Source organism: Liolophura sinensis, chromosome 10 (assembly GCF_032854445.1).
Source record: "Liolophura sinensis isolate JHLJ2023 chromosome 10, CUHK_Ljap_v2, whole genome shotgun sequence".
Classification (NCBI taxonomy): domain Eukaryota; kingdom Metazoa; phylum Mollusca; class Polyplacophora; order Chitonida; family Chitonidae; genus Liolophura; species Liolophura sinensis.
The window spans coordinates 26,016,712-26,085,382 of NC_088304.1; the positions used below are offsets into that span (position 1 = coordinate 26,016,712).

General features: G+C 40.5%; 3 protein-coding genes across 4 annotated transcripts; 1 reads left to right on the forward strand and 2 right to left on the reverse strand.

Moving 5' to 3' along the window:
* Positions 1-12,131: 12,131 nt before the first annotated feature.
* Positions 12,132-21,558, reverse strand: LOC135477031 (organic cation transporter protein-like). The gene is made up of 8 exons (XM_064757181.1): positions 21,244-21,558; positions 20,610-21,031; positions 19,156-19,392; positions 17,944-18,078; positions 16,928-17,007; positions 14,310-14,430; positions 13,705-13,777; positions 12,132-12,326 (listed from the first exon to the last, which is right to left on the reverse strand). The coding sequence occupies exons 1-8, from the start codon at positions 21,556-21,558 to the stop codon at positions 12,132-12,134; spliced, it is 1,578 nt and encodes a 525-aa protein (XP_064613251.1).
* Positions 21,559-49,359: 27,801 nt separating this feature from the next.
* LOC135476564 (ras-related protein Rab-8B-like) lies at positions 49,360-54,127 on the forward strand. Of its 2 annotated transcripts, XM_064756629.1 has the most exons (4): positions 49,360-49,635; positions 51,310-51,418; positions 52,712-52,847; positions 53,084-54,127. In XM_064756629.1, exons 1-4 carry the CDS (start codon positions 49,404-49,406, stop codon positions 53,096-53,098), a joined length of 492 nt encoding a protein of 163 aa, XP_064612699.1. In that variant the 5' UTR covers positions 49,360-49,403; the 3' UTR covers positions 53,099-54,127. The 2 variants fall into 2 exon arrangements, with proteins under 2 accessions (XP_064612699.1, XP_064612698.1); XM_064756628.1 differs by having other exon boundaries at positions 52,712-54,127.
* A 4,214-nt stretch (positions 54,128-58,341) lies between these two features.
* On the reverse strand, positions 58,342-61,528 carry LOC135476804 (ras-related protein Rab-8A-like). The gene is made up of 3 exons (XM_064756935.1): positions 61,267-61,528; positions 59,678-59,786; positions 58,342-58,947 (listed from the first exon to the last, which is right to left on the reverse strand). Exons 1-3 carry the CDS (start codon positions 61,466-61,468, stop codon positions 58,653-58,655), a joined length of 606 nt encoding a protein of 201 aa, XP_064613005.1. The 5' UTR covers positions 61,469-61,528; the 3' UTR covers positions 58,342-58,652.
* Positions 61,529-68,671: the final 7,143 nt, after the last annotated feature.

The window sequence follows — 68,671 nt, forward strand, 5'->3', positions numbered from 1 at the left end:
CTGTCAGCATACCAGCTGACATATTACATGAAAACTGTCGGCATTTTACATAGTTTTCTGGCGAGAAAGAAAGTCACCTTAAGGCAGGCACAATCATTCATGGGAATTTAGAGGGATACAAGTAAGCCCCATCACAACATTCGAATTAACCACAAAATGCAACACGATTTGCAGATATGGCTGAGATTTGTCACTGAATTTAATGGTACAGTTTTTTCCTGATCACATGTGGACTTCTAACTCATGCTGGCTTCCTCTCCGGCCGTGCGTGGGAAGGTCTGCCATCAACCTACTGTTTATTCAAGGCGGGCTCAAACCCTCAAGGCGGGGATACAGATATTTCGCTTATTTGTCGGGAAATGCGAGAGATCCCCGACCCTGACCCCTACCCCTTTTTTAAAACGTGAGCAAAAAGGGATTGTCATGTTTACAACAATATTTTTTCACTATACGGGTGGGAATACAAAGAGGAAATCAAGCTGATTTGCACCTGGTAGATGTGTTAAGGTTTTTAACTTTTCCCCTATACATGTACCATGTGCCAGTAAGTAAACGAAGTATTAAATATACACGTTGGAAAACAAATACAAGTGAAGCAAAATGAAATGCAGGATATTATGGTAAAGTGAGATTTACAAACCACAGGAGGTTTTACCCATTACGCCACACCCACTGTTAGAGAAGCTCTTGGATGTGCATTGACAGACAAAGTAATACATGGAAATCCTGCATTGGGCATGTATAAATCTCGCCTTGTAGGATTTGTTAGCCACTGTGTGGTATTTCACAATTTATATCAACCTCAACTTCACAATTTACAATACTGCAAAAACTAGTGTATCAAGTTTACAGTATTAAACACCTTTAATCTAAGTTGCCCAACTTTTACAATGCGTATAATTCTTTTAAGAACACAGTGTCAAGAATCTCTGCTTCGTAAGTGTGCCTAACGTCACGTAACATTGAGCTAGAGGGGATAACATGCATCGTATTGAATTAGATCACCAAATTAGATTGGATATATAAACAGGTACAATCAAAGCTCAACAAAAAGACCTATTTTGATTATCCAAAACTTCTAAACTAGCATGGTACGAGATTTGTATCTATGCATCAAAACAGACATTAGCATACCAGACGTCAACCAAAACATGGGCGTTTCGGATCAAAAATCGCAAGACCAATTCCCAAAACGATGAGAACAATCCGAGGGCATTCCCTACACCTGTCCATCTTCATTAAAAACTCCTGACTTAATTAAGGGTACCTCGTGTTGAGCAGAAATATTGCCAAAATACGTAAACGTTGGAATACATGTATGTCTTTCACTTTACATACTTTCTTAGTTCTTAGTAGTGGTTTGTGTTGTCTTCATATAGTGGCCGTGTAATTATTAACATGTAACGTTCGTTTTGAATGACGGCTGGTATACGAATGATTGTTTTGACGCCCAGATTCCACCAGTAAAGTTCCCAGGAATTTCTTCCAAAGGTGAAATCTTGGTTTTGCATCTAACATTATGTGTAGAGTTTACAACAAAATACAGTTGATTGCATATAAGTTCAAGAGGAAAATTGACCAAGTACAATTTTTGAGGAAGTTTTGTGCCTGGTCTTTAATAAGAACTTGCGAAATATAAAACACAGCGTTTAGAGACTAAAACAAGAGAAGTGACGATATTTTGGTCTATGCCATTTGTCAATTTACCTCAGTTAGAGTGTTCTTCTAACTGTTCATATAAATGCGAAGCGTTTTTCGGGTGATCCAGCAATAGTTGCCTATCATTTTTGACAGTATGTATTTTTTATCTTTAGCGACAAAAGAGTTCGATCTCGAAACTTTCGTACTGTCTTTAAAAAGAAACTTGCACTCAATGGGCCAATATTGTGATCTTCATTTCAACTTTAAATCATAGCTTGATCTGTGGCGCTGTACAACGTGTTATCCTGTGTCTAATTTCGCCTAAGCTTTTGGTAGGAGGTATATGATCATAACGTAACGCTGTCTTTATGAACAGTTGGAATAAAAGCGTGTCTGAATGCCCTTACACCCTGTCCTACTTTATAGCAGGATAATTAATGTGTTTAACAATAATTTTTGACTGTTTCATGGGAAAGTGCTGCGGATTACATGCTAGATTTGACATGTCAAATATTAAAAACACATTTCGCCCTGACTTGATAACTATTTCTTCACTATTTCTAAACTTACAGGTAACTATATTCCGTTAAAAGGGTGTATCCTTTAAGAGACTGTGATGCTCATTTTGTAAACAACGTTGATGTTTGGAAAACCAATATTGGATACCTTTTGACCAGTTGATGACATGAACTTGTGATTTGGCTCATCGCTTGCTAATGTTCAACTGATATATGGTTATAATTTATGCATATGCCAAATTCACCATAGCTATTATTTACTGCAGTGTCATAGCACTGATCAAGAAAACTTTCAGAAAGTGATTAAATGTTTAGGTTATGAGCATGACAAAGCCTCTAATTCGCCCATAAATGGAAAATGCAAAAATATGGTAACCGGCAAGCAAATGGTGTCCTAGGTGATGACACTCTCTTGAGGTGTTTTAAAAACTCTACAATCAGATACACCCAGATACACAACGTCATAGTAAGCTATGTTGATACAATCCTCAGCAAGTTTTTAACTCTCCCTTCACTTTTATGTTTCATTTACCACTTAGACAACATGTAGGTTTCCTGTTTCATGTAGGCTTCTTGCTACATGTTGGTTTCCTGTTACATGTAGGTTTCCTGTTTCATGTATGTTTTCTGCTTGATGTAAGTTTCTTGTTTCATGTAGGTTTTCGATCAAGTGGCATGTCAAAAATGTATTGCCTGATCGGTCAGTCAACAAGACATGAGAAGATAATAATTCCACTCGTTCCCTGAATTTGGTAAAAAGTCGGAAGAGAACCAGGTTTAGAATCAGTCGGAAGAGACGAGTAGCCACTGAATGGCAAACATCATGAATTTTACGTAAGACACCAATCAAATAAATAAATAAATAACTAAAGGAAGTGCTGACTAATATCTCCACCGTGGTACATGCACTCCACACAGGCTGCAAAATGTCATGAGTTATAACAGTTATATTGCTGGAACAGACAGTACGCGTAGTAATGTTTAAAAAAATGGATAATAATTTTCATATTTCTGGCAAGAAAAATGAAAACAATTCTTTAGGTTCTTTCTCGTATCCAAACAATTTAAAATCCAAGTCGTAAATGTTCTGAAGTTTACGCATTTGAGAGAGTGATAAAGCGGTGTAGACCTTTGTCATCCCTTGTACTTTCTGTTGTTTCATGCTTACATTTTCATATTTTCTAAATGTATTTAGGACAATGTTGTTGAATGTTCTCATCGTGTGTGGCAGTGGTGAGTTCTTCAAATTAACTTTCAGAGTTTCGCTCCAGGGTAAATAACCCTGTAATTGAAAAGCTGTCCACATTCTTCGCATTAATTGTTTTTCTGTCACACATCCACCTCGCAAAGCTTGTCCCCAGAATGCTTCAATGCGTTGTGATATAGTACGGCTAACACTGGCCACCCGGGAAAAGCTTTCGTTGAAATATTTCTCTATCCCAAACTGTTGGAAGATAAAATCTCTGTCGCTTGCAAATGTCTCTTGTTTTCCGATATACCTATAAGGGATGTGACACGGCAGACACACTTTTGAAATCGGCAACCAGTGATCGTCGTAAAACCACATTGTTCCATTTGAGTTTTCTCCTACGTGGATGACGTAGTTTATAAACTCTTTAAAAGTGACATCATGCCCGCAACGCCTTGACAGTGTTGTTGCATTTTCCCGGTAATATTTGACTATATGTCTTCCTACACCACTCCAATGATCTGGCAGAAGAAATTTATCGATGTAAGCGGAGAAAAGTCGTGAGTAAGGATTGCGCACGATGAGAAGAGTTTTCTGCTCAGACATGTAGCTCGCCATGTCCACGACGCTGGAAAACCCGCAGAGATTCTGGATAGAAGCAGAATGAATTTGTCGAAATCCTATCTGTGATATGGTCGATGAGTTATCTCCCCTCGCTCTATTTTGGAGAACGTAGAAGACCTTTTTCCAGAAGGTGCATCCAGCTTTGGGAACGTAACACCAGCTGAGTCCCAGCTCACGGTTCTCAACGACGTGACCACACAGATTACCATATTTTTCCCTTCGCGAAAGATTTTGGCACGCTTTATGTAAGAGATGGTACCTCTGATCAAATCGCTCCTTGGGGTTTTTGCGTTTATCTCTTTCAGGCTGAACCTGGAAAGATTTTAAAAAATGACATAATTAAAGACGTACAGCATAGAGAGTAAAACCAGAACACCGACAACAGTGTGATTCCTGGCGAACGGTCATACTTAGCTCGTGAAATTCGGCCTCTTGTCAAATTACCACCGTCAGGGTTTTATTCTAAGTGTTGATGTGAATGCAGAAATAGTACCTAATAACAGGCCCTCTACCACCATGGCTTAAGCAGAGGTAGGATGAAATGTAGTGATATTAACTGCAATTTATTAGAGGTCACTGGTCTGAAATTACTCAAAATACTGTGTTGTCATCACGTTTAACATACAATAACATCAAAAAAATGCAAAGCGGCCAGGTCTCGGGGATGCTTAGTTCACCAGCAGAATTCTGGTTTATGCAGAAATGCAAAATAATCAAAGACTAGGTATTCGGGACGAGGCACTTGATAAACAAGGCGCTGTTTATCTTCGGTAAGCTACATATTCAGTATATCACTGACTTGCCCTTTGGTTAGATTCTTAGGCTAGCTAGCCTCCAGCGCCCTCAACAGTCTAACTTCATTAAGTCCTTAACGAAAGTATGCCATCTAGCCTCATCTATCGACCATTGCATCTTGCAGGGAACCGACAAATTCTCATTTCACCGCAAATTCGGATTAGATTACAAGCAGAAATAAAAGCACTTCGATTAACCTGATTGGATAAAATAATGTATCAGAGTTCCCGAGCTAATCATGAAAAACCGCAAAAAATAAACGCTAACCATTTTGACATCCGAAAATTTTGTCAATGTCCTCGTCCTTTTCCTCCAACTATTACAACTTATTTGGGATATTCTCCTCAAAACCCAGGCTGTCTTACAGATATGCAACCATAATACCTCTTCTATGATCTTTGCAATACCCAAACTGGACCACTAACTTCATGAGAGGGAGATTTGCGATTTTCTTGCAAAGTTTTCTCTCTCCTGAATTAGCAAATTCGGATTTCAATGACACCACGTAAACGACGATGAAATTTTTCCCCACCGGTTCATCTGGTACTCTAAAACGCTTTGGAACGCTCAAGGTATAACCCTAGGTTATTTTTATTAAATGTTACGCTACAGTGAATATTGCATACTTACTATACAGGAGTTAGAAAACACGTCTTCCTTTACCAGTGTTAATTCTAGAAAAGAGAGAACGTATCTGTATAAATCAATATAACAGGACATTACGATCAGATAGAACATTGCTGGCAATGAACACAGCAAGATTTTAGAGTAATACATGAGAGTATAGATACACAGGTCAGGACATTAACAGAAGACAAAATATCGCTGCAAAGAAAGTCGAAAGTAAAGCAAGCATAACGACATACTCATCGCCTAGTGGAGCAATGCATTAAAGATAGAGGGTAGCAAAAGTTGATAAAAATGACAACACGAACTGAGAGAACAGGGGAGAAAAGAAAGTACACCACAGTAAAGGATTAGGAACAGGACAGCAAAATACAACAGAACACGACAGAACGTTACAGAAGAGTTTGACGGAATAGACAGGTAAAAGGAATGTAAAAGTACACTCTCCACGACTGCACAAGCAGATTCACGGCGAACATGACAGTAGGGTTTAACAGGGGTGGGGGGGGGGGGAGTAGACAGTGCTGGACAGCACAAGCTGAAATATTACGAACGCGAAAGTAGAGTTAAACAGAACAGGCAGGTGAAAGTAGATAGTACACGGCTGCACAAGCTGATACATGACCAATGTGACAGAGGGATTTGACAGAACAGGCAGGTAAAAGTAGAAAGTACAGCACAGCACCAACTGATACATGACGAACATGACAGCAGGGTTTGAGAGAACAGGCAGGTAAAAGTAGACAGTACACGACATACAAGCTGATGTATGGCTAACATGACAGCACGGTTTGAGAGAACACACAGGTAAAAGTAGACAGTACACGACATACAATTTGATGTATGGCTAACATGACAATAAGGTTTGACAGAACAGGAACATAAAAGTAGACAGTACACGGCACACAAGTTGGTACATGGCGAACATAAGAAGGGTTTGACTGAACAGGCAGGTGAAAGTAGACAGTACACGACAGCACAAGCTGACACAAGCTAATGTATGGCGAACTTGACAGTAGGTTTAGACGGAACAGGCAGGCAAAGGTACACAGTAAAATGATAAAAATGACAACAAGGACCGAGAGAATACGGGAGAATAAAAAAAAACACTACAGTAAAGGATTAGGAACAGGACAGCAAAATACAACAGAACGTGACAGAAGAGTTTGACGGAATAGACAGGTAAAAGTAGACAGTACACGACGTACAAGCTGATGTATGGCAAACATGACAGTAGGGTTTGACGAGAAACACAGGCAAGGATAGACTGAAGACGACAGCACAAGCTGATACATGACGAACGAGACAGTAGGGTTTCACAAAATAAGCAGGTAAAAGTAGACAGTACACGACGTACAAGCTGATGTATGGCAAACATGACAATAAGGTTTGACAGAACAGGAACATAAAAGTAGAAAGTACAGGACAGCACAAGCTGATACATGACGAACATGACAGTAGGGTTTGACAGAACAGGCAGGGGAAAGTAGATAGTAGAGGACAGCACCATCTGATACATGAAGAACATGACAGTAGGGTTTGACAGAAATGACATGTAAAAGTCGACAGTACACGACAAGACAGGACACATGGCGAACATAACAGCAGGGTTTGACAAACAGGCAAGCAAGAGAATACAGTACACGACAGCACAAGCTGATACATGGCGAACATGACAGCAGGGTTTGAGAGAACAGGCAGATAAAAGTAGATAGTGCATGATAGTACATGCCGATACAGGGCAAACATGACAGTACAGTAGACAGTACACGACAGCACAAGCCGATACATGACGAACATGACAGCAGGGTTTGAGAGAACAGGCAGGTGAAAGTAAACAGTACACGACAGCACAAGCTGATACATGGCGAAGATGACAGAAGGATTTGACAGAACACACAGTTAAAAGTAGACAGTACACGACACACAAGCTGATGTATGGCTAACATGACAATAAGGTTTTACAGAACAGGAACATAAAAGTAGACAGTACACGACACACAAGCTGATGTATGGCCAACATGACTATAAGGTTTTACAGAACAGGAACATAAAAGTAGACAGTACACGACACACAAGCTGATGTATGGCTAACATGAGAGTAGGGTTTTACAGAACAGGAACATGAAAGTAGACAGTACACGACACACAAGCTGGTATATGTCGAACATAAGAAGGGTTTGACAGAACAGGCAGGTGAAAGTAGACAGTACACGACACACAAGCTGACACAAGCTGGCACAAACTGACGCAAACTAATGTATGGCGAACTTGACAGTAGGTTTAGACGGAACAGGCAGGTAAAGGTACACAGTAAAATGTTAAAAATGACAACAAGGACTGAGAGAACAGGGGAGAAAAGATAGAACACTACAGTAAAGGATTAGGAACAGGACTGCAAAATACAACAGAACACGACCGAACGTTACAGAAAAGTTTGACGGAATAGACAGGTAAAAGGAATGTAAAAGTACACTCTACACGACTGCACAAGCTGATACATGAAGAACATGACAGTAGGGTTTTACAGAACAGGCAGGTAAAAGTAGAAAGTACACGACAACACAAGACACATGGCGAACATGACAGCACAGTCTGACAAAACAGGCAAGCAAGAGAATACAGTACACGACAGTACAAGCTGATACATGGCTAACATGATAGCACGGTTGTACAGAACAGGCAGGTAAAAGTAGATAGTACACGACAGCACAAGCTGATATATGACGAACATGACAGTAGCGTTTGACAAAACACACAGGCAAGAATAGACGGAAGATGGCAGTTCTGATACATGAAGAACATCACAGTTAAGGCTGATAGTAGATGACAATAAGGGTTGAGAGGACACGGAGGTGAAAACAGAAAGAAAATGACAATAACGACCGACCGAACAATGGAGTGGCTGGGACAGCAGAGGGCATGCAAGGTGTAGTAACAGCAACATAAAGGTTGACCTGCTCTAATTGTTTTGGCTTTACGCAGTGTTATTTAAAGTTGCATATTAAGAAGCTGTCAATATTACGATGGCGGTCAGTTTTACATTGTCATGGCATTTAATTATTGATTTATTGTAACGTTTAACGTTATACTCAAGGATTTTCGGCATTTATTTATACCACTCCATTATATATACTCTATAATATAATATTATTGTCCCGGTGCATAATCATCAGGTGTTAATATGACTAGAGGTATTTCAGTCAACTAACGTTTTCTTTTCCTGAAAAAGGCTGGTGGCGTACATTTGACTCTAATCTTTAGATTTCATTACGCAGATATCTGCATTGGCGCCGAACTAGTTTATGGCATATAAAAGGAAACAAAAAATTGCATAAAATCCATAACATTTTAACATTAAAAAACATCCACAAAACTTACGTAGTACGAAACAGATGAAGGAAACAGCCAGCAAGACCTTCACCCATCTGAATGTGTGCAGTTCGGCCATGATGTACTGGCGTATGTTAGTTCACGAATTCAGTTCGTCAGAGCTGTGTCGCCTGGATTAGTGCTAATCCCGCCTGATCCGGAGATTACAGGGAGATATCCCTGTCCGACCACCTCCGTTTCTCACTTGAAGTTCGGCTTAAATCTAGAATTCCGGTAGACGTGACAAAGAACCTGGAATGGTAAGGCGGGGAATCGGCCCCAGTGCAAGATTCTGTGCACCTCAGGTACCGAAAATGACTATATCTGTGATTGACAGCCTCTGACACACTCGTAAGGCTACTTCTTTTTTCAGCTCTGTTTTACATTTCTTTTCTTGTTATATGGCAAGCATGCGACTTTCAAACATACATTGAAGCGATGTATAGGTCATATATTCGAAAAAATGTAGCCGGATCCTGTCACACTGAAATATATATATATATATTTATTTGCTTTAGACACTTTAGAGATGTGAAAATCACTGCACTACAAATGTAATTTTCTGAAAAATTCTTGAGCGCGCAGTTATACACCAATGAATGAAATAAATATACAACAAATGTGACTTTCAATATTATACTTCCGCTACGCATAAAATGTCAATGTTAATGATAGCTAGAGGACCTCTCAACCAGGATTCACGTATGATGTCGCTATAGTTGCCTAATGTTACGTAATGCCATCCATTCTAATTCATGATAGTCCATGGTACTATAGATTATGCCTGAGAGATCAGATGCCTGAAAAGTCTTCGTCTTACTGATGGAGACAAACGTTAGCCAAATCGAAACTTTGGCAGCACGTAGAAATACTCGCATGAATTATTCAGTAAAGATATTCTTCTGGTTAACGTTGATCTTCATACTGTAAATTATAAACACAGTGCCTCGTTTAAGCGAAACATTTTCGTTTTTGATCGAGAGTGCATTTTTGGCGAGTTATTACTGAGCAACCACCTCTTTCAAGGAAATATAACTTTTATGGGTGCTTCGACCAAGATTTATATTTCTTATTTGGAAATTTAGAGAATTGCGCTGGGATTTTGAAATTTGCACTTTCTTATCGTGCCTCTCTGGGGCCGATTCTCCGCCCTACCAGGCCTGCTCGGGTGATGTAGGCCACTGACCGTCTTTCACGTTAGATCAATCAGTTTTGAGCAGATCAGTCACAAAAAGGTCCAAACCACACTAAAAACATAAGTAACTGTTTAATGATCACAAACACACAGAGAAGCTTGATATACCACAGGAGAGAAACAGTTCATAACTTAGGGCCACTTTATTTAAATAGTGAGCGCGTTTCAAGATTTCTGTGTACAAATTCTCTTTAATTTCTTCCCACCATAACTTCGGTGCGAACAAGGTGGCTTTTGCTGAGGAAAATCCTGCTGTGTTTGACGGAAATGCCCACATAATCCTTAGCTACATGTAAAGTGTGTGCGAACTTTGAATAGTGGACTGTAAGACGAATAGTATGGTTTTCAGGAAAAAGAACAAAGATATGAAAAATAAATAACAAAAAATATTTATGGCGTATAGTTTGGCTTATTTATATATTTCATTTCTTGGTGTTTATTCCCGAGATCAAGATCTGTTATTATACACTTTCAGTGAATATATGTAACCGAGAAATTCGTGAGTATAAATGATATGCACACCTATCCAGGTGCCAGATAATCCTATACAGGCTAAGGTTAGCGCGCTAGCGCAGCGTAATAACCCAGGAGTCTCTCATTAATGCGGTCGCTGTGAGTTAAAGTCCATATCATGCTGGCTTCCTCTCCGGTCGTACGTGGGAAGGTCTTTCAGCAACCTGCGGATGGTCGTGGGTTTCCCACGGGTTGTGCCCGGTTTCCACCCACCATAATGCTGGCCGCCGTCGAATAAGTGAAATATTCGTGCGTACGGCGTAAAACACCAATCAGATAAACAAATATACAGGCTCGGGCCGACATCTGGTCTGCACGACAATCCTTCTTCTCGGACATTACAGTAAACGGCTTGGTCAGAGGGCCGTCCGCGATATTCAAAGGAATGATTGGCCGGAGATCCTTCTAAGTCATAAGAATACGGACTGCATTTATCACTCCTGGTTCATTTGTGAAGGAATGCAGCCTATAAATAGGATCAGCAAATTTTAGCATTCGTGAGGAACGCCAGCCTTCTACAAAGGGCAGCAACTCTTACAACTTACACGATAACCCATATGCTGCATTAGATTTATATTCGTACGTGGGTGTAGTGACTAAATAAAGACTAAATCAAGGTATCGTCACGTCAATGTGGAAGGGTGCCCAAGCTTTCGACCCTCTTGTCGGCATCTTTGAAAATCACAAAGAAAATTGCCCGAGGGTCGAAAGTTTGCGAAAGTGGTGAAGCCTCGATTTCGTCATTATCACAAACACAACTGACCCTGAATAAGCACCGGGACGTCAACCATTGCTACAACAACAGGTGGGTGGTTTTCCGCGAACACCTGCACCAGTTTCCTCTATTCGTCAAATAGACTGCCATCTCAGGAGTGAAAAATTGAAGAACGTTGTTGTCGAAAACATCAAGCAAATAAATACATATATGCCACGATATCAGTTATTCATTCACTTGTCGCCAAAACAAATTGTGAAAAAGTGAATTACTTTTTCAGTTATTTTTTTATTGATGTATTATGCCAGTCCAACTCCAGCTATATGGTTGCTGATGCACGCGTAGGTTGTATAAAACATAGTGAGATCCAAATAGCTTCCAGGATTGAAGATAAGTTGCTAAATGAGGTGCAAATACTGAATTATAGATACGGATTAAGGATTTATATTGATGCATGAAACATCTGTAATTGATGTATGGCACTAATTTGTCGGGATTCTTGAATGATCGAGGAAGTACCAATAAGTTATAGATATGATAAAGCTATTTGTCATGGTTAAAAAGCCAGTTTTATGTTCATACTATGTTACCTGTTTTGTTTTGCATTATTTTTAACATCAGGGTAACATCTAGCGTTTGTAAAACTGTATTGACGTGTGTTTGCATGTGTATATGTATATGTTAGAACGCTGAACAAGCTGATGAACGAACCGATGAACAAACTGATGAACACTCTGATGAAACCAGAAACAATGTTTATTATGCTTGTCAGTTTTGGTTGCTGCAGGTTGCTGACAGACCTGCCCTATGTTGTTATCTAAAGTAAATAGCGTTGAGCTTTAATTGGAAGAGCACTGCATATAATCTGTATAGATTTACAATAATATGTTTAAACTTATCTAAATATACCTTGAAAAAAATGAACATGATCTTTGCCTGACTTCACATTTTTGTGGATTGGTCGCTGGTCTCAGGGTCAGTGTCTTTCGTCGAGCATTTTTTGTTTTTGACCAGGCCAAAGTCGAATTCATCTGGCAGGGCTGTGTCGTGTGTCTCCTTCATGGTCAGAACGAGTATGGCACTAATGGCCATCAGACTGCCGTATATGATGTAAGGTAGGTACAAGTGAATAATGCCCTAAAACACGAAGAGAGTGGACATGTTGATGTTAGACATTCGGATGAACTATACCTCCAGAGTAAAGCCGTTATGTAACGCGGCCCTTAGATATCTAACGGTTTCTGGCGCGTGCATTACTGTTCTACATGTATGATAGCTGACAGCGTCCATTTTTGACCACTACTTTTACGACCCCGCGGAACGCCCGATTTAATAAAGCCTTGAATCATGGGCACCTGTGTAATACGCGGAAGACGCACGGATTTCGGATCGTTCTGTTACGCTGGGGCACGAAGGTCGAGGAGAACGCTATTTAAGACTTCCGCGATCTTCGCCTCTTTTAAGACCGTGTCGCGGTTTTGTTAAAACAGCATGCCCCGCGGGGTCAAAATGGTCTAGCTTGAGATGGTCACTATCTGCCACTATACTGTTCAGATACGTTCAACATTATTTGAACATAAAAGTTATGTAGTAGAACAATCAGTGACCGCGCAATATTTGGATACAGTACTTTAGCTGATACGGTGACAGACCGAGAGGAGAGTGAAAGTTAGTAACATTAAACGGATAACTAATTTTTTAATACATGAGAGTTGATTGACTTCCCAGTCAAATAATTAATCCTATTTGCAATAAATGAATGTCTTGTGCTACCTTTCAATGCACAGCAATCCACGAAAGCTTACATATTTTGCTAATATTTCTGCTCGACGCGAGATCAGGTATTACCAACTTAAGTCCGCCCTACTGGCTCATTCTGGCTTTTGCCTACCGTACTCGGTCCGTCCAACTGTGCTAGTTTTCACTTTATATGTTCATCAGTATATCAGTAGTGTATGTTTATTTATTTATTTATTTGATTGGTGTTTTACGCCGTACGCACGAATATTTCACTTATTCGACGGCGGCCAGCATTATGGTTGGAGGAAACCAGGCACAACCTGGGGGAAACCCACTGCCATCCGCAGGTTGCTGAAAGACCTTCCCACGTACGACAGGAGAGGAAGCCAGCATGAGCTGGACTTAAACTCACAGCGACGGCATTAGTGAGAGTCTTCTGGGTCAGTACGCTGCGCTAGCGCGCTAAACAACTGGGCCACGGAGGCCTCCAGTACTGTATGTAGAAACCATTATGAAGCTGCATCTCTTCACTGTATTGTTCTGTATAACTCATCACTAGTCTATGTTGTACATGTACACAAAACACACCATACAGGAATTATACTCCACTGTGTGCTCTTCACAGAATGCTTGCTTGGGTGTTAAGTTCGCTTTCAGCATTGTTGTTGTTACCTTCCGAGGTGTCATGAAGTATGTGATAAGTTCTTGTGTACATTATTTACAAAAAAATTGTTTCTTTCTGTTTCAGCTTTTTACTGAGCGAGTGAACTCTTACCAAATAGACAACCTGTGGCGCAACCATACTTCCTATTCTGGCAGCCATGGAGGAGAATCCGTAGCCTAGATTTCTGCAGAATGTCAAACAGAAACAATGGGATAATTAATTCTCGCTGTTTCAGCAGTGTGTCAAACGTCTAACGGCACATTGCGGCCTCAGCTCAATGTAGTTGTTTGATATGTAAAATAGAATATCCAATACTAAGAAATACCTTTAAATAAAGCTGCACAAGCCTGGAGAAAACTGATATGTAGAAAGACGAAAGTTATGAATTTTGGCAGCATATAACATGAGCAAAATTTGAAATGCACGCTATGATTAAATGAATGGTTGTAGCTTAACGCCATTTTGGCAATGGCGAAGCCGTATCATGGTAACTGCTGGATATGGAGTTACACATGTACACCACTCTGCTGCAATATTCCTTTTCCAAGCAGTTACATTAGGAAAGCAAAACGCACGTTGACGGAGACATAAACCAATCAACGTGTCCACTGGAGGCATCTGATCGCCGATAATTTGCCCAAAGGAGGTAATGTTCGGGGTTATCTTTACCAACATTGGATTACATTGACATTACAATAAGAGTTCTCTTTCCTTACCGCACAACCGTCGGGTAATGTTCAGCCGTGAATACTTGTATGGAAACCCATCCTCCAGCGATGCCGAGTTTAGAAGTTAAAGCCAAAGCTGCAGTAATCTGGGTTAAGTTTGCAGTAGGAGCTGAAGTGAAACAAAAAATAAAATGGCAAAGTTATCTAGCCTGTGAGTATGAGGTTAAAATGACTTCAGGTGATTGTACATGTGTATTAAATGTGATACCGCACAGCATTTTGAATCTATGCGCTGAAGCTCATTGGGTATTTCTCGACCAGTAACGTTTAATAAAATTCATTCAACATTACTACATTTTTTTAACAAATTCTGCTTGAGATATGGTCCGGTTTACGCATTTAAAATTAGAACAAAAGCCTAATTGAGGTAAATGGACAACAGTCTGGGCTTCACCGATTATATGTGACCATTTTCCCGCTATCACACTTTCGTCGCTACTGTACTTTTACTATTTATACTGTATGTTGTTTATGTATTATCTCTGTCTTCACTAGCACAAATAAATGATCGCGCTAATCATGTTCACACTGGCAACAATTCGCAGGATCCATTCATAACATACTGCTTCCTAATTCAGTGGAGTGTCTTGTTAAATGGATTGGCGTAACTGGTGGTTAGGACAGTTTCTTGTTATTTCCGCAGAAATACGGGAAAGACTTTTATTTCTCAAATCTAGGAAAAATCTCATGGCCAAAAATTAGTAACACAAAAATTACGCATTTTTTCATTGCACTTAATATTTCCAGCCTACGTATACAATGTCATTTATCTTACGCATATTAAACCGTATACGTCATGAATTTAAACCTATTGGCCTTTACAGCTATCTTAGCTCATTTTGATTTGGTTTGATTTTCGCTTAACGCCATATTCAAGAATTTTTTGCTAATACGATGGCGGCCAGGAAACCACAGTGCACGGGATGAACTGCCGATAGTGGGCAACTTACGAGATTTGCCAGTCTCAAGTACTGTTATGCACTCTGTATATTGATGGAATACAAATGGCCTTCATTGAAAGCAAGACAGTGTAAACGGCGTGCGAGCAATAACAACCACTTATTGTCACCAACTGGTGAACAAGAAGAACTCGGGAATCTGGGAAATCTCTCTGTTCTTGTCAGATTTGAACTCACACCTCGTGTACCTCGTGGTTAAGAGTTACGACCCTTATTCACTGGTATAATGAGAAAAGAGAATTCAACCAGAGCAGCGACGACAGTATGACATCGGGTAAATGGCCACACGTAATCGGTTAAATACAGTCTATTGTCAATTTACCTCAGTCACGGTTTCATTCTAAATGTTCGTATAAATGTCTCAATAGTAGCAAAGTACGCGCCACATAGAACTATATCGTAAGCAGAAGTAAGTAAAAAAAAAACATGCAGTGGTGTTAATTGCAATTTATTAGACCTCACTGGTCTAGAAATATTCAAAATTTTGTGTTAATATCACAAGTAAAATACGTTAACAATGTACCAACACCTTCAGGAATAGACCGTCGAGACACCAAATGTACCACCATAGACTATCAATCGCTTAAGATGTGTTTGCGTACAATGTATGGGATCTCCACGCCTATTACTTAAGATGTCATTGCCTATGTGTATATCTATGTATGTATACATGTATGTACGTACGTATGGATGAATGGATGGATGGATGAATGGATGGATGGATGGATGGATGGATGGATGGTGGATGCATGGATGCTTTGGGTTTAGCGTCGTACTTAAGAGTCATTAGGTGTGTGTACATACATTGTGTCCTCTTGTGGCAGAGCGAGTCCATGACACTCACGTATCATGACGATGACACAAGACACTTCCCCCAGTCACATTATACTGACACCGGGTCAACCAGTCATGTTTCCTTGCTCTAACCTCTCAGTAATGAGGGCTAAGTAAGGCAGCTAAATGTATCATTTTTAAAGTCTTTTGTATGGCTCGACCTGGGTTTGATCCGTCTCCCGACTTGAGGCGGGCGATCTAACCATTAATGCCAGTGAACCGTCCAGTTAACAGTTCGTTCAACAAATCTGTGGGGACTCCGTGGCCTGAGGGGATTAGTATGCCAGCACGGCTCAATGAGTCTCTCCCAGGAGTCTCTCATCAATGCGGTCGCTGTGAGTTCAAGTGGAGCTCATGCTAGCTTCCTATCCAACCGTACATGAGAAGGTCTCTCAGCAACCGACGGATGGTCGTGGCATTTTCCCAGGCTCTGCCCGATTTCCTTTCTCTATATTGCTGGCAGCTGTCGTATAAGTTAGTATATTCTTGAGTACAGCGTAAAACACCAATGAAAATAAATAAATAAATAAATAAATAAAAACAATTCAGTGTGACATCAGTTTTGAAGCCATTTTGTAAGGCTTTCCAAGTTTGGTTTGGGCACCAAGTATGAGATGTCTACGCCTCTTACTTATGGCGTAAGTGCCAGTCTTCTTTTATTATAAAAAATAATGATCGGTCCAATTTGAATCGTGAACTGTTAACTATGAACCATCCTCACTCACGTATTTTTTGTGAGATGTTCCAATTTTTGTGATTTTCGGCTTGTTTCTTCACCAGGAGGAAACATTTCCATTAATTATGATAACTTACCTGTATATACAACGATAACGACTGAGAGAGAGGCAGACCTGAGATGATGAGGAATACGAAGGCAGTTTACATCTACGGCGCTAACAAACAAAGATCACATATAAACATTTAAATATAGACCAAGGTGAGAACAAAGAGAATATTGATCATGTTTCGTATTTTACAAAAGACAAACTGTTTCCTCTTGTCACTATATTCTGTGTCAAAGAATTAGGTGTTTTATTAGATGATGCAAAGTATACATGTATTTTTGTGGTTGGCGTGGTTTGGCTTCTATCCTTATTTGGGCCAGTTTTAGACGTTTTGCTTAGAGCACATTTTTTTACTGGAGAAGCAAAACGTTCATGAGCCAAGATAGTACATCCAACATAGGCATCAATCCAAAGCGCAAACTCAGTGGAAAGGCTACTTTTTGGATATTTCTTTCTGGATGGTTTTATGATGAATAAAGATCAGTTAATTTGTTGCATTCTGTGGTGGGATTTCTGGACCACATTGATAAAGTTTGGACGCCAGTGAGATGAAACTTAATGAGTGCACCCATACTTGTGACGTTGTGGTTTAATATGCATGCTTTCACAGGAAGTGCTACTCCTACATTAAATACGTTACTTTAATTAATATTGACTTAAAAGACATTGTGTTGTCAATGATATGTTAAGTGGTCCACAATGCACATCACAGAATTACTCAGTCAAAAACAAATTTAAACAAATAAATAAATAAAAATAAATAACAAATAACTAGTGTTGAAGACATAGTTCTGTACTTCCATTGCACTAACTCCAGTTTATTAGTAGGTTTTTTTCGTTTTAAATTCACTGTTTTCTCCGAACATAAATTCTACCAAATAGACAATTTCGCTGGGGTTACCTCCAAGATCTTTATTGTGTGGCGAAAATCTTTTGTTCATTTTCTATCATTTCATTGTTTCAGGTATATGCCAGATCGTGTCTGGCTATTGTTTACTTTTTTGCACCCCCTATCTGGTGTTGCTTTAGTAGTTTACTACTTACCAATTGTTAAAATAAATGACAGAAGCTACGGCGGGTGCCTCCACCAAACCAGTGAGAAAGATGTTGAGGTATATGTTTCCCGCTAGAGCTCCTGCCCCGAACGACAGGCCGTAAAATGTCAGCCCACATGAGAACCTGTAGATGTACATAACACAGCTATTTAAAACTGGATAATAGTCATGAAAATTCACTGCTTTAGGACGGTTGTCTGCCTGTTTTGGTTCATGTGTGGTTGTTTCAGGCATCAGCCTAGAAGCTATATTTATTTATTTGAATTGAGGTTTATGTCGTACTCAATGATATTTCACTTATACGACGGTGGCAAGCATTCTGGTGGGAGGAAATTGAGCAGGGCCCGAGGACTATCCACAGGCTGCTGGCAGACGTTTATTTCACAAAATAACATAGTCCGATTCCGTCCATGAAGCCAGCTGCACTCAGTAGAAATGGTAACATTAGGTCAAATGCATATAGGCATCAATGGAGTATTCCGCATATAGTTTAAAAATCATATCTCGTTATTTTTGTAATGTTGGATAACCGAGATATTGCAGTTCAAAGTAAGCAAAACCACACACTGGGAAAATCTAACGTGCTGCCATATCATCAGGCGCGAGTTATTTCTATAACCCGAGGCAGTTTCCGCTGAAGTCACGCAGTCACGCTATTTTGCCTTTTAACCATATGAGTGTTGGGTCAAGTAACTCGACACCCTGTTTCCGATGCCCATAACATGCCGTACCAATGACCTAGAAAGAATTCCAGATTTAACGATGATTTACCGAGTTACCAAGCACGTGCGAATAAATTTGGTCTAGGGGTATAGGTTTGTTTCCACCAGACTTCCTTAATAACTCAGGTTGTATTATTTGTTGTCTTTTCTTTGAATACTGAGACTACAGTATGGAAAGTAAAACCAGTGCGGCGACGACAAGTGTGGAACTTGGCAAATGGTCACACGTAACCCTTGAAATACTGCCTAGCTCTTGCCAATTTTCCTTATTTCGTGCATTATTTTATGACTGCATTTTTAAGTATCAGAAACTTAGAAATGGTTTACATTACTTACAATTTACTGGACGGGAGAGATTTCCCCAAAAGCTGTGTTAGCATCGCATTTAATAACAGTAAGATGAAAATAATGTAAAATCACTTATGTAGCCTTTGATAATTTTACGATATGAACTTCTGGAGCGATTGGAAGGGACTTACCAAATACATGTAAATTTCAGGGTTTTCACGCTGTATTCCCATGACGAGAACAAATCGAAATATGTATATCGCGCAGCGCGCCTCCTCTCTGCTTCCACCTCGCTCAGCACGGTCGCCTCAAGATTCGACAGGTCAGGCTCAGGTTTTCCGTTAAACTTCGCGATTCTCTGGAGGGTTGACTTGGCCTCGTCCACTTTGCCATGCGTGATGAGCCAACGCACGCTCTCTGGGATAAACCTACAAAAACATAGATTGATTGGTTGTTGTGTAAGGAATTTTTTGAGTTATACAAAGACACTCAATTTATTACTGACAGTCAATAAACCAAGGAATTGAAAATATACATAGTTGGAAATCTATTTATTTATTGTGGTTTGGGTTTTGGACGTTGAAAACGTTGAATTTACTCTGGTGATCAAACAAGAATTTGGACTGTCTGTTCATCAATATATTGCCGAGGTGGTAAAAAACCTTATGCATCCACTCCTACACTTAACTTTTAATCCCTGATTTCTGATATATGTTTCACACAACCGATATGGCTTGTGGTGTGCTAGAGTATCAATTCTATATTTATTTATTTATTTATTTATTTATTTCGAGTTTTACTCCATACTCAAGACCATTTCGCCATTTCCGGCGTTATGGTGTGAAGAACCCGGACAGAGCCCGTGGAAACGCAGGACCATCCTCGTACAACCGGAGAGGACACCGACTTGAGCCAGATTTGAACTCACGGCGAGTGCGCGAGTGTACTGGTGAGAGACTTCTGGGTCACTGTGCTACGCTAACACATCAACTACTACAGACACCTTAAAATCATACAGTAATCTGGCACACGCGCAAAAAAAAGCATAAATAATGATTCAAGGAACAGCCTTTAGGCCGCCATTTTAACAGATTACACAAATGCTTAACTTTGCCCAGTAGTTCTTTAGGGCACGGCATTCCAGATATATATTGGTGTGGTCCTCCAGTACATCCCAAAGTCTGCCTTTTTTACAGTTGTCTTTCACATACCTTAAAATTCACGATAATCGCTATATACATACATATTTAGCCGAGACTGGAAAGCATATTAACCATATGGTAGGAGTAAAACCTTAAGCACAGTGACGTCACAATGAATATTCAAAAGAAGGAAAGGAGGCTTTTCCTTGGAGGAACCTAAAATATGGCGGCACTTTCAATGTACGTCGAATCGGTGGATTTTGTAGAAAATGACGATGTTTGAAACCGTTTTCCATACAGTTTGTATAACTCTTTTATTTGAGGAATACGTTGTCTCAGTGTGGTCTCTTCTTTTAAATTTTTGAGCAAATGTATCACACTTTGCTATTTCCTCAACAAAAACAATACACTTTAGACTTAAAAATCAAAATGGATCTATGAATTCGGACACTGGTACATTTCTCAGTAGGTCTGAACCAAAAGACTACAAATAGAGTACTAACCACCAGCTGAGCAGGAGTGGAGCTCCCAGACAAGCAAACGCAACAGACAGATGTCTCCAGTTTGGAATGAGCCAGGAGAGAAAAGCCAAGGTCATGACTCCTAAAGACCAGAATGGTATCGCCCCTGTCATCGTTCGCCATTTTTTACCCACAAACTCTATGGGTAGAGAAAAATTTACCACGAGAACGCCCCCGCAGCCGAGTCCCAGCACAAATCTCAGGGCGGCGAAGACTTGCCAGGATGGAGAAAATATGGCGAGAACATCAACAACGAGCACCAGACTGTACACCAGGTAAAATGTCTTTTTTCGACCAATGAGATCTCCGAGCTGCCCAGTGACACACGCCCCTAGCAACACCCCGCCCATCTGAATGGTTGTTATGGTAGCACTTATCCAGGAACGGTCGCAGACCAGACCAAACTGAAACATCGTGATCGACAGAAGTAAGAAGAATAGAATGCAGCGAAGATGGATAATGCATGATATTCAAAGTATGTCAGATAATGTCAGATTTATGGTAGTAAATTTCGAGTGTCAAGAAACTTCTAGTTTAATTTCCCAATATGAGTCGAATGGACATCCGGTAGACGTAGACTTTGAGGTCTAAACTTTTACGGAATTTTCCTACTGACCTGTGTAGCGACAGTTTCCATGTTTTCATCATATATGATATTGGAACAACTTCCGCCTGTGGATGGATCTGTGCATGACTTCAAAGACCTATTTTCGGCTTGCCAAAAGTGGGGAGATGTCGTGTAGTTCTTGTTGTAGGTAACAGTGTTGTTGGTAACATCAGAGACACACCACCAATCAGGAACGGCCCCCGCCACAGCCATGAAAACCATCGCCCAAGCAGTCGGTGATTCCGCCAGGTTTATTAAAACGAAGATAATTACTTGGTATTTCCCAAACGAGCCTAGTTGCTCGATTATGTTCTCCAGCTCCATGACTTCCCGTGGGGTGCCAAAGACTCTGAAAATGTATGAAAGCTAAAATGAGTGTTTTCTAATGCATACTAGAAATATCCATAGTATTTCTGTGTAATGATACCTCTGTTTATGGGTGTTTTATATAGCCAGAAAACACCATTTGATGATTGAGTGTTTGGTTTAATGTAAAGAGCATTTTGGGAACTTTCTGATTGTGTTACACAGTCAGTATAGCTTCCATTATTTGAGTACAAATTTCCTTTCTTGCGCGTTATCGGTAACCCACTTCTTTTAACACACACACACACACACACACACACACCACACACACACACACACCACACACACACACACACACACCACACACACACACACACACCACACACACACACACACCACACACACACACACACACACACACACACACACACACACACACATATATATATATATATATATATATATATATATATATATATATATATATATATATATATATATATATATATATATATATATATATATATATATAGTGGTGAACATACATTTTCTAGCATGTTTGATATGCCAAGGTTATTTCTGTATGAAACATTTATGTTGTGTGTGTGCCCAATTGCCGTTGCTGCTATGCTATTCCTGACATGGCAGAGTGGGCAAACGGAGAATTTCCAATGCAATTCACGTCACATGCAGTTTTTAAATACTACATGCATCTAGTTGCGTGCACGGCTGAGATTCGGATGAAGAGTCTGATTAAGTGTGTGACGGATTGTGGTGAAGTCTATTCTAAAGTGTCCGGTTGAGAATCTGGTTGATTGTTTATTTGGGAGATTAGTTGAGTATCTGCTGGACTATTTGGTTGAGTGTTTAGTTGAGCGTCAGGCGTGAGTCGGGGTTGGGTGGAGGTATCGATGGTTACATGTAATAGTTAGTTTGAGTGTTTGGGCATCGAGTGACTGAGTATCGGACAGGGCGATGCTTTAAGTGAGTGCGTGTATGCCTGTGTGCGTGTGTGTGTATTACATGGAATGACAGATGAACAGATTCACGGACTAGCTTACATATACTTACCCTGGCAAAAGCTGTTGATCCAAACTTCGTTATCGTTAGTGTGCACTCTGAGCCACGCTATTGCTGTATGTACATGCATATACACCTCTGTTAAGTATGTAAATTATGATATACAGATACTAAAGTACTTAAAGTACTACGAAATAAAACATGACCCGTTGTTTGCGCTCTGGCGGTATATCACTAAACAAATTCAAAAGCATTGACGTGAATATCCATTCGCAATGGATACAGGGATATCTTAGCCGGCTACAGAGATAGAAAACAATACACCCTGACATAAAAAAATCCAAAATTGTATTTTACTGCGATTTATGATCAGGCGCTCATATCAATTACACACCCCACGTATTGTTATGATAACGGTGGTAGCTCAGCGAGTGTATACTGGTGGCACTGCATGAGCTGGTGCATGGAAGGCGGTACTGACTGAGCGACTGCATGCAAGGCAGTAATGGCTGATCTAGTGTATGCGAGTGCATGCAATGCGGTAGTGACTGACGTAGTGTTTGCAGGACGGTACTGACTGAGCTAGTGTATGCAAGATGGTACTGACTGAGCGAGTGTGTGCAAGGCGGTACTGACAAAGCTGGTGCATGGTGAGCGGCACTGTCTGAGGAAGTGTATGTAAGGCAGTGCTGACACGTATTGTTATGAAAACGGTGGTAGGTGAGCGAGTGTATACAGGGTGGTACTGTTTGATCTGGTGCACAGAAGTCTGTACTGGCTTAGCGACTGTAAGGAAGGCGGTAATGGCTGATCTACTATATGTAAGGCGGTACTAACTGAGCGAGCGCATGCAAGGCGGTAGTGACTGAAATGGTGTTTGCAAGACGGTACTAACTGAGATAGTGTATGTAAGGTGGTACCAACTGAGAGAGTGTATGCAAGGCAGTACTGACTGAGCGAGTGTGTGCAAGGCAGTACCGATCAAGCTGGTGCATGGAGGGCGGTACTGATTGATTAAGCCTGTGTGTGAAAGGTGGTGCAGGCGAAACGGGCCTAGGCACGACGGTATTGTACTGATTGAGTGAGTCTATGCAAGACGAGTGTAAGCCAGGCCATACGAACTGAGCAAGTTTAAACAAGACTGTACTGACCTAGCAAGTTTGTTCCAAGGCGGTGCTGACTTACAGAGTGTATTTAAGGCGACACTGACCAAGCGAACGTATGCATGCCGGGACTGATTGAGCCAATCAAGGCGGTATTGACCAAGCTGGTGCGAGGAATGCGGTACTGACTGCGCGAGTGTGTGTAAGACAGTGCTGACCAAGCTGGTGCATCGAAGGCGGTACTGACTGAGCGAGTGTATGCAAGGTGATACTGACTGAGCGAATGTATGCAAGGCGGTACTGACTGAACGAGTGTATGCAAGGCGGCAATGACTGAGCGAGTGTATACAAGGCGGTACTGGTTGAGCAAGTGTATGCAAGGCGGCACTGACTGAGGGAATATATGCAAGGCGACACTGGCTGAGCGAATGTATGCAAGGCAGCACTGGCTGAGCAAGTGTATGTAAGACTGTACTGACTAAGCGAGTGTATGCAAGGCGGTACTGACTGAGCGAGTGTAAATTAGGTTGTAATGACTGAGAGAGTGTATGCAAGGCGGTACTGACTGAGCGAGTATATAGCCAGGTGGTATTAACTGCGCAAGTGTAGTATATACCAGGTATATACAAGGTGGCACTGATTGACCAGGTATATACAAGGCTGTACTGACTGACCAGTGTATATACAAAGCGGCACTTACCGACCAAGTATATACAAGGCGATAATGACCTACCAGGTATATATAAGGCGGCACTGACTGACCAGGTATATACAAGGCGGCACTGACTGACCAGGTATATACAAGGCGGTACTGACTGACCAGGTATATACAAGGCGGTACTGACTGACCAGTATATACAAGGCGGCACTGACTGACCAGGTATATATGTTACAGTCAATCTGTGTAATCAATCATTACACGTAATGACTAAACAAATCAGTCATTTCGTGAAGTGCCTGTGAGCACCAGGCAATACAAGTAATGACAAAAAGTTTGTCATTACACGAAATGACTAAAAACTATGCCTTTCTTCTACACAAAATGCCTGAATGCAAATTCTGCAAACCAAGCAATGTGTGTAACACATAAAACGACAATGTTGTTGTTATTTGATGAATCTCATCTCGATACCAGTATGATTTTACTATCATACAACAAGTGGTACAGTGGTTACAGATGTAATATGGCCTTTTTAAACACGTCAAATGAAAAGTTCTTAAGCGTGAGAGTGGCTTCCCTAAGTGAGTGGCTTCCCCAAGTGACTTCTTCTTAATTCCCTAGCACATGACAATTAAGCCCCGAAACTGTGTCTTCCCTCCAGGAGCTTTATACCCAAAGTGACTTCTTAATCCTCCAAACCTTTGGCTTAGAAAATTTTCCCATATAACCTGCATTGTAACAGAACCAACACAAACCACCACTCAGGAACCGACACAAACTACAGATATGGGCTTTGCACCTCCAGCTAGTCTGCCAGTTGATCAAATGAGTAGTGACAATGATCCAGCTGTAGTATCCTCAGATTTATTAAGTGACCGCTTACAAAACATTTCAAGTGAGAGAAAGGTTGCCAGCTCTGCCCAGATGACACAAGCTCAACGTATGGTCAAGAGGAGTCGTGTGGAACTAGCCAGTGGTAAGGTGGGGGACAATGTGGCTGTACCTATTCTTCTTGTGGATAGGGGACGTGGTGATTCACGTAATATTCTGGGATTGACAATGGACCGTTATGAGAATGACATGTACACCATTTGTGTTAAAGCTGGGATTCTGAAAGGAAAGTTTTCACGCAATCAGTTTGATTTGTGTCCCCAGCATTTACTTACTGACTCTGATGTAGACTGTACAAAGAAGGTAACACTACGCCAGGCTGTACATATGGAATTAAGCTGTGGTGGTCAGGGATATGCACGGTGCAATTGTGCAGGCTCCAAGAGATGTGGAACCAATAGGTGGAAGTGTTTTAAAAATGAAATAAAATGCTCCAGCCGATGTCACAGCAGCCTAATGTACAAATATAAATGACTCGTGATACTAACCAACTACATGTAGTATTTTGTAAAGTGAACTGACTGTAAGACTTTCATTATGTATGATTTTAACCGTGATGTATGACTTCATTTTGTGTTTTTGACTTTACTTCATGATTTACTTCATCATGATCAATTGTCCATAATCTCGTTACATTCATCTGATGTTTTACAGCCTTTAGTCATTTCACGTTATGCCTGATCATGATTTTTAGTCATTTCGCGTAATGACTGGAATTTTTAGTCATTACACGTATTGCCTGGTGCTCACAGGCACTTCACGAAGTGACTAATTTGTTTAGTCATTACGCGTAATGACGGATTACACAGATTGACTGTAACATATACAAGGCGGTACTGACTGAGTCAGAGTGTGGAAAGTGAGGGAAACATTTAAAATAAAGCAAACTTCACATGGAAGGCTGTGAGAGCGTATTTGTAAATTTGAACAGGTTAGTGATCTGTTATCTGTAAACAATTCAAATATATCAAAAACTCTGAAGGATATTTAGCTGCCTTCGCTGAATTTAAAGGAATATTATGAACGCTATTCAGAAGATCACAGATTCTTCATGCAGATATATTCCGTGCAGGTACATTGTCTCTGCACTTATATCTGTTCACCGTCTCGGATAGCACAGTTGATAGAGCGTCTGATTCGGGACCGGTAGATCCAGAATCAATCCTTGATCGAGCCACACCTGAGACCTTAAAAGAGGAAGTTGTAACTTCCTCGCTTGGCGTTTGGCATGAAGGGATAGTGCAACGACTGGTTGACCCGTATCAGTATAATGGCTCGGGCGGGGCGGCTTACTTGCCTTCGGTAAGTCGTCTCAGTGAAGCAGGGAGCACTAAATAAAAAAGTGGTGGAAATCCGTCCTGCAACAAGGAGGCACATTTCACGTACATGTAATGTACCTTAAGGATTCCTTCGTCGTCATATGACTGAAAAATTGTTGAGTACGACGTTAAACCCCAAGCACTCACTCACTCACTATATTTTTACAAACAACAAACGCTTTCCTTTCTGACTGACTTTACGACAACAGGGATAATTTCTTTTTTGACAAATTATACTTACTTGGATAGCCGACTAGCTCTGAGTATGGAGTGTGCACGTCTTGCCTTGTAGGATTTGTGTTATGTGACGATTTCAATCAAAGTCACAAGCTATTATTGCAAAAACTAATGTGTCACGCCCCCTAGAGATAATTACAGATCGTACAATCCCACTGGCACTCTCCTTCGCGATTGCATCTAATTCCACTTAACCTGGGGTTAGAGGTGTATATTCATCGTGTTGAATTGGGTCACCACGTTCGAAATTGCAATCAAAGTACAACTAAAATACATAGTTTGTTATCGACAACGTTTAAACTAGCATGTTATACAGTTTAAATTTTCATTTCACTCATTTGCCCAGCACATGCCTATTGCTTTTCAAACATTATGGAAAACTGTGGATCGCTTCTCTTTGTATGATTCCGTCCTCATTTCGTACTTTACATGCTTTCTTGTTCTCTGATGGCTTGTGTTAAATGTTGTTTTGGGAATTGGCCTTGCGAGTATTGACCTGGGACGTCCATATTGGATGCCGACTGATATACGAATGTCTGCTTCGACGCACATACTCAGGTTTCCTTTTATATTCTGAAGGAACACATTTAAAATAAATACATTCATTATTATTATTTAACATGCTGTATGTTAGTCTCTGTGTGTTACTTTACCAGCTTGTTTTAGACTACGAACAGCATCTATTACAAACCTTACAAATACATCTAGCGCAGTTGATTGAAAATATGTTGCGATGTCTTCTGTGGAAGCACGTGGTCATACAAATGCTTAAATAGTAGCAAACTACGCGACCTTAGCACCATGGGTTAAGCAATATTAGTTTTAAAAAGTGCAACAGTAACCACTCACTCCCTTGTTTCATTCTCTTACTCACTCCCTGGTGTATTCACCCGCACCCTTACTCCCTAGTTTATTCACTCACTCACTCCTTACTTTACCCATTCACTCCCTGTTTTACTCGATTGATTATTCACTTACTCACTACCTAGTTTACTCCCAAGTTTACTTACTCACTTACTCACTCGCTCACCCAATCACTCAATGAATTACTCACTCACATACTCACTCACTTACTCGCTCCCTGGTTTATTCATTCACTAACACACTCCCAGGTTTACTCACTCACTCCCTGTTTTACTATAGTTTACTTATTCACTTCCTGGATTACTCACTTACTTCCTGGTTTACTCACTCACTCCCTGGTTTACTCACTCACTCCTTTTTTACTCACTATATTACATGCTCCCTACGTAATTTACTCACTCGCTCACACACTCCATGGTTTACTCACTCACTCCCTGGTTTATTCACTCACTCCCTGGTTTACTCACTCACTCCATGGTTTACTCACTCACTCATTCCTTAGATTACTCAATCACTCCCTGGATTACTCTCTTATTCACTCACTCCATGAATTATTTACCTAATCCCTGGATTACTCAATCACTCCCTGGACTCATTCACTTACTCCCAGAGTTGCTCACGCACTCACTCACTCATTCCCTGGAATACTCACTCACTCAGGCACTCCCTGATTTATTAACTCACTGCCGGGTTTACCCATTTACACTCCCTGGGTTACTCAGTCACTCCCTGGTTTATTCATTCACTCACTCACTCCCTGGTTCAGTCACTCCCTGGTTTACTCACTTGCTTACTCACTCACTGAATTACTCACTCACTCCCTGGTATTACTCGCTCACTCCTTCAATTACTAGCTCACTACCTGGACTACTCGCTCACTCCATGGTTTACTCACTACCTCACTTCCTAGTTCACTCACTGACTTCCTGGTTTAATCAACTACTTACTAACTCCATGAATTAATAACTCACTCTCTGGTGTTACTCGCTCACTCCTTGGGTTACTCACTCCATCCCTCCCTAACTTGGTTTCTCACTCGCCCACTCCCTGGTTACTTTCTCGCTGGTCTCTGGTTTAGTCACCTATTCACCCCTTGGATTACTCACTCCCTCCCTGGTTTATTCAGTCACTCCATGGATTATTCAGTCACTCCTGGTTATTCAGTCACTCCCTGGATCACTAAATCTTTCCATGGTTTACTCACTTACTCACTCCCTGGTTTATTCAGTCACTCTCTGAATCACTCAGTCACTCAATGGTTTACTCACTTACTCACTCCCTGGTGTACTCACTCGTTCACCCCCTGGTTTACTCACTCGCTCAATCAGTTCATGGTTTACTCACTCACTTACTCAGCCTCTGGATTACATACTCATCCCTGGTTCACTTGCATACTCACATTAAACGTAGATTTATTGAAAAGGTACATAGCAGACCAGTCAGTGGTTTACAGAGTGAAGTATACAGTATATATTTTGGTGGATGTATGAAAAGAAATACAAGTATACAATATTTAGACAGCAGAAATGTGGAGATGTAAGACAATGGAAACATCCGCATGATATAATGAAAAATTGCAAATATAAAATTGCACATACATATGAAATAATTGAAGACTATATGGAATTTAGAATTAATCCTTTTGTAATTAAGAAATAATTATTGGTTTGGAAATGATAATTTTGGTTATAGTTATGGCTATTGTTATTCAACATCTCTTACCGCCTTTGGTCAGCATGGGCGATGGGGTATTTCACAGGTAGCAAGCATAATTTACATACCTCAAATCTTAATTTTGATAAAATGCAACGTATATAAAAACACATATTTTCCAGCAGATTTATATAAACATACGCAAGTCTGCACATTCGAATACACATAGATGTATCTGTAGATACACACACACATAAATGCGTCTGTAGATATACATAGACATAGATGCATGTGTAGATATACACACATAGATTTAATCGATCAGTCCCAAGACCATTTAGTACTGCCTGTGTGAGCCAGAAGGCGATTCGACAGTAATTCGACTGTAGCGCCAACTGGACTCAGATAGTGTCAACTTTGGTTTCAGGTGAAAGGGAATCTGAAGTAATGTATATGTTGTAAATCTGGCTGCTGTCGGGGCTTTGGCATTACCTTGGTCAGCCAGTAGACGATTCGACTGTAGCGACCCCTGGGATCAGATGGTGGCAACTTCAGCGTGAGGTGAAGGGGGATCAAAAGAGGTGTATACTGTAAAAATTTGGTTGCTATGTGTGAGGCAGAAGGCGATTTGATGGCGATTAAATTGTAACGCCCTGAGAAGTCAGATGGTGTGAACTTTGTGAAAGACGATCAGCAGTGATGTACATTGTATGTTTGGTTGCTCTAGCTCATTTACTGTGCGAGTCAGAGATTCTACGGAGATGCAGTTGTAGCAGCCCCTGGCAACTTTGGTGTAAGGTGAAAGAGGATCAAAAGAGGTATATATTCTGCAAAATTCGCTGTTGTATATTTCAAAGGATGAGAGATATTTGAATGTTAATGTGTGAAAAGATAATGACTGGTCCCTTTGAATCGCCTACCGAGAAGTTCTGCTTGACCTTAAGACAGGAACATTATATACTGCCGGAAAGCTGTGTTCGGAGAGAGTACTGTTTCACATTAGGGCGGAAGCGCCGATAATGCCGAAAAGATTTGTTTCGCTTTAGTATAGGAATTCTGTTTGACTTCAACATAAGGCTGTCGGGCATTGTCAAGAATGTCTGATTTGTTTAGAGATGTAGTGCCGAGAACAGATAACACTCCTAGTGCTTTTGAAGGACTAAGTGTTCCTTGCAGCACGGTTGAAGTAAGGGCTAAAAATGTAATCAAAACAAGCAGCACATCAACCTGTATACAAAGATACATAATACCCCGAATATCTTCAAGTTCAGATAAAATGCTGTGTGAGACCTATTCTGAGTGTAAGATCAAAGGGTGGGTTTAATGAGTTTTCCTCACAAGAACAAAGCACAATAAGAGTAGATATCACATCACAGTTTTTCCTCTTTTTACTCTCTGTTTTAGACTACGTCATCCCTAAAAGCTTTATTCTGTTCTGAAACTTTTTTCATCCCAAATCACATAATAGGTTGTACGTTTGAGCTAACTGTAGGTATGACCCACGAAATTTACCTACATATGCGAACATATTCAGTTATACAACACTAACCTTACACGTTGAGATCACACGGTGAAATACGGTCTCTTGTCAATGTACCATAGTCAGGGTTTTATTCTAATTGTTCATATACACGCTTAAACGGTAGTAAATTATACGCCCGGAGAAATTACAGACCATCAAAATTCACTGACACCCTCATTCATGATTGTATATAATTTCGCTTTACCTGGGGCTAGAGACCTATATTCATCGTGTTGAATTGGATCACCGGTTTTGATATATGAACTGTTGCAATCAACGCGCAACTGAGATATGTATCTTATTATCGACATTAGTATGGTACAAGATTTAAATTTCAGTCATTCGCCTAGAACCTTGCGCCTTTCCAACATTGAAAACTGTGGATTTCCTTTTTTCGTACTTTACATGCTTTCTTTTGTTCTTTGGTGATTTGTGTTAAATGTCGTTTTGGCAACTGGCCTTGCGATTAGTTGCTCGGAGCGTCCTTATTTGTTGACGACTGATAGATTCAACACATAGATTCCAGTTTTTTAAAAATATTTTAAGGAGAGCATAAAAATAAATACATTTATTATTATTATTTAATATCTTTTAATATATTTCTTTCCGTGTGTTCCTTAATCAGCTTCTCTTAGACTGGACACAGCGATGTGACACAAGCAAATAATGTAATATATTAGGCAACACTTACTATAAAAATTTGTTACAAGTACATAAACAAGCCCCAAATACAAACCTTACAAATACATTTGGCGCCGCTGATTAAGAAAATGGTGCGATGTCATCGCCGGAAGCACTTGGTCTAGCCACTCTGACATAGTGTAGCTTTCCCGGCAACACGTTGTGAGTAATCCGCAGTGTGTGTAGAAAACTTCTCACGTATCACCTCAAAATGAACAGTGAGCAACAATTTTCGTAGGGAGCAGGTCGACGTGTCACGAGATTGTATGTCACGTGAATTTACGGCCAATACACAGATAAAACGGCCGATATCGGACATTTGAACAGATTGCTGACGCCATTTACTGAGTACCATTGTACTGATTCTTGGGACGATTTAACAGAATGTGCTAAGCATCAAATGATGTCTTTATGGGAAGAGTGAAATCAAGTGTAAACTGGGAAGAGGGATCACCCTTACACGTTGACGTAACTTTCAACTTGAGATCAAACTCAGAAACTCAAATTTTGCTTGCTTGTTTACACACTTCCTTGTTGGTTTACTGACTGACTCACTCGCTGCTTTACTAACTCACTCACTGGCGTACTCATTCGCCCATTTCACCTTATTACTCACTCACTCACGCGCTGTATTACTCACTCACTCACTCGCTTTTTTACTCACTCTCTCTGAATTACTCACTCGTTGGTTTACTCGCTCACTCACTTGACGGTTTACTCTCGTTCACTCGTACTCACTCACTCACTCACTCATTCCTTGGCGTTTTCTCTCCTTTACTCACTCACTAACCCCATGGCTTACTCATTCAGACACTCACTCCATGCATGGTTTATTCATACACTCACTCACTCATTGCTTTACTCGGTCACTCACTAAAACCCTGTTTCCCTCACTCACTCACTCACTCCCTGGTTTATTCACTCAATCACTCAATGCTTTGTTCACTCACTTCGTGCTTTATTCATTCACTTCCTGGAATTAGTTTTAAAACATGCAGTGATGTTAATTGTAATCTATTACACGTCACTGGACTAGAACTACTCAAAATGCTGAGCTATCAAGAAAGGTGTTTTCTGCCGTACTCAATAATGTTTAACTTATACGACGGCGACCAGCATTATGGTGGGAGGAAGTCGGGCAGAACCCACGACCATCCTCAGGTTGCTGAAAGCCTCTACAACGTACGGCCAGAGAAGAAGCCAGCCTGAAATGGACTTAAACTCACAGATACCGCATTGGTGAAAGGCTCAGGGTCATTGCGCCTCGCTGGCGTGCTAACCACCCCGATCACGGAGGCCCTCTTTCTACAGTGTAAGAGTGTATTTGCCCTGTCATTGAAACCGACAGCTCCCATCAATCGCACAGAGTGGATAGAATAGAACAGCTGCCTGAGTGAAAGAATCGTAAATACGCACAGAGACACACACAAACCCAGGGAGGGGTGCTTCAATCAAAAGATACCCAGTTCTGGGAACTTCTAGAATAAGTCCATCGTGATGACTCATCATCTGCAAGGTGGTCACTAAATAAGATATGCGTTGTACGTGGAAAGGTCTGGAATCAACCTGCAGATCGTCTACGGTTTCCTCCCACCATATTGCTGGCCGCCGTCGTATACGGGAAATATTCCTGAGTACGGCGTAAAACACCAATGGAATAAATACATGAGTAAAAAAATATTCAAGTTGGTAAGCCAATTGGTGTAGAGTATTAGCAAAATGGACAGTACCAGTATGTGTAGTAATACGCTGGTTCAATATTTCCCCATCATCATTGATTTGTGTAATAGGTTCTATATCGCCTCGTCCATTTACAGATTTCATGCTTCCCTAATACACAGCTGAGTCACCTGTTATTGTTCGGTGAGTAACGCATAAACAAGCTTTGGTGTCTTCAGAATTAATCTACACTGCTCAGATCGAAAGTAGCTCCCCTTATGCACGCGACCTATTCAGTCTGATACTAGCCTTATGAAAACAGATCCATTCAGACATAAATTTGCTCACTGCATACGACTTCTAAAATCATATAATAGACAAATACTGATGAGAATTCCCCACAAGTATATCAAGGGCAGCAGTTAGGCTAACCCTAAACAACAGTACCGCACGTGTTTCAAAAGTCAACCTTGTCTAGTGCTGTAAAGTGTGGAGAAAGCCACATACATTTACGTTGTAAGGAGTATGACCAGTGCTGGGTGTCATTTGAGTTATAACAACTACAGCAGTGGCCTGATAGTCCGGTCATACATGACATTTAGAATTTAAATAAGCCAGCGTAGAGGCATACATGTAAAAGCCTATCGAAACTATATTTTCTCTGTGTAAGCTAGATGTCAATAACTAAATCTCAACAAGGATTAATGGTTTGTTCGTTTAAAAAATTTCCCCCCAAAATATATTTGTTTAGGAAATTACGCTAAGACAATATGCCCCTATCGTTATCTTTTTAGAAGCGGTACTTCTTTATCGCCTCACCCATAGACAGATGGGAAAAGTGTTGACATGTCACATTTTGTTCATCCATCTGTGGGACAACAGCGTTAGGCGTATATACGAGATGAAAAATTGCATGTACAAAATACTCAATGGTAGTATACTTTGGTTGTACTATTTAAGACCAATTGAGCTTTCGTTGAAGTAAAAAAGTCATCAGTAGCCTATCACGTTAAACAACAATCAAATTGAGATATAAACAAATCATTTCAACAGAAAAAAGGACGCCCTGTGCATGACTTTTTTCTGTTCTTCTACGTAAAACACCAATGCTATAAACCATCGTCTGTGACTAGGCCATGCCTAGAATGTACAGTTGTAATGCTAATCATATATATGACGTCATTCATTTAATCACAAAACCTCGACTGACTGTCATACCATTCCAGATTTCATTCCAGGGTATTTGAAGACAGCCTTTGTAGTGTTCTATATGTATGTACATATTGTTACGAACCCCGTCTTTAAACATTGTATTATATATTTTTTTTATTTGTCAGTGTCACCTCTCTGTATGATATAGCCTACACTGCCATTCAGTCGACAGCTCTCTAGGCTTCGGTGTTAATGAGTTTAGTGTCATTGCAAATATAGTGTACATTCTGGAAATATGTATCGGTGTTTTAAACATGTTTACGATCAAACCATCCAGACTTTTCTTTACGTTAGTCTATAAATATGAGCGACGGAGTTGGAAAGCTCGCAGTCATTTCATCAAGTGCATTTGAAAGCAGTCATTTACTCAAGTCCACTTGGGAGCAATCACATTTACTGTCATCCATTGTGAAGAATTTTGATGGGTTTGGAGATATCGACTTTCACGCCATTCGACATTTGTCATTTTGGACTCCATTTCCTGTGCAGAGCATTGTGAGCTTGTGTTTCGCCACTTGCTATTTTTGGAGACGTTATTTTGGAGCTTGTATAGCTCCTTGTCTCTTTGTGCGATTACGCATATTTCTTCATAGTTTACCTTGAAAATGATATTGTGTATATTTCCGAGGAGTGAAACATATATTGCCAGCTCGGAATCACGGACGCGACTGTCAACCTGTCAGCCTAGAGAATGTCATCCTTTTAACTGTGGATTCTATATTTACGTGGACTGACTCTCTCTTGGAAGCCGGAATATTCCATTCGGATTTAGACGCCGTCATCAGTAGAAGACTATATATTTATTATATATAAATATATATATACTATATACATTGTTTTGTATATTATTGTCAGCTGTATTATTTGTATATTGTGTTCAAATTTATGTATTCAACTTATTCAAGCGTTTTTGAGTTTGATCGCTGATCTGAGAGTTATACAAGCCAGTTGTTTCTCATCTTTACTCTCTGATAGTGGAACCCTTACAATATCCTCTCGCCGCAATGATTGTTATCCTTCTGGAGATAGTTACTTGGTCCGATAGTAGTTACCTGCACTTATCCCGAAGGTAATCATGTGTATACTTTGCGAGGGAAGATATCTGCTGATGCTAATTAAGAGAGTTAAGTGCTGGCAATGGGGTGGAATGGTTAGTAATATAAATAAAAGTGTCAAGTCCGACATTCATATACCATTGGTAGTCCGTAGAAGGCGTTCCAAATCGATAATCGCAAGATCCATTTCCAAAAACACTAACTCCCAAAGACAAAGGTACGTAAGAAATTATACAAATAAGAAATAAAGCCGGTAACACACAACAGAGAAGCGGTCATCAGTTTTCAATGATGCCGGGCAGACAATGAATATTCCAGGGATAAATTCCATATCAAAGTTCAAATTCGTAGTCCATGAATGAGTTCCATGTCAAATAACAATTAAACAAGTATCTCAGTCTCAGTGTAATACGTACACTCTTTGTGTAGTAGTTTCATACGTGCACTCCCCGTGATGGAACAAGCAGGTACGTGTAATCGTTGCGATGCTGTAGTTATACTTATTGTCATATCATTATTCTGATGGTAGTTGCATCCTCTCAATTCGATGATTGTTACGTGTTCCTCTAGCTGTTTTCGTTCCGTCGGAAGATACGCGCGCGTACGACGCAATCAGGACTAACTAGCTTCGTGAACATGACTTGTTCTCAGCTAGAACAAGGATGCAGTCATTGAACAACTTTGTATTTACGCAATGAACTTACGACCCGAGTAGAAATGCGTACAGACATACATGTAGGCCTACAGATTCCAATGACAGATGCACCAACATCCAAACATAACTGTGTTTAACTATATATCTAGCAGTCTACAGACTTCTGGTACCCAATTATTCATGAAAATCATATAGATACATACATACCTGTGTCTTTGGAAAACAGCAAAGTGTGAGTGTGGAGTCGATCTGCTGGCGACCTCTTATATACTACTGTCCTAAGTTTTACAGTCAGGGCAAGCTAGGGCACATGAACCAACCTCGCCATCAACACACATGAAGCACGATATCCACTGGTCACGGTTGACTGAGCGTTAAGCAAAGTTTGCTAGGCTCCTCCTCACACAGATAATCATTGGTGGCGAAATGATCACACTCAGTCTAAATAAGACTATACAGCTTAGATGTTCATCTCTATTTTCCGATTTCAAAGCATGGTCATCAGCTAAGGCTGCTGGGAAAGGTCTTTTAACACTTATACCGCCTCCCCTCCTCAGTTGTCCGAGTTCACTGGGGCCCGATTGGGTTTATAGTTCCAGTGACCCAGTTCAGGAATACATTCCTGATGGCCTGGTGCTGAAGCATACAAGTTCCTGACCCCGCCAAGGCAGAAAAGAGTAAATCTGTATCGCTGGATACATGTGTTTGACCCAGCCGAAAATATATCCCTACCCCCTACCCCTTGTTTTACTATTTAGCGTTCAGTGAACTGTTTGTAAGTTCATATGAATTTTCCTACCAGTTTACGATCCTTCTATAGTCCTTGGTTTTAAAGTTGTGCGGGTACTGTAAGCGTCACTTCTCTCCCCTCCCCCGCCCCTTCCAATTTGGTATGTGAAAATCGTTTGGTATAAGCAACTCATCTTTTGTGAACGTGGTCATGTTGATGTTATCTGAAACTATAAGATGAACTAACAGGGAGAAGGCATGCTAATCCAAAAATATATAATAAATTCTTATACCGTAGACAAAGAATTTTGGTATCCACCTTTTGGTGAAGCTTAAAATTCTGACATATGCAAGTCCATGTCTTTCCATTTAAAGACGCCACAATATTTGTGTATGATTTCATAAGCTTTGTACCAATGCGGTGGATGTGAGTTCAAGTCCAGCTCATGTTGGCTTCCTCTCCGGCCGTAAGTGGGAAGGTCTGCCAGCAACTTGCGAATGGTCGTGGGTATTCCCCGGGCTCTGCCCGGTTTCCTCCCACCATAATGCTGGCCGCTGCCGTATAAGTGAAATATTCTTGAGCACGGCGTAAAACCCGAATCAAATAAATAAATAAATCATAAGCTTTGTCGCTCATATATCTAACAAGAAAGACCTAGGCCATTGATGCAGTTTTCTGATCAAGTTGAACAACATTTGTCAGTGTTTAAAGACATCGTGCTAAATGTATACATGATGTCAACTTATGATTATATTATATGTGTCGTAAAAGCATGTCAAAAATTTATTAACACTTACACCATGTTATTTTATAGTAATGGTAGGACAAATCAGTTAAGAATAGATTTTATTTAAATACTAGTAATGTCTTGAACAACTTGGTCTTCTCCTTTGTGAGCAATATACGTGTTTCATTTGTTTTGAGAGGCTGCTAAAAATAAAACATAACAACGTGCCTTGTTAAGGTTTGGTGAAATCATTGTTTAAACACAGTTCTGACAGGGATGGAGATTACAAAATAAGGCACAGACAATCAAAGGTTACTTCAGAGTTTTCACCTGATCATGGTTGACTGAGTGCAGTTTTTACACGTACAGGTATGTGATATCATACATATCTTTTCATCTGCACAGGTATCCGAGCATGCTTCGTATGCCATTCGTAGTCCGTAAATGGTGTTCTAAGTCGATAATCGCAAGATCCATTTCCAAAACAACGTTTAACTCTAGCTCCAAAAAAAAGGGTTTGTAAGAAATTATACAAACAGGAAATAAAGCCAGTAACACACAAGAGAGAAGCGGTCATCAGTTTTCAATGATACCCGGCAGAGAGTGGCATGAATTCCATATCAAAATTCAATTTCGTGGTCCATGAATGAGTTCCAGGTCAAATAACAATTAAACAAGGTATCTCTTCCACTCCACAGCCGCCAAGGGCGTCAAGAAATTTTCTTCCCCAACACAACAACCCTTCACTACCCATGTAAAACTATGGTGGACTCTGATCCCTCCAATCAGTTCATTAGCAAGGGCTAATAGGGCTGAACACTTGTCAAACCCAAGGGTCTCGATAAATATCTTAGAGCATATCCTGACAAAAACGGACACAAGTTTGTTGTCAGCTGGGTTTCATGAGGGCTTTATATAGCATTAGGATGGCCCTAGATTGCACATGGAAAGTAAGTCTTTTGTCCGCATGTAAAAATGATCTAGAAGTTTAGGAAGAATATGCGGTCCATTTACTACATTCCCACTGACTAATTTACACGTGTCGCCTATAGGGGTAGTACCAAAATCAGATGTTGGTCTGGAGATTAATTAGCCATCTTTCATACCTATCAGATAATAGTATCAACTCATTCATGGATCCAAACACGTGTTCAGTCACATACTCATCATTCGATCAAGTGATAGAAATGATAGCGGCACTTGGGCAAGGAACAGAACTCACGAAGCTTGACATACTTTCTGCATTTCGTTTGATACCAGTCTATCCCAGTGATTTTGAATTATTAGGCCTAAAATTTAAAGGCAAATATTGCACTGACAAGTGTCTCCCCATGGGTTGCTCTATTTCCCGTAGTATTTTTGAGAGTTTTTTCACTTTTCTACATTGGCTTACAGTTCAGCAGTCCCAACTACAAACAATGGACCACTATCCGTACGATTTCATTTTTGCTGGCAGAAAAGGAACCAACACATGAGCTACGTTAATGGAGACTTTTACCAAGATTTGTGTGTACCCATAAAAAACAGAAGGTCCAACAACCAGACTGAAATTTTTAGGACTCATAATAGGCACGGTGTTAAAGACTGTCAGCATACCAGCTGACATATTACATGAAAACTGTCGGCATTTTACATAGTTTTCTGGCGAGAAAGAAGGTCACCTTAAGGCAGGCACAATCATTGATGGGAAAGTTAGAGGGATACATGACCCCACTTGAGGGGGGAATTAAGTCTCATCATAACATACGAATTAACCACGAAATGCGACACGATTTGCAGATATGGCTGAGATTTGTCACTGAATTTAATGGTACAGTTTTTTTCCTGATCACGTGTAGACTCATCTCTGTTGTGGTGCATATTTTAATAGCAAGTGGGCTTATTTTCCGTGGCCAGAAGAGTGGCAAAAGACAAAGGTCGTTTTGGACATGACATTTTTGGAACTTGTACCTGTGATTCTAGCTTTTGTCCTTGAGAGAAGACAAGCAGCAAATAAGTGGATAGTCTTAAACATAGACAACCAAGCCCTAGTTTCAATCATAAACAAAGAAATATCAGAACCATGCATTTAATTAGAGTATTTGTCGTGCACACTATGAAGTACAAGGTTATCTTAAGGCAGTGTATATTTGTACGGAAATAAATGAGATTCAGGGCAATTGTTCGGTCAGCCAAAAGCAATACCAGAGACCATACCGTTGGAGTTTCTTTGCCTCATCTCGAATCCCATGTTAATAGACCCTTAAGGAACGCGCTGTCTCAAAATACATATGCTGTGCACAAAACGGGACTGGAATCCTACTTTGAACTTTGGCATATTCTACTGCCAGGTCTTATTTATCAGGTATAGCCTATAAATGTACGCTGGAAGGCCAAGTGGGCCCCGGATTTTCTGATAACCAAACTTATGCAATGAATAAAGCGCCACCGTCATTCAAAAGACAGTAGACAGCCAATAACCAAAGAGCTATTAGACTTATTTATTTATTTGATTGGTGTTTTACGCCGTACTCAAGAATATTTCACTTATACGACGGCGGCCAGCATTATGTTGGGAAGGAAACTGAGCAGAGCCCGGTGGAAAACCACGACCATCCGCAGAATGCTGGCAGACCTCGGCACTGGTGAGAGGCTCCTAGGCCCCTGAACTATTAAAAAATATAATAGCCATATAGCCGTCTGTACGCTCCAGTACTTTTGAAGCTTGTCTGTTCCAAACAGCATATTCTCTTGTGTATTTTGCCTTTAAACGAGCAGGAGAAATTGCTGGTTCCAAAGTTGCGCCCTGTAATCGTGAAGGGAACAGTAGGGATGTCACACTAGACACTTGTGCAGGGACAATGGCAGTAACATTACGCTACTACAAAATTGATCAAATGGGTAAAGCAGTATGCATTCAAATCACTCGACAAGGTAGCTGTATATGCCCATTGTATAACACGAGGCGATGTCTGGATATGCGATCATCCATCGATGGACTCCTGTTTATTCATTTTAGTGAAACCTCACTAACCAAGTGTCAAGTTTTCTGTATTCTACACAAATCACTGAAAGCATTTAACATGCATAACATTGGTTATAACAATCATTCTTTTAGTATTAGTGGAACAACCGACTACGCCCTTGTTGGTCTTAGTCCATAGGTTATAAAAACAGCTGACCGCTCTTTCAGCATTTCAGATTCTACCCATGTGTTAGTTATAAAGTGAGCATTCACAGCATCACTCCACCATCAAACAGGACCCAACAAAGGTTTGGCTGACATTGGTGTGAACCTTTGGTGGCAGGGTTACAGTGGAATGGGCCTACTCGATGTACAGCCTGAACTCAAACACATTACTGATTTCGGTCCTCCACCGGGAAAGATATTGTTGCACTGTGGTGGGAAAGACCTGGGGAAAATATTATTAGTTAAGCTCAGACTCAATTTTATGTCTCTGCTTGAGTATTCACTAAATTCCCAATTGTTCGTGTGGTGTAGTCTAACATTCTATCTAGACTAAAGCGGCGTTATTCTGATAATGTCTATGCTACAGTCAGAGTTCGAAAACGTTTCAGTTTCTTAGCTCGCTCTTCTGTTAAGGAATGTGGGTCGTTACTCTGCACAGAAACACAAAAAGTAACCCCGGGTTTTATATTTGTGAGGATGGAGATCACCTGTCTTCACGAGGTAACACTGTTTTCCTGTCTACATTAAAACAAAGCCCTCACACACTTCGCCTTGCATTGTGGTCAATCATTTCTGCCAAGTGTGGCATTCTAACATAGCATAGTTGGTTATGACTGTGGACCCTTTGATTTATTTTAGATTTGCTGGGCTGACCTTGATTGAACCTCACACAGGACAATCCCTGTAACTTCCAAGGAAAATTTGTTGAAAGTTGATTTTGCTGAATGGTTGATTATATCTCTGAAACTACCCAGAGATTTTGAATCCTCTCCTCCTGCTGAAGCTGAAGTTTTCGATTCTTCAGCTCCCACCACACGTGGGACCTTTGTCATAGTAAGCGCTGACAAACTCCTTAATGTTCATATCTGTACACCTCACCCACGCTGAGCTTAGTCACTAACCTCCCGAAGATCAGTGGTTTTCCTCGGCGGCTCTGATTTACGTCACTCATAAAACCGATCGCTATCGCCTAAATTTTTTTGTTTGTCGTTAAAGAGCGTCAATGAATAAACCGAATTTTTACGTGGAAAGAAGAATGGTGGCATACTGAGCCAGTGTCGTCCTTGACCCCTCCAGACGTAACTGCCTCGACACAGGATATTCTTGTCGGCGCACGTAAGCCTACAGCATTGGGCCGTTACATATTAGGATTTTCTTGTCGGCGCACGTAAGCCTACAGCATTGGGCCGTTACATATTAGGATTTTCTTGTCGGCACACGTAAGCCTTCAGCTTTGGGCCGTTGCATATTAGGATATTCTTGTCGGTGCACGTAAGCCTACAGCTTTGGACCGTTACATATTAGTATATTCTTGTTGGCGCACGTAAGCCTGCAGCTTGATAAGATTAAATGTTCTCATTCTAGCTAATCTTCGCTAGGTTCATGACAGATGTTCAAGATCCTTAATTAAAAGCTATTTAATAAAAATTAATTTCCTTGATTAGCATATTTAGTATCAACAATCTAGCATGTGTGAAAACGTAGGATATTCGATTAAAACAATATACAAACAAAATTCCTCACGGTTATGTATAGGCAGTATTAGGCAGCATCAAACAAATTTAGAAAAATACTACGGATTATAGAGAAAATGGCTGCGTTACTTATCGTACAATTCGCGCTACATGTAGATATCTTCTAGATGTGTTCTTGATGCCAAATCTACAGTGACGCTAGAACAGCGCCACTGTAGTGTTACGTAATGACATCTGTGCGTTCTCAAGAACACAGATTGAACTTTAGATATTGTCTAACAATTGTGTCACAGCACATTGGACATATTCGACCCAACCTTCAGTTTTGTAATGTAGGCATATCTTGAAGAAATCAGCAGGCTTACTTTTTTCGACCTGTGATCAGCTCATTGTCTTGCACCTGTGTTACGTTATATATGTAGCAAATGGTAGGAAAATCCATTCAGTGCGTTCTGTTATGCTATCAAAACGGCAATGCCAATTGTGAAATGCTGTGTAAGATGCTGGTAAAATTTTTAGCAATTTTAATCTATACTTTTACAAATATTATAAGGCAAGGTAAGTAAATTCTTTAAATATAAACGAATGAATGAATGCTTGGGGTCTAACATCGAAAATTCTTTAAATAGTCCACGCGCTCGCCGGTGTTATAACGGACAAGAGAGCTTTTCATTTAACTTTCCGATCGCACATTTATGCTTAACTGTCATATGGCCTACTGCTGTGCCTCGTATAGTCTAACATATCCAGGCACAATATGTCAGTTTGCAGGACGCGTCATTCTAATAATGGAACGTGTTCGAGGCATGCGAATACTAGTGGGCCCTGTGAGTAACGCAGCGATCCTTACTCCATCGCTTAACTTTTCGAATAGTTTTATCGCGCGTATTCGCTGTGTTGCTCGTTCTTCAAAGCAAAGTCAAACGTAACAGGTTTCTAATTCTTCATCAAGTCCATCAAGATCTCATCTCATTGAATATATCGTAATATTTATACAGGCTATATTTCTCTGACGTCTGCTTAAAAAAGCAATTCCGCTTACATGGTGAATGCGCATGATGATGATTAATGAGAGTTATCTCCCTTACTTTGAGATCAAGTCCAACGAGTTCCCGTCCATATTGAGGATAAATGGCTATGCATTGTTGTACACAATGTTGAGTTTGGCCTGATCGTTTACAAACATGTCATGAAATGCAAGTACACTGCGATGCAGATGTACTTTAACGATAAACAGCGTCTGTATTTTTCTGCTGCAGCAACTCGTACGCGAGAAGGTCAGTCAACAGGCTGGGTTTCCCATGAACTCTGTCCGGTTTCTTCTCATCACAATGCTGACCGCGGTCAGATGAATAAAATATTGAGAACAACGTAAAAACCTGTGAACTAAATAAATGGAACAAATATGGTGTAAACACAGACGCTAGGGTGAACGCAGCGTGATGCGATATTGATGACGATTTCTTGGCTCCAAATTTTAAAAAAATATCATGGTTTCTCCTTTTGAATTTACCCCTTTAATATTAGATTGCTAATGCTTCAAACGTCGTCTTACAAATTTTGTGTTTCGAAGCTGGATGTGTTATTCTTGGTTTCGCCAGGTATTGTTTCCTTGTAAATGCGAGATTCTGTAGTCGACTTGTTGCTTCAGTAAATATTAATGAAGGCAATACCTCCACTTCGACCGATGAAACTACACTCGCTTGGCAAGATATTTTATTCGTACGAAACGGCCATTAGCCAATACGGATTACGTGGCTTTTCACTCGCATCAGAAAACCAGTGACAAGTTTCACAAATAAGATAATAGTACGGTAGTAGTGACGTATGCCGCTTTCTGAATCTGGGCCCACGTGATTTTCGACAGAGTACAAAATTGATATTATCGAAGGGTATGTTGTTCAGAGAATATCTCGCCTCATGCCACGTAATCTTTCAGGTTCCTAATGGCTCTACTTTTATCTCAACTTTTTGTATTTCTGGCAGAAGGCGATGGGGTTATTTGTACCAGTAAAGTAATGTTGGACGTCAAATATTCTTATGCAAAGGGCAAAGTAGTTGCACACATGTTTCTTTAGTCTTTGTGTTTAACTGGAATATTCGTGTTGTGAAATAAAGGTGACTGATGTGATGTGGCTTAATGTTTTAGGTGCACATGCCACAAAACACCGATGTTCCTCGATAAGTGTACAAGTCTGCTAATCTGCCCAAACTATAGTTTTCACGGATTTTCCTTTATGAAAAAAAATTCCCATTTACGATGTGTATACGTTATGTTGCAAGACTTACCTGTCAGTAGTGTCGACCTCGTACATTTCTGCAGTTTGTATTCTTCCCTTCTTCAACACACTCGACTTTCTACACTGGCAGCCCTTCACTTAATTGTGTAAAAAAAGCTGACATAATCGCGTTCTGAAAGTGATAACAAGTACTCTACTCAGTGTGAACAGCTTATTATGACATTCAGTTGTGCTGTTTACTAACGAATTGATGTCCATGAAATGTAGTTTACTAAAGTTCAAGCCACGTTTAACGGCTCCTGTTAATGTGACAACGCATACAGCGCGTGCGTCCCTCTCTACGTTCGCTTTACATCACTAGCAATGTTTTTTTACAGAAATTTTCAACAACGCCGAGGTCACTGGGATGACGGTAATAAGACAAGAAATAATGTCGGAAACCCCGAACTATCCATCTCAACCTTTGTTTGTAATAATACTTTGCATTTGCATGCATTCTCTTTGTCTAAAGTATGCACATACAACTTGATTCTAACCAAAACCTGAAACAATTTTATTGAGGTATGCTGATTAAATAGCTCTGCGCGAGGACACATCTGTTGAGTCAAAACAAGCAACATCGTATCACAGCTGAAGTCAAAGGAACCTAGCGGGGTGGCGTCCAGTGGTAGCAAGTGCGAATGTGCACGTGTCACTGACTAAACGGAATTTTTGTAGCGAGTATGATTAATATTACGGGTATCTGAATAGAAGCGACTCGCTGGAAGAAACAGACCGTGCTTCATATTTCACATTACTTCAGGGACAATACACTTGTCCGTATAGAGTATTGAGGGCAGGGAAGGGGAGGGGGGAGGGGGAGGCAAATATAGTCACACAAATAAATTATGCAACTCAAATCACAGCTCTAATGCAAGTAGGTGGTATTGATCTCGTTGGTCGTATTCTTTTTGTTTTTGATCAAAAGACGATAAATGTACAATTGTTATGTATCCTACTTTTTCTTGCAGTGTTGAACTAGTAGCAGCACCGTCGATTTGTGCTTGATGCTTTAGTAAACATGACAACCAGTTTGCGTTGAGCTTTCGAATCAAACACCAGAAGAATCGGATTTTTTTTTTTGATTGGTGTTTTACGCCGTATTCAAGAATATTTCACTTATACGACGGCGGCCAGCATTATGGTGGGTGGAAACCGGGCAGAGCCCGGGGAAAACCCACGACCATCCGCAGGTTGCTGGCACCAGAAGAATCGGAGATTATATTCGTGGCGTCCGCTTCAGGAGCGGTAGATCCAAGATCAATCGTGGGTCGAGTCACACCTAAGACTTTAAAAGAGGAAGTTGTAACTTCCTCGCTTAGGGTTCAGCATGAAGGCAATAGTACGACTGCTTGATCCGTAACAGTATAATGGCTCGGGCGGGGCGACTTACTTGCCCTCGGTAAGCCGTCTCAGTGAAGTAGCACTAGATAAAAGAGCGGTGGAAATTCGTCCTGTGACAAGGAGGCACATTACATACACCCTAAGGATTCCTTCGTCCTCATATGCCTGAAAAATTGTTGAGTACGACGTTAAACCCCAAGCACTCACTCACTCACTCCAAATGTTTAAACTCTGTGTTCATTTTGTACTAGTCCCGACATTATATGCCCCAAGAAAGGAAACCGTGAATAATACACGGCACGTGAACTAAACTGTTTTTAATGTGACAAATTCCGTTGGGTTTGTAGGTACTGTAGAGTTAGAGCAACCCTTTTCATCACCTAGTGTTTTATTTATTTATTTATTTATTTATTTATTTATTTATTTGATTGGTGTTTTACGCTGTACTCAAGAATATTTCACTTATACGACGGCAGCCAGCATTATGGTGGGAGGAAACCTGGCAGGGGCCAAGGGAAACCCGCGATCATCCGCAAGTTGATGAAACTGGCTATGAAGAACGAGATAAGCATTTTGCAGTCCAAAATTCGAGGTCTTCTTATATTACACAGGTGAACAAAAATCCACAAACCAAAACTCATGTTTGGTTTACAAAATTATATAAATTAAAATACAAGCTCTACATTCGAAAATAAAACCTCGTCACTCAACGTTCTGTCGTCAGCAGCGGTATACCAGTGACCACACACAAGTAACGCTATACAACAGCATCACAGTACCAGGTAAGTGAAGTAAAGAGAGCAACGCCTTTAAATTTCCCATTTGAAAATCTCTGGCATAGTATGAAACTTCATTGATTTGCTTACATTACCTTATTTAATACTGGATTTAATTAAAAACCTTAGCCCGAGAATTTTCAAATGTATGACAGAGTATATGTGACAAGCCGTATATAAGATACGCCAATACATACTTATAAAATTTTCATATCGAAACTTTATACACATACATGCATGAAGATATCCGGTACAATATGAACATTCAGGTTGTTGACAGGCCTTCCCACTTACGGACTTGAACTCACAGCGACCGCATTGGTGAGAGGTTCCTGGGTCATTACGCTGAGCTAGCGCGCTAACCAACTGAGCCACGGAAGCCCCTCACCCAGTGTTAATGAGCTGTTACCGTAGCCATAATACTCAATTGTTTTGCTACAGAAGATGTTTACGTCCGCTTTACCTAATCATCAAGTCTATATTACCTAATGGTTTACGGCTAAAACTTTACAAAACAGCCACTTTTCTCTATAATCTACTGAAGCAAAACTGGGCTTTCCGAATTTCTAATATATAGGTAATATTTATATTTATGTGTTCCTATTTTCTGTTAATAAAAGGCATACTTAATTAGTTACGCATTTTCGCCAACGTAATAAATCAATAATGCCTAATGGACAGTTCATATATACACCAACGTATCAAATAATAAATAAATCAAAGGAGTGCGAAGAGAAGGTGAACGATTCAGTGTTAGCGGAATAATGTAAAGAATTGACCCCAAGGTACAGGTGAATTTCGCATCCTCCAGCGGTCCAGATTTGCTGCATGAACGCAATATCTCAGAATGACAGATGACCTTGGTAAGAGTTCATGTGGTAGTAAGGCTGAGTGGTTTATGGGTTTACAGGGGCACCTTGACCTAAACTTGATGCGTACACTGCTCTCAGGTCATTGATCTGTGTTACCCCGCCAGTAGCTCAGGGCTATCGGGTTTTGTTTATACTGGCGTGTAGGCATATGCCCGGTGTTTGTCCCTAAACTATGGAAGTCAGTTGAGGCCGTACTGATTTTCACTATTGACTTTCGACCAAAACATTAATATGGTAGTTTGAAGGAGATCACGAGATTTGGTCGACATTCCCTCTATATTAGAACGACATTACGACATTCTAAAGAAATTTGCATACGGAAATAATATGAAAAGTTTTCTGTAAATCCGTTTATGTAAACGTTGATAAACAGATATTAATTACGCTGAAATTATACGTCAATATATGTTGTTAAGAATTGAACTGTGAGGTAGTTTTTCCCGGCCGCAGTCATATTTACCGTTTTAGTGTAAATGAGGTGCATGTATGCTTGAGTACGGCGTACAACTCCGATCTACTAATCTAATATCTTTTATTTGTTTCATCGGTGCCTAACTCTGTAACAAATACAAAATATATACGTCGAAACAGATATTCGTATACAAGCCGTCAACCAATACATAAGTTCCAGGACCAATAAAGACTACAGCACGGACTATAAAACCAGAGGAGTTACGACAATGTGATAGTAATGGTCACACTTAATCGCCCCGTGTGGATTTACCACAGCAATTGTCTTATTCCGATAGTTTATGTATATGATTCAAAAATAGAAACGTACACGCCTCATGGCATTATGGGGCTTCCGTGGCCGAGGTGGTTAGCGTGCCAGCGCCACCAAATGACCCAGGAGCCTCTCACCAGTGCTGTCGCTGTGAGTTCAAGTCCAACTTATGCTGGCTTCATCTCCGGCCGTAAGTGAGAAGGCCTACTAGCATCCTGCGGAGGGTCGTGGGTTTCCCGCGAGATCTGGCTGGTTTCCTCCCACCATAATGCTGACCGACGTCTTACAAGGGAAATATTGTTGAGTACGCCTATACACTTTCATGAAAATTTAATCATAACTGTAGGAGAAGATGCGTTGACAAAGATTCATCCTTCACCAGCTTGCATGTTTGAAGGGCAGTAACTCTGGAAAGAAATGATGCGGCGCAATCCACATACCATATCCACATCATCTCATCGTCTCATCGGGCTTCCGCAGTATGAAGCGAAATTAGGACACCCACAATTGCTGTAGTGAGTGTCCTCGGCTTCGTACATGTACACCAATCTGCTAGGCCTGTAAGCTATTTGTCATTTTCAGCCGCTCTTGTTTTCATCCCGAGTACATCAAATAGTAGCATATAGCCATACACCGCGTTGGCCTATTTCAATCTACCGGTTTACATGTACGCACAAATGTCTGGTATTTGCTGACATCTGCAAGTGTGTGGAAGTACTCACAGAGCCGGCCGGGTGCTCTGTGGGTAGCATGATCTCTATATACACACCTGTATCACAAATACTAACACTGATGAACGAATCGTTTAAAATGCGTAGAATTCCTGGACCTTATAATCAGTGGATGTAAAACAAACTATGTTGTCAGCATAATGGGCTTTGTTGATTTAATCATAGGCGTGTTTGATCCTTTGATCTTTTCCCAGGTGCACGTTAACCGTGTATACAGCATATATAATACGTACGTACTAAGGTAGGTTGATATCGGTGTTTCGGTGCTCCCTGACCTGTTGAGCACTGAGACCGCAATCCGACACGTCCTCTCAGTACCATAAAGTTAATAGCTGCATGACGTCAGATTTAGTGATAGGTAGACGGTCTGGTGAGGTGACAGACAGTGTGCAGAAATCAATCGGATCTGAGCTTATCAGAGCACAGGTGCAGCTCACAATGTGAACGGGTAAAGGCGATGGGGAAACCCAATCGCTGTTATTAACTTATCCCGATACTACCGCCATGCAAACCTCAGCGTGCCGAGGTACGCGTTCCGTCTGTGGTCAAACGTTTGATTACACCATCAAAATCATCCTGACCGGAGACGTCAGGGTGGGTAAAACTACATTCCTCCATCGCTTCGTGAGTGGTGAGTTTAATTCACACCTGAAACAGAGTGACGGGATGGGCCCTCGCACTAAAGTGTTGGAGAGGGACGGGAAGAAAATACTCACCCGCATCTGGGATACTGCAGGTGGGTTCAGTCTTAGCGTCTTTGAGCTTAGTGTAATAGACCACAGGAACTGGTAAAATAAGTGTATAAAAACATACGTATTTTTTAAAAATTACTTTTGCTATTTCTTGAAAATTAGTTCTCATAGTAACAAAGACAAACTCACAAGGGCTACAACATTTCCATATTGTCTTACAATCAAGCAAATGGCCTGCGTTGAAAAGTAGAATGTACTGAATTAAAAATGACTGACTGACAAACCGACCAAAAGACGGACCGACCGACAGACAAACTTCACCCAGCTAATAACTGTGAAAGTGGATCAAGCAACGATGTCACCATCACATGCAAATGAGCCACATGAACAACACATTGTGAGTTAAAGCCATGTGCTTGCTAGGCAAATCAGAAATGTGAAAATGGCTAGTCAATACGTGTTTGTTGACATTGAAAGATAAGCCGTTACATTGATGCTAAAACGCTGGGCGTGCATGTGGTTACCATGGCGACGTGGTATACTTAGAGAAGAGCCAGGTGCACGTAATGGTCTTTTCTCCTTATCAATCGAGTCCTCTGATGTCATCGGCTGTTTGTATTCAGGCGAAAGGCGTTTATTATCGTCTTCCGCGAAATATATAAATAGTGCTGAGGCCTCTTGAGTGTTGACCTACATATTGATTGTGTTGTTATTTTCTGTACGACTGGCTAACGGTTTCGTTTATACCTATATATATTTAAAAGCCCTATTCTTGTGTGGTTTCTACTGAGAGACGACTAGTTCAATGAGGCCACTGATGTCGTGAGTTTCAAAAACTTTACAGCGACTCGGGGTGTCCTCAGGTGCACACAATCCATCCCCACCTTCTCCGCTTCAAATAAACACATTTTCGGAGAAACATGGGATTTATAAGAAACAAATAACATGACTGATAATATACTGGTAATTGTGAAAAATTACAAGTGATCTATAAATGCTCTCATTCTGACAAGTCAGGTGTAAGGAGCAATGGTGGAATATTTACCAGATCAGAGTTTCAAATTTTCTACAATTATAACTGCTTTGTGACATTTCAGATGTGATAAGTTTTAACTCCTATTGTGACAATTAAACGCCATGGTCTTTGGCTTAAGTCTGTTGTGATTAGCAATTAATCACCTGTTGTTAGGTGCTCATGAGATGTGATCAGCGGTATATCTAGGTGATATTAGATGAGGCAAAGAGGCCGTATTTCACCGGTTACTTGGCCATATGTCAACTGTGGTCGGTTTTCTGGTTTTACTCTCTATGATTTTTTTATACTGTATTCCTGCACAAACCTAGACCACGCTGGTGGTTTAATGATCTCCGAGGCTTTGGTCCCTTTGCATTATTTTAATGGGATTTTATGTTAAATGTGATGACAACACACCATTTTGAGTAATTCTAAACCACTGTTGTCTAACATATAGCGATTTACATCACCTCACCTTTATTTCACCACTGCTCTTGTTTTACCCTCTATGTTGTCATCTTTTTCATATTGCAATAAACCAGTTGTTAATATTCTTGAGTACGGCGCAAAACATCAATCAAATAAATAAATAAATCAGTTCTCATCAGCAGTTTTTCTGATTTAGAACAGTTGATGTCCGTATATATAATGTAAATATCATCTTGGTGGTGACCAATTGGACATGCTTTCTGTTCCGTTTCAGGTCAGGAACGCTTTCGGAGCCTGACCACATCTCACTACCGGGATGTACACGGCTGTCTGCTCTTGTATGATGTCACAAACGAACAGAGCTTTGATCATGTACTCTATTGGTTGGTATTATTAAATTTTCCAACTTTTAGGTTGATTTGCGATCCCTTGCTTGTTGAAGGCTCATTGCCCAATCTTAAATTACCCGCAATTTGTTGTTTTAGAAATTCATATGATCTAAGAGTCAGCAAGAATAGCTTTCAAACCTCAGTGTGCATGACCGTCACCTCGGAATTTGTTAAAGTTGCGTTCTATGCTTTTGGAAGATAAGCCTTCTCTTGAATTGGGAACTCATAAAACTCCTTCGTGAATTTAACAAAGTTACCATTAACTGTGAATTCTTTCGGTTTTGCTTACATTTCTTCACACATATCGATGTATTCGTGCTCATAAAACAGCTAGGTAGTGCACAAACGTTACAGCGTTACAACTATCGGTGTATTCGTGATCATAAAACAGCTAGGTAGTGCACAAACATTACAGCGTTACAAATATCGGTGTGTGCCCATAAAACAGCTAGGTAGTGCACAAACATTACAGCTTTACAAATATCGGTGTATTCGTGCTCATAAAACAGCTAGGTAGTGCACAAACGTTGCAGCGTTTCAAATATCGGTGTAAGTGTGCCCATAAAACAGCTAGGTAGTGCACAAACATTACAGCGTTACAAATATCGGTGTATTCGTGATCATAAAACAGCTAGGTAGTGCACAAACGTTACAGCGTTACAAATATCGGTGTAAGTGTGCCCATAAAACAGCTAGGTAGTGCAGAAACGTTACAGCGTTACAAATATCGGTGTATTCGTGATCATAAAACAGCTAGGTAGTGCACAAATGTTACAGCATTACAAATATCGGTGTATTCGTGATCATAAAACAGCTAGGTAGTGCACAAACGTTACAGCGTTACAAATATCGGTGTAAGTGTGTCCATAAAACAGCTAGGTAGTGCACAAACATTACAGCGTTACAAATATCGGTGTATTCGTGATCATAAAACAGCTAGGTAGTGCACAAACGTTACAGCGTTACAAATATCGGTGTAAGTGTGCCCATAAAACAGCTAGGTAGTGCACAAACGTTACAGCGTTACAAATATCGGTGTATTCGTGATCATAAAACAGCTAGGTAGTGCACAAACGTTACAGCATTACAAATATCGGTGTATTCGTGATCATAAAACAGCTAGGTAGTGCACAAACGTTACAGCGTTACAAATATCGGTGTAAGTGTGCCCATAAAACAACTAGGTAGTGCATATATCGATTTCAGCTGGTCTGAGTCTCCCATTAACAGTTCTTATCTACATAATGTTGTGATATGTCTACTCTGTAATACTTCTTGACATTACAGGTACAACGACTTACAAGACAAATCTGAACCATTACCAAAGATTATTCTGGTTGGCACCAAATGCCACATGTACAGAGTAGTCTCGCGAGACCGCGCGGAGAAATTGGCGGAGAATTTGGAGGTTCCCTATATGGAGGTAAGCGCTGAGCTTGGACTGAACGTTGAGGAGGCGTTTGAAAACATCACAGAGCAAATCCTAGAGACGTTAAAACAAAAGTCTGCGTCTATAACATTGACTAACACGGCGGCTGTGCGAGAAGAGAAATGGAAGTGTGGCTGTTCTTGCTGACAAATATAAGATGTGTAAGAAACCGTGGCTGTTTATTTTTAAACCAGAGCATGCTGACGTGAACCCGATTGCTTCTTTTATAGGAAAAATGGCAATGACGCCATGATGTCGTGGATTTACCCTACCAAAAACAGAACATCATTACGCCCCCAAGAGAGTCGCACATGTCCAAAGTTGTTGCTTTTGAGTTGGATGCTTGATGTCGATGAACAGTATTTTATCGCATCCTTTGGGTACGTGTAATGGACAAAAAAAAAACTGACCCAAAGACAACTAACGGGTATACACAGAAACATTCTATAGGACGAACAAGCTACAAGCAGTTTTGCAAATATGGTTGAATGAATTTTTCCACCAGTCTGTGAGGTGTATGCCAGTGGAACGTGTATATCTTACCGCTCGCTGTGTCACATATAAATATGTAATACCCATATGGACAAACGTGACTGAACTGAAAACCAAATATACGATGAGGAAGACTTCCTGGCGGGTTGTAAGCTGTGAAATTATATTTCTTCACTCTGAAGGACAAATGGTAAATTGGATGCGTGTCGAAAGGGTTTAGGCTTTTATCATGAGTGTTAGATTTTTTGAGTGGGAATTTTTGCCTCACTTAATTTCAGAGGCAAGTCTGTGAAGCCAGATAATGCCGAACAGACTGGACTGAACACAACTGTAAAGTCGTTTTCACCTGTTAATGAAAACAGGCGAATGTGAATAATCCCGGTCTGAAAACATGGACATTCTTGGATAGGAGGATTTGGTTATCAACGTAGTCATCAAAATGTTAGCATTTCAAAAATGTCAGTTCAAGAAACTCCTGCTACAATTGGAGTACATATGTTGTGGCATCGCTACCAAATCTTAGAGATGACAACGTTTTCTTTCGTGCAGCATTTTCATACATAAATGCGACAGGCAAAATGACGACTTCATGTCAAGCGTATCCCATATGTTGCCGTTGAAGGATTTGTCATGTTCACTCCGGCAGCACTTTACCAAATGGGCAGAAGCGAAACCTCCACTGGCTACTACTAAACTTAGCACTGAAAACATGCCTCTTTCTAGTGGTAAAGTGGTAAATATACTTGTGATGAAATGGTCGACAGACCATATCTCGAGTCTGATATATTGGTTGCATGACTTATGTTTGTATTCGTGGCTTTGCCTGTGTTAACTGGGAAACTCCTTTTCACGAGTACCTCTCTTTATGCTGCACGATTATTTGCTGAGGAATTTTCCTTTGCTTTCAAATGATTTGTTATATGTATTTATTTACTGTACCCGAGTCTTTCATCTAGGAGCATGGGGTGATGTGATTAGAAGTTTATAATCAATTATGTATATCAATTCAATGGTGTTGTAAACATTACCTTGTGTTTGTGTAGGAAGGTCTGTCAACATCCTATGGATAGTCGTGGGCTTTCCCCGAGCTCTGCTTGGTTTCCTCCGACCATAATGCTGGCCGCCGTCGTATAAGTGAAATATTCTTGAGTACGGCGTAAAACACCAATCAATCAGATTGTGTATGTCAGTAAATGTGTCACATATTCAAATCAATCCACAAATGTAACTTAGTCCTTCCGTGTATTACGTCCAGCTTGCCGTTGCCTCATACATGATTTATTGTTACTTATTGAATACTATATATAATGTCAGTCGAATGAGATATTGTTTCATATCTCTGTGAAAAATTCTATCCTGCTATTGAACTCAGTGATGCAGGTAAAACGCCACAAAGCTAAATGAACGAAATCACGTGCTAAATCATTGTCCTTCGTTACCCGTCCCTTCTGTGAGTACAGGGAGCCAAATGAACAATTCATTAGGCGGGTACAATGACTATCAATATCTGTCGAGAGCCTGATCTGACAACTTGCGCAGATAGGTCAAAAGTCAAGAGATCACGTGATGCCAGTAGGTGACCAGATCAAGGTTTTGTAAATCTGGAGTTGGGCGTTATGGCAAAACGTCATTGTCATCGTGATCTGTATCGTGATTCGTACTACATTGTAACGTGTAGGATTTTACTTTATTGATAATGTGACGTATGCGCCGAGCAGCAAAAAGTAGTTCAGGTCATTGTCTTTACGGGTTAAGTTCACTGACCTCTCCGCTCACATGGCCAATGTGGTTCTTGGTGTCTGCTATTCTGAGAAGTTGATCATATCGATGAATAATTATAGTTACCTAATAATAGCATGTCTTGGTTTAGAAACCCCCAAAATCAACACACGATACGCTTATTAACGGTGAACGCGCGGTAGGTTGATTTAAAACTTGTCCTTGACTTCAAAGAAATAAAGCGTGGGTGGCCAGTAAAAATATATTTATTTATTTGATCGGTGTTTTACGAAGTACTTAACAATAATAAACTTGAACGACGGCGGTCATGGTTATGGTGAGAGGATACCGGGGTCGGAACCCAGGACCATCCACGCGCTATTGACAGACCTTCCCACGTATATGTACGAGTCAGATGCATATTTGGAATATCTCGAGCATGTATAGCAACATAACAAAGTGTTTAAGTACTTGGTATTCTGCTGTTCATTCATTAATTTACTTGTGTGGCGATATCTAAGTTTGCCATGTACTATCACCGTGACACAGTTGTCAAAAGAATCGCATTTTGTGCGTATTTTCGTAGGCATGACTGTTGCCAGCCTATTAAATTATATTCAATGGACATGAGACTTTTTTGTAACTCTGTCGTTATATTCAAACCTCCAGTGTTACGCACTATCATACTTGTCAATAAACACCGCGCATACAGACATGATATTTCGCAATGTGGGCGTAGAAGCACAAAGCGGTACTCTGCAAGCATCGCCTAAATGACGATGTGGATATTCTGTATTGCCAAGTGGAAGCTTTCAGGTAAACCGTTACTAACATACGTCTACCTAGCTTTGTCCCTGGTGCTTAACAATGTACATAGACCAGCAACATGACTCACTCAGTCAGGGGTCTCTTTCGCTGATCCACCTGCCCGTGTGCCTTCACTTGCTGAATGTATCAGCCAAGGACAAGGACGTGTGTCGTGTGCCATACAAAATACGCCTGGAAAAGCTGGGACAAGGCGGTCGCCGCCCTTCTGCACACAGGATGACGCATGGCATGTGACAGCCGCTTTGAAATGTCAATAATCAGAAGCGTATGCAATACGAGAGTTGTAATGTTACACTGTTGCGTAATTGATCCCATTTTACGGGCATGAAGTGTAAACCGGTATTCAGAATGAAGTGTGAGGTTGTTCATGCCAGGATCTCCACAACACGAGTAACACGTACAAATAATGATTCACAAGAGAAGGCAGATGGTTAGGAGTTCCTCTATCAAATAAGGGAAAAGATTACCAAAATATAATTGTCACTCATTCATTATGACTTTTTGAGAAAAGCAAGGTCGTGATGACGAATGATTATTTTTCACACAGATTTTACCACCCCACCCCCTCCCCCCACATTAACTGACATGACACACTATGGACGTAGATCTTCAGAAATATACGAATGAAACTGTGGTGATTACTGGATGTGCGCACATCTATTAATAACTCTGCTCAGTTTCTCCCACCATAACGCTGGCCCCCCGTCGTATAAGTGAAATATTCCTGAGTATGGCGTAAAACTCAAATAAAAAAACTCAATCAAATAAATAAATAAATAAATAAGTAAATATGTATCAATTAGAGTATTATCGTTGTAGGTATCAATAACTCTGACACAAAAAGCGCTTGATGGCGTATACTAACATACTAGGCACAGAGTTATTTATATATGGATTTCTCAGAACCAGAAAGTCGTTTAATACTTAGACTTGTTAATGAAAATGATAGATTCTTAAATGAGGAGATTGCAACAAATGTAAAAGTTCACAGAAGGAACATAAAAAATTGTATCTAGGAATTTGTGTACTAATGTTGTAATACTGTTTTATATATTTGTTTGTTATTTATTTATTTGATTGGTGTTTTACGCCGTACTCAAGAATGTTTCACTTATACGACGGCCTAGGACTATTTTAAACAAGTACAGTACAGCTAAGGCTGAATTTGTGACAACAACTGTGTATCTGTGAAGTAGGTAGACTCTAAAGGAACTATATGTGGAGCATTAGCTCCTAAATATGTAGGTCAGATATATAAGGTATGTTTTGACACATAATACGTGCAGGAATAGTTCACCAGGTTTAATAACGCACGCATTCCTCACAGACCGGTAAACGCCTTAATTACTGAACATAGGACAGAGTTACATAGTACTCGCACGGAACGTATGACCTATATCCAGAGATCGAGCGCGATAGTATAACAGAAACAGCTTGAACACGTGAGGGATCACAGAAAATACCAGCATACATCACGTTCAGGCAATAAATCACCACCAAATGCAATAGTATAAACCTTGGTTTAGTAAATAGCCATAGTAAATCTACGTGTCAGGCCTGAGAGTCCTTATTACTTGTTACCTAGAAAAGAAGGGGCACACCCAGTATTTTTCACGTATGTGAAGTGTGGTTAGGCTCGTCAGTACTGGATATCATAGCGCCTAGCGTAAATTATCCGCCGTCTCTCCATACACTCAACAAATTGCATGAAGTAAGTATGAATGAGGCAGTCAAGGATAGTGAAGTATTTCATTGTTGTTTTTTCCGGTCATATCACGACGTTGTGCTGCCTCACTGAAGGGTTGTGTCGAAGACACCAGATATGACACCACATGCAAGTACAGTATACAGATACAGTGCCGATTAGGGACCACCTTACGAAGCAGTCGCAAACATACCCTTGGCGTAAAATCCATCAGAGCAAATAGTAGTATTTATTACTTTTATTTATTTGATTGGTGTTTCACGCCAAGAATATTTCACTCATACAAAGGCGGTCAGCATTATCGTGGGAGGAAAGCGGATAGAGCCCGAGGGAGACCCATGACCATCCGCAGATTGCTGACAGACCTTTGCTCGTACCAGCCAGCCTGTGCTAGACTGGAACTCACAGCTACCGCACTGGCAACTAGGACATAATGCCGCGCTGGCACGATATCCACGTCGACCACGAAGGCCACGAAGGACTAATGACCCAGGAGCCTCTCACCGTTCCCTGTGAGGTCAAGTCTAGCTTATGTTGGCTTTCTCTCCGGCCGCATGTGGGAAGGTCCTCAGCAACCTGCGGATGATCGTGGGTTTCCTTCCATCACAATGCTGGCCGTCGTCGTGTAAGTGAAATATTCTTGAGTACGGGGTAAAACACCAAAGTTATAAAAAAAATAACTAATTATACCTGACTTTTGTGGACATAAAATTAACAACAGGACACCAAATATGTTTTCCGTTATCTTTTCATGATTACGCACTACCGTCGGCATCAATAGTTTGCTCAGAAAATGACAAATGAAACATGTCAGCAATTCTGCCTATCAAGCGAAACCATCATATTTCCACATTGCCATCACATTGCCTATGACCGGTTTCTCTGTCTACATTGACAAAACAGGATTTGAGCGACATTCTTGAATTAGAAGGTCTAATGTCTCACGGTTTGCCATCTCAGATCATTTAAAACAGAAGGCGTACATCCGCCAGCTAAATAAAAAAGCAATGTAAAAACAAATAAATTAAATTATTTAAAAGTTCTAAAACACTTTGTCAGCATCCACACGACAACACTTTCTTCTCCGGAGACTGTGACATTAATGACTTGTGTAACATCAAGAGATTCCGTCTCTGCTCGTCTAAGTCTTTGGTCACGAGTTCCACGAGACTCTCGAACACAGACGTGACGTTGACGTCCAGTTCGGGACTGACCTCCATATATGGTACGTTCAAGTGTTCGGCCAGCTTTTCGGCTCTTCCCGGACTAACTTCCCGAGGCAAGTGGCACTTTGTCCCCACAAGTATTATCTTAGGCATAGTTGTACAAAACTCCTTGAGTTCGTGGTACCTACGAAAAAAAGGAGAACAGAAATAAACTTGAATTTGCTCTTTTGTACCGTGCCAAATGTGTATGTAATACATCTCCTACTGGTAGCTGGGTAGTTGAAGAAAATTATATGTTTAAGAACGGGTAAAACACGCCTTTCAAGAGATACATCAAGCAAATTATAATAATAAAAGGGAGCGGAGTTGTGTCCTGAACAGGGACGCGTGCGCATTTCAAACAGAGGCCAAGCAATCAAGAATATAAAGAACAACATCAACGCTATATACCCAGAGCATATAAAGGCACTGTGTAAGGCTGGTTAACACTTAGGGTTGTTCTTCTCTTCATTGTTTATCGTTTTCCCTCTGTTCAGATATTAAATGTGAAAAGCGCAGTTTTCAATGAACTGACGTTCCTCTAAAACAACAGTATAAATATTTATAATGATGAGGGACTTCCGTGGCTCAGTTGGTTAGCGCGCTAGCGCAGCTTAATGACCCGGAGGCCTCTCACCAGTGCGGTCGCTATGAGTTCAAGTCCAGCTCATGCTGTCTTCCTCTCTGGCCGTACGTGGGAAGGTCTGCCAGCAACCTGTGGATGGTCGGGGGTTTTCATTGGGCTCTGCTCGGTTTCTTCCCACCATAATGCTGCCCCCCATCGTACAAGTGAAATATTCTTGAATACGGCTTAAAACAGCAATCACATAAACAAATAAATAAATAAATAAATGTAATGATGAAAATAAGCTTACCATCGGAGGACTGAGTCGAGAGATGAGCTCTTGGTGACGTCAAACAAGAGCAAGCAACCGTGGGTATTACGGTAATAGGAGTTGGTCATGCTACGGAAGCGCTCTTGTCCTTATAACAAAACAAAGCAAATAATTTATACCTTATCCAATGATATGATCTCTTGTTGGTTTGTTTCGTGTTTTACGCCATAGCCAAGAACAGTTCACTACACCATGGTTTTGATCAGTGTGTGAAACTCTACTCATAATTATTTTGCTTGATGTCAGCTAAGATATGAACAATTAGAATAAATCCTTAAGATCCCGTATTTCACCCGTTACGTGTGACCAATTGCCAATTATCCCACAGTCGTCGCTGTACTGGCCTTAGTTTTATGCTGTAAGTCTTAAACGTCTGTAACTATGTTTTATCGTATTGTGGGTTATTAAAACCACATATAGTTTTGGATGATTACTTCAATCAAACACGCGATATCCGGCGGTGTTCATTCGAGGTTTCATTACATTCAAGGTGTGAGAGGTATACCTGGAGAAGAACATCTGAGTGACTGAGTGAGTGAGTGCTTGGAGTTTAACGTCGTATTTAACAATTTTTCAGTCATATGACGACGAAGAACGTCTGAAGCGAATCAAAAGTGTGATCCTTGTGAAATGGTACCAGCATTAGTGGTTTGGTGTTGTGGTTAATTTGTCCAGTCACCTTTAGGTTAGCACTGACCTAGACCCCAGCAGTATAATCCTCTGTGTGATCTGTTATATAAGTATATTGTATGTCAGCAATTTCCCAACTGCATATGCAATTCTACGTCCCTGTTATCTGGGAAATTAAACAGGCAAAACTGTTTTAAAAAATACATTAATAAGGTTGAAATAATGCAAAAGTTAAACCAAAATAAAGCGTGCTTACTTGTCTTAGAGAAGAATCAGAAAGACGGAAAAATACCACTTTCTATCTCTCGTGTTAATTTGTTAGGCGAACAAGATACTTGATATTCATACATAGCACGTTATACTGATAGGAGACTGATAAGCTAAGCATATAGAAATGGAGCTGACATTGTATCGAAAATGCCACTGTTAAATTTAACATCTGCGCTTTTTTTTTTAAAGAGTATCGTGAAAACAAACAGGCATCTAATATAAAAAAAACTACGGCATATACAACAGACAGCTACAGTGGGACAGATGACAAATGGTCACACGTTACAGGTGCAATCAGGTCTCATACATCTGCAAATGCTTAAAATGTAGCAATGTAGCAATAGCACCATGGCTACGGCCACCTTTCCGTGGCTCAGTTGGTTAGCGCGTTAGCGCAGCGTAATGACCCAGAAGCCTCTCACCAATGCGGTTGCTGTGAGTTCAAGTCCAGTTCATGCTGGCTTCCTGTCCTGCCGTATTTAGGAATGTCTTCCAGCAACCTGCGGATGGTTGTGGGTTCCCCCGAGCTGTGCCCGATTTCCTTCCGCCATAATGGTGACAGCCGTCGTATAAGTGAAATATTCTTGACTACGGCGTAAAACACCAATCAAATAAATAAATAAATAAATGAATGAATACGGCCACCTTTAGCCTTCTATCAGCCTTACCTGCCGTATCCCATATGAGGAGGCGAATGTTGTGGCCATCTTTCTTGATGACTTTGTTCCTAACGCCCATGTCGTCACTGGCCTTTAGCATGCAATTGTATCGGCCGGTGACGTATTTGAACAGTAACGTCGTTTTGCCGACACCGACGTCTCCACAAAGGATTACCTTGAGCGAATAGTCACAGGAATCGGAGTCGACCATCCCAAGCTGCTGACGGTTGTTGGTTAAAAGCTTGATTGCGTTGCACCGTGCAAAGCGACGTCTATTTTCCAAACACGCTCAGGTGCTTCTCTTGATGTCCTTAGGCAGGCTGCAATATGTGGAGCAGAGGGAAGCTGATGCTGGAAACAGCTGCTGTCGAGCGTGTCCCCGGCTCCCGCTCTGCTAGGCCTTTGTTCACAATCCAGTCAGACCGTCGGCCAATTAGTTACAGAGTGTTATCAGTCAATGGTGACTCAACGCCAGCTTATTTGTGCTACAAGAGATATAGGAAACATCAGCGTTGCGTAGTTTTTAAGCGCACAAAACCGATGACAGCGCAAATATATCGTGAATAGTTCATGTCCATCCAGAATAGGTCTTACCACAATGGTAACGCTCAAACGGTCTGGGGTATATGACCACCATATGTCAGCCGAAAACAGATCCCTTAATCTCACCTGTGTATTGTCAAGAGGATTAAACAATGTCCTCAGGTATGTAACTGGCCGAGAGGATCCTCGATAGATCACCTGGAGCGGAGAGAGAAATCCTCTATTAATCTTCTGCTAAATTCTGTTTTGCAGAATGCGGTATGGAAAGCGAAATTCGCCATCTGCGAAAACCTAGACGCTCAGGCGATAGGCTGGCTTAGGCTATACTTAGGTTCTAGGGCGTGTGGTACGATACAATCATGCGGGTAGTATGTGTCGCGCCAACTCGAGTGCTGGGGTTGGCTCTGGTAGTGGTGAAAAGTGTGGCGAGTGTCTTGAGGGGAGATAACGGGATATCGGGCATTTGGTTCAACAAAGCTAGGTCATCGGCCAGTCGGCCAGTCGGCCCTATCAGCTAAAAGGTAACACCCTTGGCGACAGGAATGATCTGGTCGGGCTTGTGTCGCGATTCTGTGACTTCACATCTGAGTAGGTCAGATTGCAGGTACCCGTAAGCACGCGAAAAACTTCACACGACTGATAAATGATCACAAACCTATGCAAACAATTTCAAGTCACCACAACGACACATTGTACACTCCGAGCATTTGGAAACCACCTATACGTTCGCCACTAATAAATAGATAGATTTTCCTATCTTCTTAATTTTGACATCGCCAGCTCTCTAGTGTGCAGTTTTAACTATTAGACACTTTCGTCGCTGTTTAATATACCCATTTGGACGGCCTTGACACACATAAAAACGGCATAGCCTCCCCAGTTGCCCGCATTCACCTGGCTTTTTGAATAGACGCCTTGCACAATCCGCTGGTGAATAGGGCCCAGCACGTGGGCGACTTGAGCTCTTGTATAGCCTGTGAAAACTATGAAGAGCGATTCTTGTGGAAAAAGCTTGTGTGAGCCTCTGTCAGATAAACAGTTTTCAATGAACTGGCGTTCCTCTAAAGTAACATTATAAATATATATAATGGTGAAAATAAGCTTACCATCGGAGGACAAGAGCAAACAATCGTGGGTGTTACGGTAATAGGAGTTGGTCATGCTACGGGAGGGCTCTCGTCCTTATAACAAAACAAAGCAAATAATTTATACCTTATCCAATGATATGATCTCTTGTTGGTTTATTTCGTGTTTTACGCCATAGCCAAGAACAGTTCAATACACCATGGTTTTGATCAGTGTGTGAAACTCTACTCGCTTTATTTTAATTATTTCGCTTGATGTCAGCTAAGATATGAACAATTAGAATAAATCCTTAAGATCCCGTATTTCACCCGTTACGTGTGACCAATTGCCAGTTATCCCACAGTCGTCGCTGTACTGACCTTAGTTTTATGCTGTAAGTCTTAAACGTCTGTAACTATGTTTTATCGTATTATGGGTTATTAAAACCACATATAGTTTTGGATGATTACTTCGATATCCGGCGGTGTTCATTCGAGGTTTCATTACATTCAAGGTGTGCGAGGTATACCTGGAGAAGAACATCTGAGTGACTGAGTGAGTGAGTGCTTGGAGTTTAACGTCGTACTTAACAATTTTTCAGTCATAAGACAACGAAGAACGTCTGAAGCGAATCAAAAGTGTGATCCTTGTGAAATGGTACCAGCATTAGTGGTTTGGTGTTGTGATTAATTTTGTGCAGTTATCTATACGTTAGTTTTGACCTAGGCCCCAGCAGTATAATCCTCTGTGTGATCTGTTATATAAGTATATTGTATGTCAGCAATTTCCCAACTGCATATGCAATTCTACGTCCCTGTTATCTGGGAAATTAAACAGGCAATACTGTTTTAAAAAATACATTAATAAGGTTGAAATAATGCAAAAATTAAACTAAAATAAAGCGTGCTTACTCGTCTTAGAGAAGAATCAGAAAGACAGAAAAATACCACTTTCTATCTTTCATGTGTTAATTTGTTAGGCGAACAAGATACTTGATATTCATACATAGCACGTTATACTGATAGGAGACTGATAAGCTAAGCATATAGAAATGGAGCTGAAATTATATCGAAGATGCCAAAAAGAGTATCGTGAAAACAAACAGGCATCTAATACAAAAGGCTACAACAGCGACAACACACATAAAAACGGCATAGCCTCCACAGTTGCCCGCATCCACCCGGCTTTTTGAATAGACGCCTTGCACTATGCGCTGGTGAATAGGGCCTGGCGCGTGGGCGACTTGAGCTTTTGTATAGTCTGTGTAAACTATGGAGAGCGATTTTTGTGGAAAAAAAGCTTTTGTGAGTTTCTGTCAGATAAACTTGCTATTCCTTCCACGTTTTCACAGATCACGAGACCAAGGAAGTATTGACAAAGGCGGAGCTATTTCTGAAGGAACGACCTAAAAAAGGCACGTTAAAGATTCTTAGTAGGTCAGACAGTATTGTGCAAACAGAAAGACGACTAGAAATTTCTTTGCAAATACAGATGTAGCCTACGTACAAAAACGTAGGCGACTATAATGGGATTTGTTATGATACACATTCGTCCCTGACTAATGCGACCGCGTCCTCGAAACCAGCTCTCGCAGTTTCGGCTGCAGCTTTAAATCTGGCGAAGGAGCTCTGGTTTCCTCCACTCTACAGCCTGACCACCGTCATATAAGTGAGAAATTCCTGATCTCGCTGTATAATGAACACCAATCAAATAAACAGGTCGTGGTTTCCCCGAGCTCTGCCGGGATTCTTCCCACCATAAAGCTGGTTGCCATGATGTAAGTGAAATATTCTTGACTATGGCGTAAAACACAAATCAAATCAAACAAATAAATATGTGAATAAATAAATAAATAAATAAATAAATAAATAAATAAATAAATAAATAAATAAATAAATAAATAAATAAATAAATAAATAAATAAATAAATAAATAAATAAATAAATAAATAAATAAATCAAACAAATAAATGAATTCCTCTGCATTTCGTCCACTGAACCTAACAACCAAGGTATCGATGTCTCCCTGGTCATGTTGGATCTCTACTAATGGAATTTCATGATGTCTCCAGGAGTGAGACTTTCACTTTGTTAGAAATCCAACATGACCATAAGTGGAAATATTCCCATGTGTAAATAGCTAACAGAATAATTTAATCTCTTTCTACATTATACAAATGCGCCATACGAGCTTAAAGCTGCACTATACGCTGTCCTAATGGCGACCACGTCACTTCCAACAATATGGGGTACATATTTACACGTGGAGAAAATACACCAGTAAATTGCCAAAGGACGATGGTTTACCTCGTATTCACGAATAGTTCACTTATACATCGGCGGCAAGCATATGGTAGAAGGAAACCGGGCACAGTCAGGGGAAAACCCACTATCATCCGCAGGCTACAGACAGACCTTCCATCGTACTAGCTGAGAGGAAGCCACCATGAGGTGGAACTCACAGCGACCGCATCCTGGATCATTGTACTGCACTAAAGTCTATTTCTTTTAGCCAGTCGTCTGTATTCAGTTCTCTGTAAAATCATACTCCCTACAAAAATTGCCTCTAGCTTGTGACACCTAACGATACAAGCTCTGCACGTGGATATGATGGAAGTTCATATTCTTGCAATTAAAATGAAGTTTTCTAAATCGTCCATGATCTCGGTTTTCGGGCGTAGTTTAATATGTTTTGGCGGAGGGCGACACCAGTCACCTAAACTGCTATCGACTTAACTGTGGTCCGTTACCGACACTATCATATTTGAAATTGTTTACACATTTTAGTATAATATAACCTTAATAGATTAATTTTATTTTATCTCTTGTAGTATGTGATCTCACGGCGGTATGGATTTACAAATGGATGATAGGAAATTAAAGTCCTGTAGTCTATTCACAGAGACAGTGGTGTAGACTGTGTTACTGCATGGAGTTTGGTCTTGTGCAGAGACCAAGACAGTATCAAAAAGTCGACAAATATGCTAGAACAAACCGCAATCCAACAGGGATAAGCCAGTGGACAACCTGTGATGCACTGAATGTAGCTCTGGAAATATGTTCCTGTTGACTAGTCACATATTGCAAAATTGTTTGGTGTTGATTTTCTGTTTGCACATGCGTACAAAAGCATTGTACTTTTGCACATATTATTGGCACATGTTTATAAGATTGGGTTTATTTAAACATATGTACAAAACACATGTGAAATATCTTTTATATGTATGTGTGAAGAAAATTTATATTACACATATTGACAAATTATTTTCTTACTGCTGCAAACCGAATGAAAACCTAAAATATAGAATGCCAACCATTTAACTGATCAACAGACATGAAGTCAAACTGACAGAAAGACCAACCGTCCTACAGGCCGACCTGCTTGTCGCTGCTTAAAACCGAACGAAAGACGAGTTGAACCAAAACAAAAAGTCCTGATAGTGACAGTTCGCCCAAGCATGCGTTATGAAACAGTGTTGCTTACTAAATATCATTGGTTTTATTCGATTACTAGAACTTTTCTCAGAAGTCATAACTTTCAGTCATTTAACATGTGCAGATTTATCAGTAAAGATAAAATATAGTTAGCGCTTATAGCACCATGTTGGAGCGGGTACTAACCGAGTGGGCATGGTGAGACGAAGGCCAAATCCCACTGGCTGACAGTGACTTTTTCGAGATGTCTCAGACTGGTCTTGGCGACAAAGCTGTTGACAGGTATTCTTATGTGTGATCTTTCATAAAGTTTACTGGAGACCACCAGCCTTGCGTGCGCCATTAACTCGCCATTATCTCGCCAAAAGACCCTAAGGTTTCAAAATAAATATACCAAAATATAACATACCAATTAAAACATGACTTTGGAGTAACTTGCTGCTATTTATGCATTTACATGAATACTTGGAATAAAACCCTTACTGTGGTAAATTCACAAGAGGCCGTAATTCACCAGTTACGTGTGATCGTTTGCCAGCTATCACACTGTCGTCGCTGTTCTGATTTGTCTCTCTATGTTGTTAGTCTTAAACTACATTGCATTTGTGCATAAACCAGGATTCTGCTGGTGGACAGACGCCGTCCCTTTCCATTGTTTTAATGTGATTATGTGGTAAATGTGATAACAGACCAGTGACGCCTTAATAATTTGCAATTAACAGCACTGCACTTTTTTTTGGCCTGATTGTACTTAATTTACAATGCTAGGGGGCGTGTAAATTGCTAGTATTTATGCATTTACATGAATAGCTTGAATAAAACACTGACTGGCTTAAATTGACAAGAGATCGTATTTCACCGGTTACGCGTGCCCATTTGCTAGCTAACACACTGTCTTGCCTCTTCAGGTTTTACCCTCTATTCTGTAGTCTTTAATTATATCCATGAATTCACTTTAATGTCTGTATAGATATAATGTAGAGTTCATCTATTTTAAATTTAGGCCTATCACGGGCTTTTCAGTGAAATCTGAGAGACAAATTAAGATGTGGGAACCAGTTTGTAGACGCTTTTTTGAACACTGACGTTATTGACTTTTTCGTCTCGTTTTATCGCCCTCTGTGTCAGAGATAAGCAGATGTTGGTGAACCCACACTAGAATTTCACTCATGATCGAACAGTGGTTATTATAACCTTGATAACTCAGTTTCTAACTGCACGCTTATTTTTCGCTCTTCATTTAGTCTTCATTCTTTTCGTATACACTATTAAAAAAAACATATAAATTAATTTTTTTACCTCCGGCGAAAAGGGTACGATTTGTGGTCGTTCATTTTTTTCTTGTTTAGCTATTGTTGTTGTTGTCTCTCGATCAGCACCTTTGTGAAAAAAGATATGCACCCGTTTACAAGGATTTTTTTTACAGCTTTGGCGTGGTCCAAGGGCCAATCCATTAAAATTTAATGGTGGCCTGGATCTGGATCTGGATTCAGAAAAGTTTTAGACTCTTCACCATTGTGAGATGGATACCAGTACAGAGTATAGTCCCTTTGCCTATAGTGTGGAGGTTCGGGCATTAATTTCCGAAGCTTTTTACATTTGGAACAGCCGTACCTCATATACTAGCCGTCAACTAATAAAGACTTTACAGGTCAAAAATCACAAGGTCAATTCCCAAAACGACGTATAACACAAACCATCAAAGAACGAGGAAAGTGTGTAAATTAAGAAACTAGGACGGAATCCTACAAAGAGAGGCGGTCAACAGTTTGAAATTATTTTGGGAAGACGCAAGGGTGAAATCAGTGTTCAGATCGTCGATCTTCGTGACGTTAATGGATGAAGGAAACCGGGAGAAACCACCGATCTCTGGTAGTCTTATGTGTGGAGGAAACCTGGAGAAATCCAGTGAAATTCAAGAGACTTGTTAGTGAAAGAAGCGGCAGAAAACAGTAATCCTTGTTAGTCTTATGGGTGTCTGAATACGAGAGAATACCACTGATACTGGTTAGACGTATGAGTGGATGAATCCTGGAGAATACCATTGATACTGGTTAGACGTATGAGTGGATGAATCCTGGAGAATACCAGTTATACTGGTTAGGTTTATGGGTGGATGAATCCGGGGGAATACCAGTTATACTGTTTAGGTTTATGGGTGGATGAATCCGGGAGAATACCAGTTATACTGGTTAGACGTATGAGTGGATGGATCCGGGAGAATACCAGTGATACTGATTAGGCTTATGGGTGGATGAATCCGGGGGAATACCAGTGATACTGGTTAGGCTTATGGGTGGATGAATCCGGGGGAATACCGCTGATACCGGTTAGGCTTATGGGTGGATGAATCCTGGAGAATACCGCTGATA

Excerpts from the sequence above, each read along its gene's own strand:
- LOC135477031 (XM_064757181.1), bottom strand. The coding sequence starts at position 21,558 with ATGGAGCTGGAGAACATAATCGAGCAACTAGGCTCGTTTGGGAAATAC. Across the intron at positions 21,032-21,243 it reads TGGAAACTGTCGCTACACAG|TTTGGTCTGGTCTGCGACCG; the intron begins GTCAGTAGGAAA and ends ACGATGTTTCAG. Across the intron at positions 19,393-20,609 it reads CCACTCCTGCTCAGCTGGTG|GTTTATCCCAGAGAGCGTGC; the intron begins GTTAGTACTCTA and ends ATGTTTTTGTAG.
- LOC135476564 (XM_064756628.1), top strand. The coding sequence starts at position 49,404 with ATGCAAACCTCAGCGTGCCGAGGTACGCGTTCCGTCTGTGGTCAAACG. Across the intron at positions 49,636-51,309 it reads CCGCATCTGGGATACTGCAG|GTCAGGAACGCTTTCGGAGC; the intron begins GTGGGTTCAGTC and ends GTTCCGTTTCAG. Across the intron at positions 51,419-52,711 it reads TTTGATCATGTACTCTATTG|GTACAACGACTTACAAGACA; the intron begins GTTGGTATTATT and ends TTGACATTACAG.
- LOC135476804 (XM_064756935.1), bottom strand. The coding sequence starts at position 61,468 with ATGGTCGACTCCGATTCCTGTGACTATTCGCTCAAGGTAATCCTTTGT. Across the intron at positions 59,787-61,266 it reads CCTCATATGGGATACGGCAG|GACAAGAGCGCTTCCGTAGC; the intron begins GTAAGGCTGATA and ends TTTTGTTATAAG. Across the intron at positions 58,948-59,677 it reads CTCGACTCAGTCCTCCGATG|GTACCACGAACTCAAGGAGT; the intron begins GTAAGCTTATTT and ends TTTTTTTCGTAG.